General features: G+C 42.0%; 1 protein-coding gene across 1 annotated transcript; it reads right to left on the reverse strand.

The window, feature by feature from the left end:
* Positions 1 to 4,387: 4,387 nt before the first annotated feature.
* MGST3 (microsomal glutathione S-transferase 3) lies at positions 4,388 to 29,274 on the reverse strand. Its single transcript, XM_047784026.1, has 6 exons — positions 29,022 to 29,274; positions 10,537 to 10,660; positions 9,191 to 9,264; positions 8,152 to 8,209; positions 5,635 to 5,707; positions 4,388 to 4,637 (listed from the first exon to the last, which is right to left on the reverse strand). Exons 2-6 carry the CDS (start codon positions 10,651 to 10,653, stop codon positions 4,504 to 4,506), a joined length of 456 nt encoding a protein of 151 aa, XP_047639982.1. The 5' UTR covers positions 10,654 to 10,660; positions 29,022 to 29,274; the 3' UTR covers positions 4,388 to 4,503.
* Between the last annotated feature and the right edge of the window lie 42,815 nt (positions 29,275 to 72,089).

Here is a 72,089-nt window from a genome sequence, read left to right on the forward strand (position 1 = left end):
CCAAGTAAAACAAAAGGATTATACTTAACGTTGATGACTCTGAAGACATGTCTATATTAATCAAACCAAGTAGCTTCAATGCCACTTATTGATTCAGTACTGATTTTTTCCCAGATTACATGAACCTGAAATTCATTCTGGCTAGTTTCTTTTATACATGCTTATTTTCTTTTAAGCCAGTGAAACAGAGCTCATCCGCAAACCAATCCTGGCTATTTGAAGGCAGAGACACACTGTGTTTATAAGGTACATAGAGAAATACTTACAAGACACAGAGATCTCACAGTCTTCTTTCTAGAGTTTAAAAAGGCCTCTTTTTTTCCCCCTTCACTCTCAGGTAGATCATTTATATCTCAGGAAGAATCCTTCTAGAAAGCTAACTTCCTCTAATGGCAGTGCAAAAATGTCAAGAGTCCAATCTTGGACACTTTCAGGGATTTTTAAAATAAAAGACATGACACCATAAAACTCCTAAAAGAGAACATAGGCAAAACATTCTCTAACATAAATCACAGCAATGTATTCTTAAGTCTCCCAAGGCAATAGAAATAAAAGCAATATATACAAATGGGACCTAATCAAACTTATGAGCTTTTGCACAGCTAAGGAAACCATAAACAAAAAGAAATGACACCTTACAGACTGGGGGAAAATATTTGCAAATGATGTAACCAACAAGGGCTTAGATGACAAAATATAGAAACAGCTCATACAGATTAATAACAGCAACAACAACGAAACCCAATTAAAAGAAAAGGGCAGAAGACCTTCATTTCCCCAAAGAAGAAATCCAGATGGCCATTAGGCACATGAAAAGATGCTCAGCATTGCTGAATAGCAGTGCATTAGAGAAATGCAAATCAAAACTACAATGAGGTATCACCTCACACCAGTCAGAATGGGCATCATCATAAAGTCTATAGATAATAAATGCTGGAGAGGGTGTGGAGAAAAGGGAACCTTCCTGCGCTGTTGGTGGGAATGTAAATTGGTACAGCCACAATGGAGAACAGTATGGAGAGTTACCATGTGATCCAGCAATAGCACTCCTGGACATTGATTCAAAAAGATAGATGTACCCCAATGTTCATTACAGCACTATTTACAATAGCTGAGACATGGAAGCAACCTGAATGTCCATCAACAGATGAATGGATAAAGAAGATGTGGTATACAAATTTAATGGAGTATCACGCAGCTATAAAAAGAATGAGATGATGCCATTTGCAGCAACATGGATGGACCTAGAGGTTATCATACTAAGTGAAGTAAGTCAGAGAAAGACAAATATCATATGATGTCACTTCTATGTGGAATCTAAAAAATGATACAAGAAGTTTACCTAGCAAGTATCATTATCCCAAACTACAGATGGGCAAGTGGAGGCTTAGGGAAGCAAATAAGCTTGCCCAAGGGCACACACCTACCTGCAGGGGGATACCTGAGGTTCAGTATGAAGCAATTATAGACTGACATAGTTCTCTAACTTCCATCAATAACACTCAGAATGTGTTGTGTTTTTTTTTTTTTTTTTTTTTGTCTTTTTGCCATTTCTTGGGCTGCTCCCTCGGCATATGGAGGTTCCCAGGCTAGGGGTCAAATCGGAGCTGTAGCCACTGGCCTATGCCAGAGCCACAGCAACACGGGCTCCGAGCTGTGTCTGCAACCTACACCACAGCTCATGGCAATGCCGGATAGTTAACCCACTGAGCAAGGGCAGGGATTGAACCCGCAACCTCATGGTTCCTAGTTGGATCCGTTAACCACTGCGCCATGAAGGGAACTCCCAGAATGTGTTTTTCCATAGAAATAAACCAACTCATTAGAATGTACACTGCAATGTTCACTGCAGTACTATTTTCAATAGCCAAGACATGGAAACAACCTAAATGTCCATTGACAGGATTGGATCAAGAAGATGTGGTACATATACACAATGGAATAGTACTCAGCCATTAAAAGGAATGAAATACTGGCATTTTTAGTAACATGGATGGACCTAGAAATTATCATGCTAAGTGAAGTCAGTCAGACAATGAGACCCCAACATCAAATGCTTTCACTGACATGTGGAATCTGAAAAAAAGGACAGAATGAACTTTGCAGAACAGATATTGACTCACAGACTTAGAAAAACTTACGGTTTCCAAAGGAGAAAGTTCGGGGGGGCGGGGGGATGCGCTGGGGTTGTGGGGTGGAAATCCTATAAAACTGGATTGTGATGATCATTGTACAACTACAAATGTAACAAAGTCATTAAGTAATAAAAAAAAAGGATGTACACTGCAGAATAACAGTGAGTGGAAACAATACTCATACCCATTTTTTTTTTCTCCAGGAGATAAGGGAATTTAATAGAAACTAGCTCACCAGACAGTGTTATTCTCTATTGCAGCACTCTACAAACTGGATTCTGCCTAGCCCTAGGCTGCCCTGGAAGTGTGTTGGGGGGGGGGAACCAGGAAAATGAAAGGGCAGAGCATGGGTTCCCCACTTCAACCAACCACCCTTTCATGTGTTGAGTTCCTTACACAGCTTCCTTTGAGCCCATTCTATGAGAGCAAAATGACAAAGATGGAGCACATTACTTTGAAATGCATACCCTGTTAAGACTTCAAACTAAGGTGAACACCCAACTTTGTCTCCTGGTCTCCCCTGCCCTGCTTTGCTGTTGCCTATACTCTGATGAGAAAGGAAACCTCAACAAGTTCTCTGATCCCTAGGTACCTTTCTTATCAAACACAAAATGAAAAGGCATAAAGAAACAAAATAAAAAACCACCCAAAACACAGCCCTAGCTTATTACAAATTTTTATTCTTTTTTTTTTTTTTTTTAGGACTGCACCCTCGGCATATGGAGGTTCCCAGGCTAGGGATCTAATCAGAGCTGTAGCCACCGGCCTATACCACAGCCACAGCAATGCCAGACCCAAGCAGCATCTGCAACCTACACCACAGCTCATGGCAATGCCGGATCCTTACCCCACTGAGGAAAGCCAGGGATCGAACCCGCAACCTCAAGGTTCCTAGTTGGATTCATTTCTGCTGTGCCATGACAGGAACTCCCTTTTTTAAAAAAATTATCTTTTAAAGTCAGGACCAAAAAAACCCCTACCACTCATCATCACCATCATTTCATAATGGGATATTTTAATGCAAATAAGAATACAAGTTAAAGCCTTAGGAAAATAGTCCTCGTTCTCCACTGGTGGAAATTTCTCATGAACTAACACTGATCTAGTCCAACCTCTTTATCAAATGCCCTGAGGGCTCCAGGTGGTTATCTGGCCAAAGCTGACCATCTTCAGTGGCTGACCAGGGCATTCTATCCTTGAGTGCTTTAGCTCCTCGAAGTGATAGAGGGGTACAACGGAAAAAGCACGGCTTTTAGAGTCAGGCCTAGGTTCAAATCCTATCTAATCCTGACAGGCTACTGAGCACCTGAAATGTGGTTAGAGCAACTAAAGAACTCATTTTTAGGGTTTTATTTACATTGCATAAGTTTAAATGCAAAGAGATATAGGTAGCTAGTGGCTATTATATGGGAAGGCACAGGTCTAGACACTCTTACTGTTTATGCAGTTTGTGGTCACATTCATTTCTGGAGCAGACATCTTATTCTGCCAACTTGCATTGTTCTCCAAGTCAGTTAAAACCTTTTAAGTCTTCCATATTTTGTTGCTGAGACTGTCCTTCCCCATTTGTACCTGTGCAATCAGATCTTTGCATCCAAATGTAAGTCAGATTCATCTTTATTCAGTTTCAGAATCTTAAATTTATCTAACACTTCAGTTTTTGAGCATTAAAAGCAATATTCAACAGAGATTTTTTTCTTTTTAGGGCTGCACCTGTGGCATGTGGAGGTTCCCAGGCTAGAGGTCCAATAGGAGCTATGGCCAACGGGCTATGCCACAGCCACAGCAATGCCGGATCCGAGTTGTGTCTGTGACCTATACACCACAGCTCATGGCAACACCCGATCCTTGACCCACTGAGCAAGGCCAGGGATCAAACCTGTGTCCTCATGGATACTAGTCGGGTTCGTTAACCACTGAGCCACACAGGAACTCCCAATAGAGATTAAAAAAAAAAAAAGATCCTATTGTCCTTAGCAATTCTTACCCTTAGCAAGTGAAAAGATAATCTTGCATATCCTAACCAGTGCTAAAAGACCCTCCTTCTTCAAGGCCCAGGTTTTCGCTGCTGTGGCATGATTATGGACATATTTCCACAATTAAGACGTTCTCCCAGCTCACGCACTAAATAAACATCCTCTGGCAGAATGTGAAGGGGTGTTTAATACCTATGGCCCCTCTCTCATCTCATCTAGTAGGAACAGGCTACTTTTAGATAAAGACTCAAAAAGAAATAAGTGATAGAGTCAGGGTTAGGTATGAGGCCGAGGCCAGTTAAGTTTTTATTATATTTAGGGGAAAAAAAGTAACTGGAAATAAAAGTAAGTCACTCGAAATGAATGAGAGTTTTCAAACACCCTATACTTTTCTAATGGCACTTGGACTTACAGCCCAAGCCGGTTTTAACCCAACCAAGATGCTGGAAGGCAGAGTACACAGTGGTGCCCATGAGGCCAATGAGGGCAATGGAGCCCAGTGCTCCCCGACTCCGCTTGCTGGGTTCTAAAAAAAGAGGAAAGAGCAGAAGTTACTGGGGATGCTCCAGAATGACAACACCATCAACATATACTAGCCATCCCATCAAGGCACATGGGGTTGTACACTGGACCACTGAGTCTTAAGAAGTCAACCAACTCTTCGGTCTAAGTTGTCAGTATGTCAGATCCTGCACGCAAAGTCATGTGTCACAATAGCTTTGGACCTCAAAACAAATTATGGGATAATAATTAGAGCAACTGTTGCTCCAGGACCTCTGAGAGTGTTTCTCTCTTCTGAGAGGTTAAGTACAGCCAGAAGTCTTTCCCTACCTTCTCTCTCAGGCACATCATTTAGAGCGGTTATTAGGAGCAGGGGATCCAGAGTCTGATGCCTGGGTTTGAATCCTGGCTTTCTTTCCTTTTTTTTTTGCTCTTTAGGGCTGTGCTCCCACCATATGGAAGTTCCCAGGCTAGGGGTTAAATCAAAGCTTCAGTTTCCAGTCTACACCACAGCCACAGCATTGTGGGGGGCCAAGCCATGTCTGTGACCTATACCACAGCTCATGGTAACACCAGATCTTTAACCCACTGAGTGAGGTCAGGGATAGAACCTGCATCCTCACAGATACTAGTTGGGTCCCTAACCTGCTGAGCCACAAGGGGAACTTCTGAATCCTGGCTTTCTAGTTTATACTTAGTAGCTGTGTGATCTAGAGCCTTACTCTTTCTAAGTCTCAGTTTTCTCGTCTCTAAAAGAGGATAATATTATCCATGCCATAGAATTGTTGTAAGGCTAAACTGTACATGCAAAGCATCTTGGAACAGCAAATGACACCTTTCAAATTCTCAATAAAAATGAGTTTTGTTACTATTCAAAGCTTAGTAAAAAGAAAGAAGATAACAGAACTTTCACCTAAGAAAATCAAGTTACTTTCCCTTCTCTTAAAGCCGTGCTGAACAGAAACATACAGTAGCCTAAGATGTTAAATTTGTTTCCTTGTCAGATGCCAGTAGGTACTTACCTCCTGTGTAATAGCCATAAGCATAAAGAACTCGTCCAACAATCCAGGCCAAGCCCAAGCCAGAAACTATACGCTGAAATAAAAGGGCTCCATTAGTATTTGCATTAAAGAGACAGGCAGTTTTTTTTTTTTTTTTTGTCTTTTTGCTATTTCTTGGGCTCCCGCGGCATATAGAGGTTCCCAGGCTAGGGGTCGAATCGGAGCTGTAGCCGCCAGTCTACACCAGAGCCACAGCAACGCTGGATCCGAGCTGCGTCTGTAACCTACACCACAGCTCACGGCAACGCCGGATCGTTAACCCACTGAGCAAGGGCAGGGACCGAACCCGCAACCTCATGGTTCCTAGTCGGATTCGTTAACCACTGCGCCACGATGGGAACTCCAGACAGGCAGTTTTTATACACATCTAGGATTGATTACACAACCTTTTAACACAAAGTTAACCGTTTCATGGATATGGTAAAATACTCCCTACCAAAGTTAGGACAGAATACAGTTGTTTCAATCAGGAACATCATAGCACTGAGATCCTTCTATGAACTGCTCAGGGAGCTGGGAGGTGGGTGCTGGCCTTCTCCTAGGTAGGCGGGATGGGAGGAAGGACCCTCTCGGCTTGCCGTGGGAGACTCAGTGTGCTGGATCACAGGGTAAGGAGAGGCAGGCCTCGGGGGCATAGAGGAACCCAAAAGAAGAAACTGACCAACGTCAGGACGAGAGGATAAGCCCTGCTAACATGAGTTGGCCTGCGCATGCCCGAAGCTGCTGCTGCGCATGTCTGGCATTGTCTCAGTGAGGAGCGCCCCGCCCCTTCCCAGAGTTAGGGTGGGGTTTAAAGGCTGTGGGGTCCATGCATATGCATGAGGCTCCTTGAGACGAAGTGGGGAGAGCGTGTTGTGAACCCCAGAATATGCAGCACTGGGAGGGGGAAGTCCGCTCGTTCCCAGCACCCTTGAGAAGCCAGAGTAAAAACTCATGTGAGATGGAAAAATCTTTCCATTTGGGTGCCCTCCTGGGGTGCCCGACCCATTTGGTCAAAAGGGGGAGGCAGGCAAGAGGAAGAGAGGGTGCATGAGGACATGAGTCATTGTCCCCGAGTGCCCAATTCGGCAGTGGCATCAGTAGGGGTAAAGTTACTATAGAATTTTTGTTTGTTTGGATGATTTTAGGGAAAGTTAAATATCAGTAAGAGCACAAAACAGCTATAAACAAAAACCTAGGCCCATAAGTCACTCTCTAGAAGCTCTGAAGTCTTTGCCAGGTTACTCTTTAACATTGCATGACCCAGGAGCAATATTAGGTGCTGTCCTCAGGGTAGTCTTAGAGTGTTCTAAAGAACTAAGCACAAGGAATGGGAACTGAGAAGTGGGACAGGAACACAGCAATAGGTGACATCAGGTGATGCCTGATCTAGAGAGACCAGCTAGTCTAGCCACTTGCTAGAACTGGGGCTCTTTAGAGGCACAAGAAAGAAACATCTTCTCCAAGAGAGCAGCAGATAGTTCTTTGAAAAAAATACAAGACTTCAAGGTCATGGACCACTGATGTGCTGTTTTGGTAGCTTACAACAGTAGCACAAGGCCATTCAGGAAAAGACCAGAAGCTTATTATGAAAGTCTCAGAAGCAGAAGTGCCAGCACTCTGGTCAGAGCTTAGTGAAGGGGAATCTGGCCCCTGAAAAGGAAATAACTTTCTGTGGAAACCCAATCAGGCTGAGATAAACTTGCTTTATTTAGATAAAGTGTAGCGGAGACCAAAGCTAGGGCTCTCAATGGCCACAGTGGCCTACAAGGCGCCATGGTCCACCCTCACCTGCTGCTCACCCCTGAAGCTGTGCTGTTCACTGTGCGCCACACAGATCAGGCAAGCTCCTGCCCCAGCGCCTTGCCCTTGCTCCTCTTCTGCCTGGAAATGTCTGGGGACAGAGGCACCTGCTCGCTCACCTTACCGCTTACCTGTCACCTTCTTAGCAAAGCCCTCCTCCCTGACCACTCTACTCCACACTGTCTTCCTTTTCTCTGTTCAGGCTTTTGTTTCCTCTGTTGGGGCACACCAACTTCTAGCATTCTACATAATGTACTTGCATTGCTTTTGGTCTGCGACCCTAACTAAAAGTCAGTTCCATGAAACTGGGAGTCTTTGCCTATTCGGTCCACTGCAGTAACCTCAGGTGTCCAGGAAATGTTTGTTGCATGAATAAATACGGCAAAGGAAAACCTGATGGTCATGAATTTTCTGGGATCAGACAGACCTGGGTTCAAATTCTAATTCTTCTACTCTGTAGCTATTTGACCTTGAGAAACTTACATAGTATCCAGGAGACTTCTCATTATCTGGAAAACACAGGGTAAATTCTACCTACTTTAAAGAACTTTGTAAGAAGTAACTGAATGAAATTCTTTGAAATACTTGGTACTTAGACGTTCAAGATATTCATTAAATGTTCATTTCCTCTTCCCTCACTGAAGGCCACTCAATGAATTAAATCCAATTAGAAGAAACCCCCATGGAAAAACTTACCGGGTGGTAAATACCTCCAACGGCTAGAAAAAATAAGAAGGGCGGATACACTTCCAACCTGGAATAGATAGAAAGTTTTGTTTTTAAAAGTGTTCTATTTAAGTATGTCTATGCAAAACTAGGAACCCTTGACATTCTTACTTGCCAAGTTAGAAACTTGAGAGTAAAAATAAACAGTGACTAGAGGGGAAAGACGTGGCCACTAAGATCCACCTTCTTTTGCTCTACTTGGGGTCAGAGGTAACTCAACACAATGAGTCGACCTCACATCTAACAAACTGACAAAGGAAGGTCCTGGTGAAATCAGAGTAGATGTTCCAATCTACACAGCTCAAGATTCAGTATCAGTGTAGATGGGACTGAGCTGTAATACTGCAGAAGAGTAATACAGCATTAAAGACATTTTTGAAAAGATTATCCAGAATCCCACCATCTTAGTAACTCTTCATTTTGCTTAACATTTAATCTGTTCACATACATGTTTCAAATGATACTTTGGGGCGAGGAGGCAAAGGAGAAAAAAATAGCTGTATTGCTTTACAAGGCAAAGGAGGGTAACAGCAGACTAATGCCTTAAAGACTGTGCTACCCTTCGGAGAGATTGGGAGGTGGGTTTATAGTTTGCGGGAGTGAAAGATAGGGCTGCACGTAAGGATCAGCATAGAGGCAAGCTTGCACTGTTTTCAAAGCTGGTGTTCAGTGGTCTGGTGGGCTTCTTTCTGGAATAAAGAATGCTACATTAACATCTTCTGCTGTTGGGGGGTTTACTTCCGGTGTCTGGACTCACTGAGGTTCAGGTTCTTCATGCCTCCACGCAGAAGGAATTCCGCGAGAGACAAAGTGATAGGCAAGAAACAGATTTATTAAGAAAGGACGCTTGTAAGAGATGCAAGCGGGCAGGCAAGGAGGCTCTGCCTCAAATGATACTTGTAATGAACTGTCATCATGACTATTGCTCAGCACACACTGTACCAAGGGCTGAGGCGCTAGACAGAAAACACCCACTCTGCAGATGTCTTTGGGGCCCGGCAGTACTCACGTGTTCTGGTGGGCTCGCTGAATGCAGTTGAAGAGGTGTCCGTTTTCAGGGTCCGTGCTGTACATGGTAGGATACTGTGAAAGGACATGGCATCCAATGGTCAAGCGTGGCACCCAGCGTTGAGGGTGAAAATCAACCTTAAAGACAAGCTATCCCAAAGCATTCCCTGTCCTAACCTGGAGAGATGATTATTCCATTTCTGCTTAAACACTTGCAGAGACAAAGCTCTCCGTTCGCAGAGGCAGATTCAATCTGTGTCGATTAACATTCAGTTATGGGAATGTATGTCAGCGCCTTACACAGGATGGAGGCAGCTTGTGCCAAACGCAGTGCTTTTCACTGACATTAGGCCATCACCTGCGGCTTTGGGATGCATGACAGAGATACCACAGGGAAAACGCTCCTTCCCGAGAGTCATCAAATAAATACCACATCCTTTTAAGGTTTCTCTTAGTGGGGGAACAGAAATAAGAGTGTTTGAGAATTTTAATGGATGTGTTCATTAAAAAAAAAAGAGAGAGAGACTGGGTATAAAATCTTTAAAAGGCATTCTACTTAGGAAGCCTAATTATAAGTTGCTAAACAGAAACAGACATTTAAAATTGCTCACCAGGGACGTCTTCAGTAATGATCCCTTCTAGATCAGCCAGAACTAAAGGAAGCATTTAATAGACCTCTCCCCTCTGTCTGATGTCTAAAGCCAAGCAAACCTCAGAGCCATGTACTTCTTTTCAACTTGAGAAACGAAAATCATCTAGAGACATCATTTTAAAGTGGCACACGTGGGAGTCTGTGTTGTGGCTCGGGGTAACGAACCCGACTAGGATCCATGAGGATGCGGGTTCAAGCCCTGGCCTCACTCAGTGGTTTTAGTATCTGGCATTGCTGTGAGCTGCAGTGTAGGTCACAGACACAGCTCAGATCTGGCATTGCTGTGGCTGTGGCACAAGACGGCATTTATAGCTTTGATTTGACCCCTAGCCTGGGAACTTCTGTATGCCGCAGGTGTGGCCCTAAAAAAAAAAATTAAAAATAAAGAATTACATGGCACACGAGGAAGTAATCGCTATTGAGCCCTCTTTAGAAAGTAACACCTCCTAGCAAACTTCTCCAGCCAAAAGCACACCTGGTCTTTCTACAGAGAGAAAAGTAAAACTAGATGGAAATAACCCTCCAGCAGGGCCCATGTTTCTTGCCATCTTCTCGCCTGAAAGGGGCAGACTTTCTAACAGGTACAATCCTGAAACTGCCACTGCTGATCATGACCTGCTCACCTCTGCCCTACGATGGAAAACAAGTTCGTGCCCCCCACAGGCCTACGAAGGCACCCCTGTGTTCCCACTCACCTCCACTTTGTACTTCTTGCGGGCCTTGGAGACGTTGATGGCTAGATGCCCGACCATTATGAAGCTGGCAGCGCCGGTCAGAACCACAAAACCGTATTCCTTAGAGAGCACAGTCATCCTGACTCTGTGGAAGAAAGGACACATTAGGAGCCACCTGGCGTGGCGGCCTCCGTGCAGCAGGAAGCCTCTGGAACGCAATGCTTCATTACAGCAAATGCATCCCTACAGAGCAAAGAGGTGTGAGAGATGTGACGGCTCTAAGAGGTAGTTAGAGACGTTACTGTGCACCACACAACAGATGTCAGTAATTACTCAAGTCTGGAATGTACACACAGAAAAGGTCACAATTGTAGGCATGTGCCCTTTTGTGCCTGGGTTCTTTTGATCAATGCTGCATTTACAACATTTATCTATACTACTGCAGTTGTCATTGCCATGGGAGCATGTGGCCACTAAAAAGCACGACTTTAAAAAACACTATTTTATTTACTTATGTATTTATTGTTTTTGTCTTTTTTTTTTAAGGGCTGCACCTGCAGCATATGGAGGTTCCCAGGCTAGGGGTTGAATTGGAGCTACAGCTGCCAGCCTACACCAGAGCCATAGCAACTCAGGATCCGAGCCACATCTGCAACCTATACCACAGCTTGTGGCAATGCCAGAGCCTTAACCCACTAAGCGAGGCCAGGGATCAAACCCATGTCCTCACGGTTACTAGTCAGGTTCATTACTTCCAAGCCACAAAGAGAACTCCTAAAAAGCACAATTTGAAAAAATACTTGATAAGGCAAAATGCTAAAGGATATATTAAATTATGAGAGAGAGAGAAAGAGGGAAAAGCAGGATATAAAACAGTAAGTACACCGTGATTCCAAGTTATTTGTTTGCCTGTTGGCCTGGGGGACACTATGAGGACAGGAACCTTAGGACTTCCCTTCAGTTTGGGGCAGGTGCTGATACAGCAGCAAAAACATTACACTGGTAGGGAAAGGATCAGTTTTTGTGTTTTGAAAGCAGAGTAGGGCTCTGGGCAGCTCCTAGAGAATCTTGCTTGTTCATCAAATCATCACTTCAAAACTAACCCCAGGACATGTTCTGATGCCTGCAATGCAATGTATTTTGAAAAGCATCAAAGAATGATATTATAAATATAGCAAAATATTAATTATAGAACCTGGGTGGGGCGTTCCCTGGTGGCTCAGTGGCTTAAGGATCTGGCATTGTCACTGCAGTGGCTCAGCTTGCTGCTTTGTTATGAGTTCTATCCCTGGCCTGGGAACTTTCACTTGATGCAGGTATGGCTATAACCCCCTCCCCCCCAAAAAAAAGCAAACAAAAAGAATCTGGGTGGCAGCTGTATGGATGTTCGATCTACTATTCTTTCAGCTTTTCTACATGTTTGAAAAATTCCACAATAAAATGTTTGGAGAAAAAGCTAATTTCAGCATTTTCCCATGTTTGATAATTTCAGCTTTTTAGCTCGTGTCCTGTCCCAGGAGGAAAGAAGAAAGAAGAAACAAACTGGGTATCAAGGAGAGGAAAACCTGGTGGGTGGGAGGAAGCCCTAAAATTCTCAAGGAGGTTAGTGCTGCCCTCCAACCTCTCTAGGCATTTATCACCAGGCATTAAAAGGGTCAGAACATGGCAGGAAAGAGCTACACGGCTTCCAGAGGGCCTTCGCTGCTGGCCCATCACGTGCATGGCTGCCACAGGTCCGAAGCTCCTGTTCCTTCTGCCTTCTGTTTAAAAGGTCCATCCCTGGAGTTCCTGTTGTGGCAGCAGTAACAAGCCCAACTAAGATCCATGAGGATGCTGGTTCCATCCCTGGCCTTACTCAGTGGGTTAAGGATCCGGCGTTGCCCTGAGCTGTGGTGTAGGTCACAGATGCAGCTCAATCTGGCGTTGCTGTGGCTGTGGTGTAGGCTGGCAGTTATAGCTCTGATTCGACCCCTAGCCTGGCAACTTCCATATGCTGCAGGTGTAGCCCTAAAAAAGCAAAAAAAAAAAAAAAAAAAAAAGAAGAGGACAAAAAAATGTCCATCCCTGATAACTTTGGTTACAATCTCTCCTGTAGGCCTGGGGGGGTTCCTGCCCCCAAATGTTTCCAGTCATCCTCACAAGCAACCCAAAAAGATGGTTAATAGCTCCATCTTCCAAAAAGCACCCAAGGGTTAAGTATTGTTCCCAAGGTCTAAAAGAGAAAGTCACTGGAATTCAAATTTGGATACTAATTCAGCCACTGTCCCCATGCAATCCCACCTGAAGACAGAGCTGCCCTGACCCTGGGGTCACAGCACTTTTCTTGGTGAAACAGCTCAGTTCCTTTTTTTTTTTTTTTTTTTTTTGGCCTTTTTAGGGCCCCATCCTCAGCATATGGAGATTCCCAGGCTAGAGGTGGAATCAGAGCCATAGCTGCTAGCCACAGCAACTCGGGATCCGAGCCTCATCTGAGACCTACACCACAGGTCAGCAATGCCGGATCCTTAACCCACTGAATGAGGCCAGGGATCAAACCTGCGTCCTCATGGATACTAGTCGGTTTTATTTCCACTGGACCATGACAGAAACGCCTCAATTCTTTAAAATAAGTTTCCCTTAGGTCTGCAAAATAACATTTGGGGCCAAAGTCCTACAATTTGACCATCCCCCTCAATGGTTCACAGTAATTCTCATCAGTTTCCCCTTCTACCTTCTTTGCTCAGAGCTGCCTGCCAAAGGGCACCCGCCATCCTGTCCTCCATGTTAGGGGACACAGACTGGAGCAGGGAGTCCCTGTGATTCGGCTTGGGAATCCCTTCCAGGTCAGCCTCTCCCGGGCCATACTGTGTGGCCGCAGAGAACAAGGAATCTTCGGCTGCCTTCCCAGTTTCCTTGCCCTCACTCTCTTTTAGAATTAATCATTTCCAGAGCTTAGAAAATCAGCTCAGAGAGGAAGCTTTAGTAGCAGTTATTACAACAAACAAAAACATGGGGTGAATACTGAACACTTCTTTGAAAATAAATAAACATGATGACCTGATAGCTCTAGAGTTCAGCACATTTGGGCCAAACAGGCTGCTGAAAATAGAGCTGTCTCAGAGTTCCCTGGTAGCCTAGTGGGTTAAGGTTCCATCAATGTCACTGCTGTGGCATGGGTTTGATCCCTGGCCCGGGAATTTCCACATGCCATGAGTGCAGCCAAAAATAAATAAGTAGGTAAGTAAATTGAAGCTGTCTCTAACTTTGTCAAAAGCCTCCTGTTTAAGAATGATATAATTAGGCATAACTGGCTTAGGTCAAACTTTGCAAGTTGAAAGTCCATCAAGACCTCACCTTTGGACAGGAGACCGGGCTCCCTCAGTGTGGGATCATCCTGTGTTGGCGCAGCCTTTGCAGCTCGTTTTAAACCTTTGCTAGAATCCCATAAACTGGGAGTTCCCGTCATGGCTCAGTGGTTAACAAACCCGAACTAGGATCTATAAGGATGCAGGTTCGATCCCAGGCTTTGCTCAGTGGGTTAAGGATCCGGCATTGCCATGAGCTGTGGCAAAGGTCGCAGATGCGGCTTGGATCCTGAGTTGCTGTGGCTCTGGTGTAGGCCGGCAGCTGTAGCTCCAATCTGACCCCTAACCTGGGAACTTCCATATGCCGAGGGTACAGCCCTAAAAAGCAAAAGCAAAAACAAACAAACCAAAAAACCCATAAACTCTATTTTACAGCAAAGGAAATAAATGGAGCCTCAAGTAGACAGATGAGGGCAGAGCTAAAGCTACAGCAGGTTTCAGAATTCTTCCTCAGCTACTCCAACAAGCCCAGCAAACATTAGAATTTGGCGGCCTAGTCACTGGCTTCTGGTTTTCTGATTTTTAAAGGCATGAGTAGGAGGAGTTAAGTGGCAGGACAGAGAAGCACCTCTTGAGTGGATGTTTGTAGTTAAGGCTGTGAACCCTTGAAAAGGCAATTGCTCAAAAATCTGCAATTAGAAGTTAATGTTTACTGGAGTTCCCACTGTGGCTCAACAGTAATGAACCCAACTAGTATCCATGAACATGAGGGTCTGATCCCTGGCCTCACTCAGTGGGTTAAGGATCCAGTGTTACTGTGGCTCTGGCGAAGGCTGGCAGCTGTAGCTCCCATTCGACTCCTAGCCTGGGAACTTCCATAGGCTGCACAGTGCAGCCTTAAAAAAGCAAAAAACAAACAAACAAAAATGAAATTAATGTTTATGACTGAGCTCCTCTTCCCACTTTGCTAAGGTGTCAGGCACTGAGGGAAAAGGAATCTGGATGGGGCAGAGCCAGGAATAAAACCTCTGAAGGGCAGAGAATTTACTTAAGGGGGACGAGAGTCCAGTGCTCAAGTGGGTGGTTGGCAAAGGACCGTGTAACCAGTCAGGAAACAGTGAGAGTGCTAGGGGGCGGGAGGAGAGAGGCAGTCCTGGGGGGCTCCCCCTGCAGGAGCTGAGGACACATCTGCACAGGTGCAGAGGCCAAGTCCATTCAGCCCTCCCCGACACCTCCCTGCACTCTGACTGAGAGAGGAGTCTGGCTTCATACTCCACTGCCGGCGTGAACAGGGTTAGGACAGAGAGCAGCCAATTGCATCAGCTACTAAGCTCCTCTGCGAGAGAAATGGTGTTTGTCTGGCATCCTGCATGCCAAGCATAGAGCATGTGTTGATAGAAAGATGTGGAATAAATGAAGCAACCTGTATGTCCAGGTGGCTCTCAGAATGACCCCTCCACTTGGCCCAGTGGCTGGCATAAAGTGTGTGCCTAACCAAGGTCAGTTTCCTTTCTTCCCCTCAAAGTATCTATTAAAACAACGGAAGAGTTCCCCAAGCTATATAGCAGGTCCTTGTTACCTATTGATTTTGTATATAGTGGTGCGTATATGCCACCTACTATATAGCTCAGGGAAATCTATTCAATACTCTGTGATGGCCTATATGGGGAAAGAATATGAAAAAGGATGGATATATATGCATGACTGACTCATTTTGCGTACACCTGAAACTAACACAACACTGTAAGTCACCTATACTTCAATAAAATTTGTTTAAAAAGGAGTTCCCAATGTGGTGCAGCGGAAACGAATCCGACTAGGAACCATGAGGTTGCAGGTTCGATCCCTGGCCTCGCTCAGTGGGTTAAGGATCCGGCGCTGCCGTGAGCTGTGGTGTAGGTTGCAGACTCTCCTCTGATCTGGTGTTGCTATGGCTGTGGCGTAGGCCGGCAGCAATGGCTCCAACTGGATCCCTAGCCTGGGAACTTCCATATGCCGCAGATGCGACCCTAAAAAAGACAAAAGGCAAAAAAACAAGATTGTTTAAAAAAAAAAAAAAACACCAATGGAAGCAACTGGAGAAAGAGGAGATCAGAATACAGTGAAAAGCTCTGTTGCCAGAGCTCCTGAAAATGTAAATTCAATAGGGACTGAAAAAATGGTTAAGGCTTGTCCTTGGAGGAAAGAATCAGCTTAATTCACTCAGGGTTCAAAAAAAAATTATCTGCTGAACCTTTATTTTCAGAGGCATCCAGGGCAAAGGGATGGACACTGCCACCCTTTTGTCGGCTGGGGTGCAGGTGTGTGGCCTGGGAGAGGGGAGGCAACTCGTTTCATGGTGGCCACATCCCAGGCAGTCCCAGACACACCCAAGGCTGGGCCAGCCCTGCAGTCAGCAGATAGCCCTCCACAGAGGCTTAAGAAGCTGATAAGTGGCATATAACCTCTCTCTGGTATGAGCACTCATAGGACCCCACACCCTGGTTTGTTGATTACCTACCTGCTCTGTATCAACAGCAACCCTTAAATCAACCCAATAAGATAAGATTTTTGGGGGTGGGGACTCTGCCCCAAACTTTGCCTTCTACATGATGCTAGACACTCAGCATGTGGTCCAACAGTTCTTTCTGAGCTGAATTTTCACAAGCAACATGGATTACCTTGTAACTCACTTGGTTGTATATTAACATTTGTTAATCATCATTCAGTTTTCAAGATTCATCACACTTCAGCTATAAAGATTAAAATTTATGATTTGTAGAAATGAAAATTTATTTAGGTGTTTTTCCTTTTTTTTTTTCTTTTTGGTGGTGCCCATAGCATAAGGAAGTTCTGGGCCAGGGATCAAACCTGTGCCACAGCAGTGACAATGCCAGATTTGGGTACTTATTATTTTTTTGTCTTTTTGGGGCCACATCCATGGCATATGGAGGTTCCCAGGCTAGGGGTCAAATAGGAGCTGAATCTGCTGGCCTACACCACAGCCACAGCAATGCCAGATTGGAGCCCTGTCTGCAACCTACACCACAGCTCATGGCAATGCTGGATCCTTAACCCACTGAGCAAGGCCAGGGATCAAACCTGCGTCCTCATGGATGCTAGTCAGATTAGCTTCCACTGAGCCACAACGGGAACTCCTGGGTTCTTATTTAAAAGTAGTTAGTTGGCAATATCACATGCTGCTATGGGGAGTGTAAAGCAGAACCATCTGGAGGACAGCCTGGCAGTGGGTAATATGCTTTATATTGTCCATATCTTTGGCTCATTAATTCTACTGGGAATCTATCCTGGGGTAATAATCAGGAATGCAAACAGATTTGGTTCAAAGACATTCACTTCAGCACTATTTATAACAGCAAAATCAGAAATGGTACAGATGTCCAAAAGGACTAATTAAATAATACTCCAATTAAATAGAAGGGTATATATATATATATATATATATATATATATATATACACTAAAAATGGTGTGTACAGGAGTTCCCTGGTGGCCTAGTGGTTAAGGATCAAGCATTGTTGCTGCTGTGGCTCAAGTTACTGCTGTGGTGTGCGTTTTATCCCTGGCCTGGGAAAATTTCCTCATGCTGCAGGCATGGTCAAAAGGAAATCACCGAAAAAATTAGTGTACACAAACATGAAAGATGTTGAAACAAACTTAATATAGCATGTTAGGTTAAAAAAAAAAAGTGTGTATCTTAGTTTTCTCAATAATAGAAAAAATGAAAGAATATCAAAATCATAAGCACAATTATTGCAGATGGCTGAATTATAGATTTTCCTTGGTACTTCTCTATAATATCCAAAATGAGAAAATATATATCGAAAAAGATATATAAAAAAATGGTCCAACAATAATTAGTAACTGAGGAGGCAGAAGAACAGGCAATATATTACACAGAACCAAAGAATCAGACCTGACTTCTAGCCTCAGTCCTGTCTCTCATCGGTCATGTGCGGTGCCCGAGACAGCCTTGCCAGTAAGGGTGCAATTTTGGAATCAAATTTTCTGGGCTTAGAATCTAGTTCTCACACTCTTAGCTGTGTGTCCTTGGGAAGATTGCTGAGTCTTTCTGCAGCTCGGTGTCTTCATTTGTTACATGGAGATAATAATGACACCTACCCCACCCCATATCGTTGTTGGGAAGATTAAATGGAGACACTGTCTCTAAACACCCATCACGATGCCTGACACACAGTAAGTACTTGGCAAGTGTTTTATATCAGATTCTATGATATATATTAATGTGTTATTAACCATCTTTGCCTTGGTTCAATCATAAAAGGGGATGTCTGAATAAATGATAATGAAATACATTTAAGAATTTAGAATTACTATTTTAAAATAGCAAATGAAGCTTAGAATTATATATATATTCCCCTCCTTTTCTTTTCTTTCTTTTTTGAGGGCTGCACCTGAGGCATATGGAAGTTCCCAGGCTAGGGGTTGAAATGGAGCTGCAGCTGCCAGCCAAGCAACACCAGATCCATGCCAGCAATCCCAGATCCTTAACCCACTAAATGAGGCCAGGGATCGAACCCATATCCTCATGGACACTAGTCAGGTTCTTAATGTACTGAGCCACAAAGGGAACTCCTATTTCCCTCCTTTTCTGAACTCTTAGTAGCCAGCTGTGTTAAATTATCTAAAAAGTAGGAATATTCAAGAGGAAGTAGATTTCCAGTGCTCTGGAAATGAGCAAACTGCAGTCATTCAAACCCTCCCTGCGGCTAGATGTGCGCATCCCTGCATGGAGCTGAGGGTGCATTTGTTTATTTATTCAAGTTTATGGAATGCCTACGATGTAATGCTCACTGGGCCAGGTGCTGGAGATGAAGACACGAACAAGCCGGCCTTTTGTCCCCGCCCTCAGCAAACTCATGTTCTAGTCCAGGAAGCAGGCAAATAAGGTAAAAAACACCTAATTCCAGATTTTTCCCTTTGTAACAATGATTAGAAACTGAGTACCCCTCCCCTCAAATCAAACGAAATGGGTTGGGGAAAGGCAGAAATAGGACAGAAATGTTTCTGTTCTCTCATTAGTAATTACAGAAGTTTATGCTTCTAGTTAGCCGTTTTCTGGAAATCTTGAGTCAAAATAGTTCAATTGGGAGAACATTTAATTGAAAGTTTAAAAGGAATTAGTTTTTATTTAGAAAATTCTCATCACTTATTTAATAGTAGAGATCTTTGGGGGAATAATGTCTTTATCCTAACAGACTTGAATACTGTTTTTTTTTTTTTTTTGTCTTTTTAGGGCTGCACTAGAGGCATATGGAAGTCCCCAGGCTAGGGGTCCAATTAGAGCTGCAGCTGCTGGCCCACACCACTACCGCAGCAACCCCAGATCCGAGTCACATCTGTGATCTACACAACAGCTCACAGCAACTCTGGAACCTTAACCCACTGAGCGAGGCCAGGGATCAAACCCACACCCTCATGGATACTAGCTGGGTTCGTTACTGCTCAGCCGCAATGGGAACTCCTTGAATACTGTTTATTATTTGCCTTTCCTATGGGAAAATCCATGGGAGTAGAGACACTGGGAATTCTAGGGTTAGACCTGTTTCAGACCCAGCCTCTTGGAGCCTGGGAATGTTATTTAATTTCTCTACCAAATGGGAGAACACTAACTACTCACTTCACAGAGTAGTTTGAAGAGTCAAATGAGATAAATTAGATTATGTTGGTCCAGGAGTTTCCATTGTGGCTCAGCCGAAACAAATATGACTAGCATCCATGAGGACACACAGGTTCGACCCCTGTCCTCAATCAGTGGGTTAAGGATCCAGGGTTGCCATGAGCTGTAGTGTAGGTTGCAAACGAGGCTTGGATCTGGCATTGCTGTGGCTGTGGTGTAGGTTAGTGGCTACAGCTCTGATTTGACCCCTGGCCTGGGAACCTCCATATGCTTCGGGTATGGCCTTAGGGGAAAAAAAAAAAGCAAAAAAGAAAATACTAGTCCAAACTCAGAGACATACTGTACATTCTGGCAGGTGTACATGTCTGTCCACATATGCAATACTTCCTAAATAAGGAGCTATTGATTTTTCTACAAATCAATAATGGGCTCTGACTTAGAAAGTAGTTCTGATACTCTTTGGGATAGATTCAAATTTGGCAAAAGGTTGGTCTCCTTAGATTCCTGATGCGGACAGCATAAATGAGTCTACAGGGCATTAGTTTCCTAGTGTGGACAGCATGAGTCCAAGAGCACTTAATTCACTTACTGAACCACAATATACCAAGTGCTTCCTCTATGCCAGGTACTGTTTAGGAATATAGCAGTGGTCAAGACGGGGTCCCTAATCTCAAGGTGCTGACATTCGTTTTTAAAAATTTTTTTTTAAAGTTTTAAAGCATAGTTGATTTACAATATTCTATCAATTTCAGCTATATAGCAAAGTGACCCAGTTGTAAATATACAGGTGCGTATATATGTATATTCTTTTCTCATATCATCTTCCATCATGTTCTATCACAAATGACTGGATATAGTTCCCTGTGCTATACAGCAGGACCTCATGGCTTATCCAATCTAAATGTAATAGTTTGCACCTACTAACCCCAAACTCCCAGTTCATCCCATTCCCTCCTCCTCCTCCTCAGGAACCACAAGCCTGTTCTCCATGTGGGCACTGACATTCCACTGAGGACGGGAGACTGACAACAAACTCAACCTGAGAGAGCGGTGACTGTCACGGACTATACTCAGGGCAGCGAGGGAATGGGGAGCGGGGGTAATCCAGCAGGATCCTCTGGGGAAGATCTCTTGCCTGCGGGCCAACACCTGCACTGACCCATGAGTGAGGAAGAAACAGCCACACCATGTTGTGGGGCAAGAACATTCCAATCAGAGGAAACAGCAAGTGCAAAGGCCCTGGGGGAGGAAAAGCCTGGGTCCCACTGAGTGGTGGGAACAGAAGGAGATAAAGTTGGAAAGGACAGATCCAGACTATGAGAGGGTCTTTACAGGCCACGTGACACTCAATACTTCCTGCTTCTCCCTTGAGGGACTAAGAGGAGATGTGTGGAGGAAGAAAAGGTGTGAAATTGTTGAGTGCCAGCATAGGAAGCATCCCTTTCCAAAGGGAAAGGTGTCTGACCAAGCAAACATGCTCCAGCACTAACCACACAAGCCTTCCTGAGGATGCAGCTCCTTACACAGGGAAAGAGCTTTCCAGGTATGAAAGGGACCAGGAATGGCAGAGCCTCAATGTAAGGAAGAGACTGAGTTCTGGAAAGGAAGAAGCAGACACCTCTGTTGAGAAGCATGTTGAGAACAGGCTAAGAACATGCTCTTGGCTTTGGTGAGGGGGAGCCTGTGATGGCCAGGTTTTAGGGGAATGGTAGTCAGTAGAGGCTCACTGGTTGAGCGTTAAGAGACAAGTGGGCTGTGAGGCAATACATCTCAGGCAATCCTCCCTCCTCAATGTGTTCACCGTGTCTCATCCTGCCAGTGAGGCCCTGTGCAAGTCCTACCCCTTCCCATGTAGCCTTTCTTCCTTGAGAGACCCCTCACTGGCTACGGGAGCTCTGCCTTGGGATATGTATACATTCTGAGAATACTTTAGAAACCTACCTATTTCCATAATTTTTTTTTTTTTTTGTGGTGCCTATGGCATACAGAAGTTTCAGGGCCAGGGACTGAAGCCGCACCAAAGCAGTGACAACACCAGGTCCTTAACTCACTGAGCCAATGGGGAATTCCTCTATAATAATTTTTAACCAGCAGCATTTATGCATTTATGTTTGTAACTTTTTAAATTTTTAAAGATTTTTATTGTTTTGCTTTTTAGGGCCACGTCTGCGGCATATGGAAGTTCCCAGGCTAGGGGTCAAATCAGAGCTACAGCTGCTGGCCTACACCACAGCTCATGGCAATGCCGGATCCCTGACCCACTTCGCGAGGCCAGGGATCGAACCCACATCCTTACGGATACTAGTTGGATTCGTTTCCACTGCACCAAAATGGGAACTCCCCATAACTTTTTCATTAAAATATTTGTTACTGGCCAAATGTGACTTTTTGAGGATGTACCAGATTGGGGGGAAAAAAAACTAGAAAGAGGATTTTGAAGCAGGTAGGGTAGAGGACAAGGGGCAGCAGAAAAGCCCCAAAGAGGAGATCAGAGAACCCTGGTACCCTGGTGACCGGTGGGGCCTTGAAGTCTAAGGAACAGCATGGAGAATGGAATAGTATTTGGGGCAACAACTCTTTGGTGCAGCCAATGAGTAGGTCCAGTGGATTTAAAAAAAAATTACAAGGCAACACTGTCAAGTCTCACTTTAGCAGTGATCAAGCTTGGACTTAAAATGCATCACAGTTAGTCTCACCCCTTGAAGATATGCTCCATTCCAGTGCCTGAGTTAACAACATGGAGTTTCTTTATATTATTTGGCAAAGGAATTTTACTGACAGAGTCTCCTGGAAACACGGTTCCTGCAGTGCTTACACTGTGCTCAACCTTTCCTCCAATTTTTGTTTCTGCCACCTCTTGGCTTATCTCACTGGGGCAGGGGTTCCTTGAGTTACAAGAGGATTACTCAGAGAACTTCCAGAACAATATCCAGCGGAATACTCCTGGGAAAGCTCTCCTTCACTGTTTACTCTAGTCCCTCTTCACTGCCAACAGAAATTCCCCAGGGCACAATCAAAACTGCACGAATGGAGCAAAAGGCAGGCTTTATAATGTGGGCACCTGCCTCAAATAATTTATGACTTCTGAGCCACAAAGTTACAACAATTTATCTTTTACTAAATGAAAATCAATGAAATGTTTTAAGGGAGAGAGGATTTCAATGTTTCAACTTTCTCTCTCTCTCTCTTTTTTTTTTTTGCTTTTTAGGGTCAAACCCATAGCATATGGAAGTTTCCAGGCTAAGGGTAACATTGGAGCTACAGCTGCCAGCCTACACTACAGCCATACCAATGCCAGATCCGAGCCACAGCTCACAGCAACGCAGGATCGTTAACCCACTAAGCGAGGCCAGGGATTGAACCCACATCCTCATGGATCCTAGTCAGGTTCATTACCGCTGAGACATGATGGGAACTCCTCAGCTCTCTCTCTGCCCACAAACAAATAAATAAAAGCCAGCGTGGACAATGGTAATCCCTACTTCCATTTGTAAGACTGATCTCCTCCAAATGTCCTTTCAATTTCTCAACATAGTCTTTATTTTATGCCTCAGGAATGGGACAGTGCTAAAACACCTATGGACTAACTTGGAGCCATTTTGTAATGTTTATTTGAGTCTTTATTTGGCTGCCTGTGCTATTAATCCAATCTTCTTTAATTAATTTATTTTTAAAATTTTTGGCCACACCCACAGAACGCAGAAGTTCCTGGGCTAGGGACTGAACCTGTACCACAGCAGCAACCAGTGACAATATTGGATCCTTAACATACTGAGCCACCAGGGAACTCTTCCAATCTTCCTTTATACAGTCTTTTATTTTACATGACATTTTCATGAGAGTAATACAAGGATGATAAGTTAAGGGCTGCATCTGATTATATTAAATGGACTCCCATGAGTCCCCAATACTGTGAGGTGGTTCCAAAAATTCCAAGGCTGTGCTCGGGGTCCACTCAGCCTGCACCCTTTCTATTTTTCTTTTTATGGCTGCACCTGCAGCATATGGACGTTCCTAGTCTAGGGGTCCAACTGGAGCTGTAGCTGCCAGTCTATACCACAGCCACAGCAACGCAGGATCCAAGCTGCATCTCTGACCTACAACACAGCTCACAGCAACGCTGGATCCCTAACACACTGAGCAAGGCCAGGGATTGAACCTGCATCCTCATGGATAGTAATCAGGTTCATTACTGCTGCATCACAATGTGAACTCCCAGCCTGCACCGTTTCAATGAAATAGTTGCCCAGCCTCATTTCTGCTTCCAAATGTTTCTACAAAGGAACAGTCCCCCAAATTATTTCTAGGCAGGACAGCTGAGCCCATATAAAGCTACATGGAGAAATTTAAGAGCCTGGAGTGAAGCAGCACAAAAGTAAGTCTCCGTTTCCATGATGAGAGAGAAAGAAGGAGAGTTACAGAATTTCTTTGGGTCCATCCTACATTTTCAAGATGCCAGTCTGGTCACTTCTACATTAAACAGATGATAAAATCTGTTGAGTGTCAGAGTTTCAAAAGGCAGCCAGATTTTTAAAATGGACAGTTAAGAGAAGGAATAATAATCAGGTGAGGAAAAATAACTATTTCCCACAATTGCACTGCATATTCAGAAGATACTTCTCCAACGGCTAAAAATGAAAAGTTAGTTGAACAAGCAGACCATTAATTGTCCAGCACTCAATTCCTAACTCTGGTGAGGAAAACAGCGGAGGAAGGGCATAACATGGGTCTTCCCCAGTTTCTCATCCCCTTTAATTCCTCAGCAATGTTGCTGGCAGAACACTTGGAAAGTGGAGGCAAACTCTAAGTTAGGGGGATGGAAAATCTGTCATTTTTAAGAGATAAATGTCCTATAATCCAAATATATTCATCTTATAGTTAAATAGCCACAGCTTGGTTGTATGACATTCAAGTTTCACATGTCATTTTAATTCCAACACTTTGGTGAACTGAGGACAATTAATAACTACGCTGGCTGGGAGCAGGTGCTGCAGGAGATGGGGTGGGGTGGGGGGAGGGCCAGCATGATGCTCAAGTCCAAGTGAACATTTCCTGGTTATGTGGGATGAGCCTGCACAGATACAAATAAACTCTGCTAAGGCCAAATAAGCAAACGACCTGCTTTCTTCATCTCTGGAATCTTAACTTCTATGTGAAAAGGCACTAAACACACATGCCTAAATTGACTTGAATCTCTCCTGGGAAAAACTGGCAATTTAGCTCTTTCAAGAATCTAAGCATAGTAGATTGTAAGACAGAACAAATCCTAAATTCCCCAGTTTGTGTGATGACAAACTTTCCCAAACAGATTCTTGACACAAAACACCTTAAGGCAAGAGTTTCTTCATATGCTAATGCCTCACCTAGAGGCCCTGGGCCTAGACCTCTGGAGCTCAGCCTCTGGGGAGGTGGGATCCCAGGCACAGGCGGCAGGATAATTCTCATGTTCTGAAGGCACTGATCTCAGAGGACAAGGAAGAGAATGGGGGAGAAGCCACAGGATGCAGAAGAAAATAAAAATCTCATAGCAATTTATTCAAGGGAGCTGATGTGACAAAGTCACTGCAGGACAAACCATTTTACCTAAATGGAATGCTTGCCTTAAGTCCACACCGGCTACTGAGTATCCTCCTCAGTATTGCCTGAGAAGGATTCCTTCCCTGATTTATCCCATGCTGAATGCCGAGTACCACGCAGGGCTATGATGGTGACTGAGATTGAGAAGCATGGTCCTGACCCTCTAGCATACAGAGTCAAATGGAAGGAGCAACACAGGAGGATCATAGAACAGGAGGTCTCTGAAAGACAAACAGTGATGTGGAAGTGAGAATGTAGGTTGAGAAAACAGCAAGGACACAGATGTGGAGACAGGAAAGGGTTTTTCTTGTATAAGGAAGAAAAAGCACAGTGGTATTGGCTAAAGGGCAGTGATACAGACTGGAGGAAGAGTGGTAGGAGAAATCAGTGATTATTGGGAGTTCCCACCGGCTAAGAACCAAATATCCATATCCATGAGGATGTGGGTTCGATTCCTGGCCCTGCTCAGTGGGTTAAGGATTCGAGGTTGCTTACAAGCTGTGGTGTAGGTCACAGATGCGGCTCGGATCTGGTGTTGCTGTGGCTGTGGGGTAGGCTGGCAGCTGCAGCTCCAATTCAACCTCAGGAACTTCCATATGCTGCAGGTGCAGCCATAAAAAATATTATGATTATTAATAACACAAATTATTAGCACATACATTATTTACTATTTGCCAAACACTGTTCTAAGTAGTTTATCAATATTAACACACATAACGTTTCACAGCATCTTTATGATATATTATTTTTTTTAATTTGTATTTATTTTTTTAGGGCCACACCTGGGAACACATGGATGTTCCCAGGCCAGAGAACTGCAGCTGCTGGCCTGTGTCACAGCCACAGCAATGCGGGATCCCAGCTGCATCTGCGACTTACACCACAGCCACAGCAGCACAGGATCCAAGCCACATCTGTGACCTACACCACAGCTCACAGCAATGCGAGATACTCAACTCGCTGAGAGAGGCCAGGGATGGAACCCGCATCCTCCTGGACACTAGTCAGGTTCATTTCCCCTGAGCCACAAGAGGAACTTCCCCTATGATGTATCATTATTCCATTTTGTAGATGAGGAAACTGAACACCAGGGAGGTTAAGTAATCCGCCAAGGCTCATGTAGCTATCACAGAGAAAGCCAGGAATCACACACAGCTAGGCAGTCTGGCTCTCGGGCCCATGCGCTTAACCCTTGGCTATATTGCCTCTCCATGAAGTTGGGGAGCAAGTTTAACCACATCTGATCTCTTTTGAAATTTTCTGCCTCCCCAGACCCTCTCTTGAGCATAAAATATATTAACGAGAATAGAAAGCTAATAATTAACTCCAAGTCTATGGAGTTTAAAGCCTGATTAAAGCCTGAGATCTTTCTAATTGGAAGGAAAAAAAAAAAAACTTGGAAAAGGTCCAAAATGGAACTTTTATTCCCCCTTTTTTTAATGGGCATCAGCACTGCGGTATGACAACAGAAGCGAGATTAAAGGAAGGAAGAAAAAAAATCTTTCAACAGGGAAATTGGCACTTAATTTTTACATCATGATTTCCATACAACCTGTCCCTTAACTGGCATTGCATAGGAACCCAGGGGACAGAGTAAAACTAAGCCCTGACTTCCCCAAGAGGGAGGGAAAAAAACCCTCTAATGAGTCACATTGACACCACTTGGATTTTACATCACAAGACATATGGGTGGACTGCAGTTAATTGTTAGCGGCTGCTGAGTTCCCCACTAGAGTACCAGCCATTCTGAATGAAGGAACTGCATAGGTTGCTGGCTTCTGCCTGACACCGGAGCCTAACTCTTCAGGCCCGTATGTGCTTAGAATGAAGCGGTGCCATAAACATTCACATTTCTTAGGCTGGAGAAATAAAATATCACTACAAAATTTAAAAAGGCATCAAAATATTAGAACACAAGTTCCAGTTAACAAATAGGTCAACTCTAGAAAGAACTCAGAGGGTAACCGGGGGATCTATGATCCTAACTACTGAAATCCTTAAAGGTATTTGCAAATGTATTTAGAAGGTACACAATTTCCCCAGAGGAAGATAGGTAGGTAGACACTGTAAGAGATAGCAAGGGAAACTCAAAAATTCTATGTTAAATAGCGATAACCTACCTGATAACTGCTGAATTCTTCTTTTTCAGTAGGATAGTATACTCATAAGTAGTGTTAATGAAATCAGGTGCAAAAGCCACAGCAGAATATTTTTTTTAAACAAATACTGCTTCTAAAAATGCTAAATGGGTCACGGTCAACTGTGGCTGGCAATGGTGTTCTGAATACTGATTCAGAATATTTGAACAGAAATATAGGGAACAATATATTTAAATATAGCTAGCTTACAATGCAGTAGGGACTAAATATGCAGTAGGGACTAAAATTACTTTTTGACAGACTGATTTGTCATCCACTTCATTTCTAGATTTCTCCATGTAGGTTCAGTCTCTCTGTTATCCTCCAGGTTAAGAGGTTCCCCTTCACTGAATGCATCTCCTCAGAAGCCTAAGCCAGCAGTATTAAGTCTATATAAGGGGGAAGACTGCCCTTTCCAGTTTTGTTCCTTCATCTGAGGAAGCCCGGACAGTACAGTGTCTATGGCTGGCCACAGTGTCACTATCAGTTTCTGTTTTATATATAGTAACATTGGTTTAAAAAAAAACCTTGACAAAGTTTTCCATTTCTGTAACATTGTGTCAGAAGAGAAGCTTAACAGGAAGTCTTGTGGGATGAAAGTATTTGCTTGGATTTTAGGTGAAAGCTTAACTCAGTTAAATTTCACTCTTGTGAGAATAAACATTCTTGATCCCCCTAACTCAGATACTATGTTCTCATTACTGAATCCACTGAACTAAATTCTGTAATTCTGACCAATAACTTTGGGTGTTTGCCAGAAACTGCAGGCTCCCCGCGATCTACAGATGTCTGGAGAGATGCCCTTGCTCCAGCTCCACAGAGGAATCTAAACTCTGCCGCAATTCCACACGACCACACCCAGGTCCACAGCACCTGCAGAGAGCCATACATCTGCAGAGCAGTAAATGTCCTTCCCTCCAGAACTCCCTTTCTCCAGTTAGGGGCATAAGGCCACAACCTAGCTCTCTGTTCCTACCCACCCTCCTGTCTCTGCTTTTCTTTTACCTTCTTTCCCACACTCAGTTGTCCTCTAAGCTACAATGTATCGGTAAACTCCTGACTCCCAAGGAAAGTATTAGTAGAAGCTAGAATTTCAGGGGAGTGACTCACCAACCCGTCTCGAGCCCCTACCACCGCCCTGCAGATGCCCCACCACTGCGGTCCTGGGGCTTCCTGCAGCAGCACCAGATGAGGGAAATTCTGAAATCCAAGGCAGAACCTAAATGAAGATGCCACCTCCTCTCCTGAGACATCTCTTGCTCTAAATGCAGCGGTAGGAAATGACCCACTGCAGGTTCCAATACAAACCGAGAACCAAGGTTTCTATGAGGCAGGGAGAAAAACAGACACAATTCCCTGGGAGGCTCTCTGGGAAGGTCCCTAGCAACACTTCGACATCCGCCACTGGCGCAGCACTGGGAGCACTCGCAGGCCACTTTAAAAGCCAGTGTTATCACTCAGGCCTGCACTGACAATCGCCCCTGCAGTGCCCCGCCCGCCCATCCTGTATACCAGAGATGAAGTTGGCAAGGTCAGGTGGGCTCCGGTAGATAGAAAGAAGGAGCCCAGCGTCTGCACAGTCTGTGCAGAGAAAAGGAAAGAACTGAGGAAGAATGACCTTGAGAATCTCCCTGAGTGTTAGATAGCAAGGCCGCTCTGGCTTAGACGCTCCCAACCCTCTACATCAAGGGAGGAGGCAGGGCAGGTGGAGGGCAAAGGTAGAAAGAAATCTACAGGCAAAAACGGAGAGAGAGCGAGCGAGCTCCAACGCAGCTCGGGATAGCATAGATATGGGCAGTCCCAAAGGCGGAGGTGAAGTGCCCTCAAGGCCCGTGCTCCTCACTGCCCGCAGGTGCAGGAACTCACCTGGATCACCTCTACAGGACTGGTGCAGAACTCAGCAGCACAGGGAAGTGTAGGAGCTGCGCCCTTGGCCTCTGGGAGAGTGGGGCGTGGCCTGGAGCAGTCCCCGCCTCCTCCCAGCTGGCAAGGGGCCAGGCTCGGAAGGCAGGGCTCCTAGTGAGGGAGAGCGCCTTTTGAGTGCCACCTCTGGGAACTTGGTTTTGAGACGGAGAGTGACTTTTCACAGATCTGCCCCTCCCACTCTCAAGTCAGTTCATCTGTTCCTTTCTGCAAATGTCACCACCTTGCTAAACTGCCCCAGCCGGGTCATACTTTTCATATTGCGTTCTCAGAAAGGTAGCACGTTAACAGTTTGTTCCCAGTAGAGCCACCGTAGCCAGCTTCTAGGCGCTCCGCGATGAGGGTGGGGCACAGGCTTGCACAGCGCATGCGTGGAAGTAGAGCACGTGGACTGGGGTCCGGGTGGGGTGAGTGTGTTGCGGCTGTGGGAGGTGCTCAGTGTCTCAGTGCTACACACCCTAAGTGAAAGGGATTTAAGGATGTTAGAACTTGTTTCCCTAACTAGTATTATTGTTAGCTTTGCCGAGAGCCTGAACCGAGCCCTGCCCGTGTGGTGACCCCAACAATCTTCGCCTCCCCACCCCCTTCCCCGTTTGCCAGGTCTGACTCTCTGGGGACTAGATGGCACCGCTTAGGGGACCCACAGCTCTTTTATAGCGAATACAGCTCTAGTTAGGTCCTCTAGTCAGGGCTCAGGACCGTGAGGTCTTGGCAGAGGCATGCAAGCAAGGTCAAGCCCGAAGGGGTAGAGCTTGCTTCTAAGTGCTGAACGCTCAGTGGGAAAATCCCACCTCACAAGGTGGCCAAAATTTCCCGTGTTCACATACTTCAGGTGCACCTATCACTCCTTTCTTCTGGATATCCCATATGCTAGCAGGGCTCGCCACATCTGGCCGCCTTTAGTGCCTTTCTTTTCTTTTTTTTTTCTTTTTGTCTTTTTAGGGCCGCACCCCAGCCATATGAAGGTTCCAAGGCTAGGGATTGAATTGGAGCTGTAGCTGTCTGCCTAGACAACAGCCACAGCAATGCTAGATCCGAGCCAGGTCTGCGATCTACACCACAGCTCAGGCAACGCAGATCTTTAATCCACTGAGTGAGGTCACTGGGGATTGAACCACTGTCCTCATTAACCACTGAGCCCAGGGGAACACCCCCTAGTGTCTCTTAAGTGGGGGTTCTTATCCTCTTTGTGAGAGCAGGTGCTTGGAGCCAAAGAGTCCAAGTCAAGGTATGGAATGGCTGGAATATTGATCTTAGCGGGCTGGGCTGGGTGTTGGTTCCTTTTTATTGATGTTGTCATATCCAGACACCTGGAAGTACTTTGAGGGCTTGCAAAATCTTTACTATTGCTGTCTCTGCAACTTCCAACCATTTTCAGGCTTTCAGCTTCTTCAGTACAAGAATGCCTTATATTTTAGGGGTTTTGGCATGTTGGTTATAAAGGACTTGTTTTCCTTGAACTTTGGAAATGATGTAAGAAAGCATTTCTCTGTTATTGAGGGACTTGTTTTTTCTTCTTGCTACTAAAGACTGAAGGTGTCACTGTAGTCTTCTTTGTCCCTCCCCCCCCCCCCCACCAAGTTCAGATTTCAGGTGTTGAAACCTAATCCTCAATGTGATGGTATTCTTGGGTGTTGCCTTTGGGAGGTATTAACTCCTGAGGGTGGAGCCCTCATGAATGAGATTAGTGTCCTTGGAGAGACCTTGGAGAGCTTCCGTGGCCCTTCTGTTGTGTGAGGACTCTGCCAGAAGACTAAGACTGCCATCTATGAACCAGGAAGTAGCTTTCATCAGACACAATTTGCTAGCTCCTCAATCTTGGTTTTCCTAGCCTCCAGAATTTTAAGAAATAAATGGGAGTTCCCGTCGTGGCGCAGTGGTTAACGAATCCGACTAGGAACCATGAGGTTGCGGGTTCGGTCCCTACCCTTGCTCAGTGGGTTAACGATCCGGCGTTGCCGTGTGGTGTAGGTTGCAGACGCGACTCGGATCCCGCGTTGCTGTGGCTCTGGCGTAGGCCGGTGGCAACAGCTCCGATTCAACCCCTGGCCTGGGAACCTCCATATGCCGTGGGAGCGGCCCAAGAAATAGCAACAACAACAACAAAAAAAAAAAAAAAGAAAGAAAGAAATAAATGTTTGTTAAGTCACCCAGTCTGTGCTATTTTTATTATAGCAGCAGGTGGGAAGTTAGGCATTTTCTGACTGTTCTGTATAACAAAAGGCAGCCTAAAGTGGTAGAAGGAATGACTGAAGAGTCAGGACCCTAATTCTGGCCTCTTCATTTCCCCTTATCCGTATTTGACCACAAACAAGTACTTAATCACTCAAGACCTTCCTTTAAAAAAACTCATTATAAAAGAAATACTTGTTTATTGTTGACATTTTGGAAAATAGAGAAAAACCCATCAGAAGAAAAATAGAAGTCACACTGTATATACTTTTTGTTGTTTGCTTTTTCCACTTAATAAATTATAAATCATTTCTCTTATTTCTTGAACATTTCATTCTGCAGCATTATGTGGTCCTGATTGCATGGATTTATCGATCCCTTCTTGTTGGAGTTAGCTTGTTTTCAATTCTTTACTATTATAAGCAATATATCTACCTTGTAGATAAATCTGTGTGCATGCTTGTGATTATTTCTTTTGGCCAAATTCCTTTAAAGAGGATTTTCTGGATCATTTTAAAGTCTTTTGATATATATTAACAAGATGCCCTCCAGGGAAAGATTTATAATCTCCAACACTAGATAATGGATATCATTTTCCTCCATCTCCAAATGGGGATAAGACCTTTCTTACAAGGTCATTGTGAAGTTCAAATGAAGTAAAGACAGAAGTCCAGAAGAAGACACAGGATAATGTATTTCGCAAGTTCCTTTACAACATCAGGAACACTTTGGCTCAGTTCCTACTTCAGTCACCATTGATTCTCCATTTATAGTGTCTTCTTCCAAACCTCTCCTTAAAGGTCACCATTTACCTCATAAGCTCTCTCCATCCTTGGAGTCTCAAACATTGCTCTCTAGATTTCTTTCTTTCTGCTCTCCTTTACTACCTCCTTTTCATCAATCTGCATCTTAAAATGTATTCAAGATTTTCCAAAGCTCTATCCTTTTTTTTTTTTCTTCTAACTCTTCTATGAGTCTCTTCTTTAACTTTCTTTTATTGGTTGCACCTACTGCTGTGGTTATTTGAATAGTCTAGAGTTCAAACCCTCATCTCTTTGGGGAAAAATCCCTCATTTTCTGTATATTCGTTGAAGGTAGTACTTACTACTGCAATGTAAAAGTTGAAGGGCAATTCTTCCTCTCCCTCATTTCAGAGGAGTTAAGGGGGTGGGTACATGCCTCCATCTTGGCCCATCAGTTTTACTCTCAACACTCAGGCCCTCAAGAGAATGAACAGCAACCAAGGGACTTTTTGGAGTTCTCATCCACTCTGTGGCTGTAGCAGTGGAGGGACCAGAACTCTCTGAGAGACTTTTCTGACCACAACGTTAAAAACTGCAATTTCCCTCTCCTAAAGGTACTCTTTATTCCCCCCCTTCCTTGTTTTATTTTCTATTCTCTTGACATATTTTTGGATTTAATTTGTTTATGACCTATGATCATGACTTGAATATAAGCAGCATGAAGGTGGGGTATGGTCTGTCTATTCATTGCTGTGCCTCTAATGCTCTGAGGTGCCTGGCATAGAGTAGGCACTCAATATCTATCAATTAAACAAATGCACGAATGTCTGGTTCTTGTTGCTAGCTGTCTGGAACCCCTATGTTCCTGACCTTTTCATGAAGCTTGTCTCTCCAGCCTACCACTGACTCTGAGCCCCCATAGCCTCCCAAGTAATACCCTATTTGGCATGTTAACCAGAGTCAGTTTGTTTCAGGCAGAACTGCTTACTATATTACAGACTTCTGACCCACAGGGGAACCAAAACCACATTTGTTATCTTTCCCAGCAAATTTTTATGTAATTCAGCAAAGAACATCATCTAAGCAGTCACCTTAGCTGGAAACTCGGCACCACACCTGTCCCTCACTCCTTGGGCTGGGAATCACATAGTCTTGCAATGGAATTCCAGAATAGTCATCATTTAGCTGTGTGATTCTAGCGAGGAATTATATAGTTTCTCTGAAACTTTTTTTTTAATCTGCAAAATTAATACATCAATACCGATTTTGCTTTGCTCTTGAAAAGATAGCATAGAGTCTGGGCTTAATTTAGGCACTTAAAAATTGGTAGTTATTACTACCAATACTTTTTTTGTTTGTTTTTTTTAGAGCTGCACTCACAGCATATGGAAGTTCCCAGGCTAGGAGTCTAATCAGAACTGCAGTCATCGGCCTATGCCACAGTCACAGCAATGCCAGATCTGAGCTGCATCTGCAACTTACACTACAGCTCATGGCAACGCTGGATCCTTAACCCACTGAGCAAGGCCAGGTATTGAACCCATATCCTCATGGATCCTAGTCGGGTTTGTTAACCGCTGAGCCATGAAGGGAACTCCCCAATACTTGTTAATGGCACCTCAAAGCAGTCTCCTTTCTAGTTCTTCCGCCCTAGTTTAGACATCAAATTTCCTCTAACCTAGACAATTACGGTAACCTTTTAACTGGCTTCTCTTTAAACATTCATTACCCAGCTACTCTCAGAGTTACCTATCTAAAGCAGACCTCTTCTTTGATACTGACCAATGCCTTTAGGACAAGGTCCAGACTTGCGTACATGGTATTTCAAAATATTTGAACAGTCTAGCCTCAAGCTGCTTTCCCACAACCCTCTCTTGTAACATTAATGTCATAAGCATCCAGCATCTATTACTGGATTCCAGGCAGTAATAGAACTTACATTTTAATAGGGGAAACTGCCAATAAAAACAGGATAATCACAGATTGTAACTGAGATTTCAACCTGAAGCTTCAGGAGGCATGGACAGTTTCCATTGCTTCTTTTGTGCTTCTGTCACCCATCATGAAAAGTGTATGTTTCAGGAAGCCAGTGTTTCTTCACTCTGAAGAATTGGAAACATGGCTGGCAGACCCAAACCTGATTTGCAACCTGGAGCCAAACTTGACTGAACACAAGCAAGGTCAGCCAAGCCCAGCACAAACACAACTAGCCCGCGGACTTGTTTGTGAGGCACAAATATTTACTGTAACTCACTGTGAGTCTTGGCTTGTTATTTTCATTTTTTTTTTTAAATTTTTGTGCATTTTAGGGCTGCACTCGCAACATATAGAAGTTCCCAGACTAGGGGTCAAATCAGAGCCACAGCTGCTGGCCTACATCACAGCCACAGCAACTCGGGATCTGAGCTGCACCTGCAATCTACACCACAATTCACAGGAATGCCACTGAGTGAGGCCAGGGGTCGAACCCTCATTCTCATGGACTTTAGTTGGATTCATTTCTGCTGTGCCACAACAGGAACTCCCGTTTGTTGTTTTAGCAAAACTGAGATAATATGAAGATAGAGCCAAGAGGGCTTGCTTATGGGCTGGATGTGTGGGAAAGGAAAAGAAAGAAATCAAGGTTTCTGTCTTGAGAAATAGAGTGGCAATTGGCATCAATTACCAAGGAATTATCGAAGAAGTAATATTGTTAAAATGGCCATACTACCCAAGGCAATCTACAGATTCAATGCAATCCCCATCAAATTACCCATGAAATTTTTCACAGAACTAAACAAACAATCCCAAGATTTATATGGAACCGTAAAAGACCCAGAATTGCCAAAGAAATCCTGAGGGAAAAAAAACAAGCAGAAAGTAAAACTCTCTTAAGACTTCAGACAATATTACAAAGCTACAGTAATTAAGATAATGTGGTACTGGTTCAAAAACAGACAAACAGACCAGTGGAACAGAATAGAGAACCCAGAAATAAACCCAGACACCTATGGTCAATTAATCTTCAACAAAGGAGGCAAGGATATAAAACTGGAAAAAAACAATCTCTTCAACAAGTGGTGCTGGGAAAACTGGACAGCTGCATATAAATCAATGAAACCAGAACACACCCTCACATCATGCACAACAATAAACTCAAAATAGCTTAAAGACTTAAACATAAGAAAGACACCATAAAACTCCTAGAAGTGAACATAGGCAAAACATTTTCAGAGTTCCTGTCGTGGCTCAGTGGTTAATGAACCTAACCAGCATCCATGAGGACTCAGGTTTGATCCCTGGCCTCACTCAGTGGGTTAAGGATCTGGCATTGCCGTGAGTTGTGGTGTAGGTTGTAGATGTGGCTCGGATCCTGCATTGCTGTGGCTGTTGTCTAGGCCGGCAGCTACAGCTCTGATTCAACCCCTAGCCTAGGAACCTCCATATACTGTGGGTGTGGCTCTAAAAAGACCAAAAAAAAAAAAAAAAAAAGAAGAATTCTCTGACATCAACAGTACAAATATTTTCCTAGGTCAGTCTCCCAAAGTAATAGAAATAAAAGCAAAAATAAACCAATGGACCTAATTAAACTTACAAGCTTTTGCACAGCAAAGGAAACCACACCAAAAAAGAAAAAAAAGCAAGCAAAAAGACAAGTACGTAATGGCAGAAAATAGTTTCAAATGATGCAACTGACAAGGGCTTAATCTCTAAACATAAACAACTCATACAATTCAACAGCCAAAACAAAAAAACAAAAACAATAACCTAATTGAAAAATGGGCACAAGAACTGAATAGACATTTCTCTAAAGAAGATGTAGAGATGGTCAACAGGCACATGAAAAAATGCTCAACATCACGAATTATCAGAGAAGTGCAAAGCAAAGGTACAATGAGGTAATACCTCACACCAGTGAGAGTGGCCATGATTAACAAGTCAACAAATAACAAAGGCTGGAGAGGGTGGAGAAAAGTGTCCCCTCCCTCACTGTTGGTGGGAATGCAAATTGGTACAACCACCATAGAAAACAGAATGGAAGTACCTCAGAATGCTAAACGTAGAACTACCACATGACCCAGCAATCCCACTCCTGGGCATGAAAAAGATACACGCATCCGTATGTTCATAGCAGCACTATTCACAATAGCCAAGACCTGGAAAAAAACCTAAATGTCCCTCAACAGACAAATGGATTAAGAAGATGTGGTATATACACACAATCGAATACTACTCAGCCATAAAAAGAACAAAGTAATGCCATTTGCACCAACATGGATGGAGCTAGAGACTCTCATACTAAGTGAAGTGAGTCAGAAAGAGAAAGACAAATGACATGATATCACTTATATCTGGAATCTAATATAGGGCACAAATGAACCTATCTACAGAAAAACAAACTCATGGACATGGAGAACAAACTTGTGGTTGCTAAGGGGGAAGAAGTGGGATGGACTGATGATTTGGGGTTAATAGATGCAAATTACTGCATATGGAGTGGATAAGCAGTGAGATCCTGCTGTATAGCACAGGGAATTATATTTAGTCACGTGATGGAACATGACAGAGGGTAATATGAGAAAAAGAATTATCTATCTATCTATCTACCTATTTATCTACCTACCAACCTATCTGGGTCACTTTGCTGTATAGCAGAAATTGGCAGAACATTGTGAATCAAGTATAATAGAAAAAATAAAAATCTTTTAAAAAATTACTAAGGAATTACCCAGTTAGAGAAGATTGGTGGGGGAAAGAACTTGGGTAGGGGAGCCCATTTTTGACATCTGTAGTAATCTGGATATGCTAACAGCTGTTCAACAAATAACTTCAAAATACCAATGTATGTGTATATAGCTGGGTCACTTTAGTATATAGCAGAGATTGACAGAACATTGTAAATCAACTATAATAAAAAATTTAATTATGAACTTTGAAAAAAAACTACAAAAGGATTTCAGAAATTGAAAATTAGAAAGGATTTGGAAAAAGGATTCTGTATTGAAGTTCCCATCTACTCAAGGGGTATAGGTGAGTGATATTTCCCTCACACCTCAAGCATAGTGACAGGACCTTCAAGGAGACTACTTCAGGAGCTTAACAGTGTCCCTTGAATTGAGGGGTGGAGATGTTTATTAAGATGGAGAATAAATTGAATGGATGAAAGACCAGACACTCCTGGAAGCCACTTTGCCTCCCCAGTGAGGGTAAATGATGTATGAGTGTTGCCGAGGACCACATGTAGGTCACAACAAAGAGAGGGAGCTGGCCTGGAGCCCTTCTGAATTGTGACCAAAGAGGACATCCTAGAAGGATGATGGGAACCGTACTGAAAGTTTGACCCAAGCCACCACAGGAAAACCAGAGCTGAGGGGATGTCATACACTTCGTGAGAAGTGACAGCAAAGATGCCTCTGAAGAAGCCAGGAGAAAGACCACAGAGAGTCAGCCATGATGACCAGACCCAGAAAGTTCTAATCCATTCATTCATTCAACAACAAATATTTATTGAGCACCTACTACGTGCCAGACAATGTCCTAGGCCCTCTAGCATGTCAGTGAACTACTGTGGAGTCTGCATCCTTTCAAGAAGCAGTAGAGGAGGGAAGACAAAGGTAATAAATGACATAATAAATGTGTAATTACACGGTATGATAGGTATTAAAAGTGCTCTTAGGGGGATCAGAAGCAGGGTAAGATGGAAGTTGTGTATATTTAAACATATGCATATATAAATTGCATATTTTTAAAAATATTTTTAACAGGGTAAGGATAAGGGGAGTTGTAATATTTTTAACTTTAAATTTATAGTAATTTCAAATTTATAGAAAAGCCACAAGAACATTAGAGAACTCTTGTATACCTGTGTACATACATAAGCATATATGTATGGATTTATATATTATCTACACATTATCAGTATGGCTCACAGATTCTTTTAATGAATTATAACTTACTACTATCCTTATTTATATTACATATCAAATTTTTCTTAGCTCATCTTTACTTTACATCTTTACACAACAAGATTTTACAGGGTGTCCTGAGTTTCAGTCATTTTTCCAATAAGCCCTGGTTCCTTCTAGTGGTGAGAATGGTATTTAAAAATCAAAATAATGAAGGTTTGAGTCCTAGATGTCTTTTTTGCTAGTTGGATATCATTACCCTTGAGCTCCCAGCTAAGCATTTCCTAGCTTTCCATTCAGCTAGATATAGCTCTAGAGCAGGGCAGAGTCACAAGATAGAAAGAACTTGAATGAAGCTATGCATAAAACATCACCCCCTGAATACTCGCATTGAAGTCCTTTATGAACAAGAAAAGAAAAACCTATTGTGTTTTGCCATTGCTATTTTGAGGATATTTGTTGAACAGCAGTTAGTCTACCCAGATTACTACAGATATCAAAAATGGAACCTGATAACTCCCAACTCAATTCTTTCCTCTACCAATCTTCTCTACCTTGGTAATTCCTTGGTAATTTTAAAAAAGATTTTAATTTTTTCTATTATACTTGATTTACAATGTTCTGTCAATTTCTACTATACAGCAAAGTGACCCATATACATACGTGTGTGTGTGTGTGTGTATACACATTCTTTTGCTCATATTACCCTCTATCACATTCCATCACAAGTGACTAGCGCCCACCCCTGGCAACCACAAGTCTGTCCTCCAAGTCCATGAGTTTGTTTCTTTTGTGTAGATAGGTTCATTTTTGCCCTATATTAGATTCCAGATATGTGATATAATATGGTATTTATCTTTCTCTTTCTGACTCACTTCACTTAGTATGAGAGTTTCTAGCTCCATCCATGTTGCTGCAAATGGCATTATTTTGCTCTTTTTATGGCTGAGTAGTATTCCATTGTGTAAATACACCACATCTTCTTAATACATTCATCTGTTGATGGATATTTAGGCTGTTTCCCCTTTTGTACTTTTGATATGCATTACTCCTTTAACTGGTTCTTGGAAACCTGCTCAAACTTTTCTGCATGGTATTCTGTCACTCCATTTACTTTGGTGTCTGATACATAGTGTCTCAGTCAAAACTTCCAGTTTAGCATCCTGTTGCATATATAAATCTGTGACCCACCCTGGCTCAAAGATATGCTGCTACCAAATATCAATCAAAATGCAATTTCAAAATAATTCAAGTGCTTTCCACAAAAGACCCAGAATAGCTAAAGACATCCTGAAAAAGAAAAAAGGAGCTGGAGGAATCAGGCTCCCGGACTTTAGACTATACTACAAAGCAACAGTCATCAAAACCGCATGGTACTGGCACAAAGACAGAAATGTAGATCAGTGGAACAGGATAGAAAGCCCATGCACCTACCAGCCAACTAATCTATGACAAAGGAGGCAAGAATATACAATGGAGAAAGGACAGCTTGTTCAATAAGTGGTGCTGGGAAAACTGGACAGCCACATGGAAAAGAATGAAATTAGAACACTCCCTAATACCATACACAAAAATAAACTCCAAATGGATTAAAGACCTAGATATAAGACCAGACACTATCAAACACTTAGAGGAAAACATAGGCCAAACACTCTCTGACATAAATGACAGCAACATCTTCTCAGATCCACCTCTCAGAGTATTGAAAACAAACACAAAAATAAACAAATGGGACCTAATCAAACTTCAAAGTTTCTGCACAGCAAAGGAAACCCTAAACAAAATGAAAAGACAACCCACAGAATGGGAGAAAATCTTTGCAAGTGAATCAACTGACAAGGGATTCATCTCCAAAATTTATAAACATCTTCTGCAGCTCCATACCAAAAAAAACAAAAAAACAAAAAAAACAAAAACAAAAAAACCAAACAACCCCATCAAAAAATTGGCAGAAGATCTAAACAGACAGTTCTCCAAAGAAGACATACAGATGGCCAAAAAACACATGAAAAGATGATAAACATCACTCATTATTAGAGAAATGCAAATCAAAACCACTCTGAGTACCACCTTACACCAGCCAGAATGGCCATCATCAAAATGTCTACAAACAATAAGCGCTGCAGAGGGTGTGGAGAAAAAGGAACCCTAGTACACTGTTGGTGGGATTGTAAATTGGTCCAACCACTGTGGAAAACAGTATGGAGATTCCTCAGAAAGCTAACATAGAGCTACCATTTGATCTAGCAATCCCACTCCTGGGCATCTACCCAGAGAAAACCATGACTCACAAAGACACATGTACTCCAGTGTTCATTGCAGCACTATTTACAATAGCCGAGACATGGAAACAACCTAAATGTCCATCAATGGAGGAGTGGATCAAGAAGATGTGGTACATATACACAATGGAATAGTACTCAGCCATTAAAAGGAATGGAATACAGGCATTTTTAGCAACATGGATGGACCTAGAAATTATCATGCTAAGTGAAGTCAGCCATACAATGAGACACCAACATCAAAAGCTTTCACTGACATGTGGAATCTGAGAAAAGGACAGACTGAACTTCTTTGCAGAACAGATGCTGACTCCCAGACATTGAAAAACTTATGGTATCCAGGGGAGACAGTTTGGGGGTGGGGGGGATGTGCCTGGGCTGTGGGATGGAAATCCTGTGCAATCAGATTTTTATGATCATTATACAACTACAGATGTAATAAATTCACTTGAGTAATAAAAAAAATAAATCAAGTGCTTTCTTTGTATTTTTCCAAACACCATGGAGGGGAGTTATTGATTACAGTGAGATATCTTTTTTTTTTTAAATTTTAGGGCCACACCTATGGCATATGGAGGGTCGAATCAGTGCTTACAGCCGCCAGCCTATGCCACAGCCACAGCAACACCAGATCTGAGCTGCGTCTGCAACCTATACCATAGCTCATGGCAACACCAGATCCTTAACGCACTAAATGAGGCCAGGGATCAAACCTGCAACTTCATGGTTCCTAGTTGGATTTGTTTCTGCTGTACTATGCCAGAACTTCTACAGTGAGCTATCTAAAAGCTTCCTTTCCCACTTCTTTTTATATTCCTCATATGTCACAGCCGTCCTCATTCTTCTCTCTTCCAGATTTTCCCTAAGTTCTTCCCTTGGCCTTTATGACCTTTGGCCCCCCTTCCTATCAATTTCTGCCATATTTTGTATCCTTAAGGATCCCCAAGAATATTCTATCCAGACTCATCCCTAGTTAGAATGAACGTGGTTGGGAATGTTTGGCTGTTCATCACTGGTAGCTGGCAAGGATTGTCCAGCTACACTCCATTTCTTAATTTCTCTTGCAGTCAGGTGTGGCTGTGTAAGCAAGTTCTCCCTAATGGAATGTAAAAAAAAAAGAGATGTGCCATTTCCAGACCTGAATATAGAGCTGCCTTATTTGCCTTTCTCCCTTCTCTTGAGCTAGAATAGTGATGATCAGAGTAGCTTTTCCCCTGCTATCAGTCTGGGACACAGTACGACTCTATGGAAGAGAGCTGCTTGCCAAATATTCTGCTTCCAGAATAGTTTCCCCAGAATGTTAGATGAGTTAGAAATAAAGGTTTATTTTGATTGAGCCACTTTATTTAGTGTTCTATCTATTGCAGCAGTTCAGACTACTCTAAAAATACAGAAATTAGAACCAAGAGTGGGGTGCTGCTGTAGTAAAAATCCAAAATATATAGCATCAACTCAGCATTTGGGCACCAGGCAGTGAGAGGGTGGAGAGCTGTAGATCCTCGTTATGCTGGGAAGATGTAGATGGTATAACACTGTCTGAGATAAACAAGGAGGCAGGTATAAGTTCCTCCTAAGCCTGTAGTTATGGAAGCAGCAGTTGGAAGGAGCCAGAATTTTAGGGCAAATTGGCTGCTGCTTGCTGCTTTTAGCAAGGTACAGATCCAAAACTTTTGGAGCAGATGTGCTTGAGAATTCAGAATTTTTCAAAATTTAGCAAATTAACAGTGCGTATATTGTATAGTACAGTACAAAACACTCCAGCAGAATCTGGAGCAACACATCATAATCAAACACATTTCTATTTCTGCAGTGAGATGTATGATCATTCACACTAAGCAGGATAAATAAAGACTAAACAGCCCACATCAATTTAGGTCAGATTTCTGCCATCAAAAAGTTACAGAAATGAACTATAGAAAAACTTGTTTTTCAGTTTTTTGGGTTTCAGAATTGTGAATAAGGGATTCTGGACCTAAATTATAAGAGAGAGATGAATCCAGGCAAGGAGTGACCTGTTTTCAAGCAGAAAAGGGCCAGATAGTGCAAATAAGAGTCCAGAATTTGGGACATCCTTGGATTGTATCTCAGATTGCAAGAGATCAAGGTGTTTTTGCTTAAAGACACTGCCCCCCCAACACAAATTAAGTCTTCTCAGTCAAAAAGAACCCAGCTCTGAGGCCATGATCTGTATAAGGGAAGTATAACCTTTCTGCTATGCCTATTTTTTTCAGATGGCCTTAGAGTAGCTACCATAAATTAAAAAAAAAAAATCTTTTCATAGTTGCATATCTGTATTCACCTCTTTATATAAAGTATTTTTTCTACAAAAAGTTTCTATTTATTCATAGTTCTTTGTTTTTTACATAATATAAGATCCTTAGCAAATTTTCCACGTCAGCATTTAGCACACTGTCTCATTTTCTTTAACTCTGGCCTTTATGCAGCAGATGAATGTACCTATACTTTGTTTAACCAGCCCCTTGTGGGGAACAATTTAATAATTCCATTTTGTGTTCTCTCTCGCTACTATGAAAAAGGCTGCAGTGAACATCCTTGAAGAGCTGAGGTCCCCTGCAAATGTTGCCAGTTTATCCTTAGGGCAAATCCCCAGCAATGGGATTGCTGGGTTAACAAGTTCATACTTTTTTTGGGGGGGTCTCTTTAGGGCCGCACCCACAGCATATGGAGGTTCCCAGGCTAGGGGTTGAGTCGGAGCTGTAGCTGCCAGCCTACACCACAGCCACAGCAATGCTGGATCCGAGCGGTGTCTGTGACCTACACCATAGCTCATGGAAACACCAGATCTTTAACCCATTGAGTGAGGCCAGGGATCGAACCTGCGTCCTCATGGATGCTAGTTGGGTTCGTTAACCACTGAGACACTATGGGAACTCCCATACATTTTTAAATACTGAAATCAATTGTCAAAATTTTCTCCAGAAGTCCATAAGATTACCTTTTGACAACATTCCAGGACCACATAAGAGAACAACTCCGTTCACACTGACCACACAGATTTGGGGCTGCCGTGCCACACAAATCCAGCCAGAGTTATGAGTACGCACAGCCTCCATGGTTCAAAACAGCCACCCTACCTGCCTGCCAGTCTCATGGGACAAACACTGCATTCCATCATTTTGGTTCTCATTTCTTTGTGTAAGGCTGAAAATCACCGTCCATCTATACTTTAATTTTTTAGCAGCTTGTATATCCTTTGCTTATTTTTCTACTTAGTTTTGTTATTTGAATTATTTTGTCTACCTGTATAAAGCTTTGGGTGTAAGTTAAGGATATCAGCTGCTTGTTTTCCTGTACTACAAATATCTTTCCCTGGCTCGTCAATGATTTTTTTTAAAGTTTATTTATTTATGTATTTATCAAGAATAAATTTACAAATTTGCTGTGGTTAAATTTATTAAACTTCTGCCTTCCAGCTCATTGGCTTGATATCTTTCTTGGAAAGGCTGTTTCCACTCCAGGATCTAAATGTATTTTCATTCGTGCTTTATTCAGAAATTGTATGGGTTTATTTTATGCAAAATCTTTGATGCAAGATCTTTGATCTTTGTGTAATTAATTTTAGTACAAACAGTGAACTATGAATCCAGCCTTATTTTCTCCACATTCTTCAATTCTCCCAATACTATTCTATTTATCCCTCTGCTTAGATTGCATACAAATTCACTGATCAGTAATGATACCTTTATTATTAACAAAATGCCATGCATATTTAGGTCTATTTCTGGATTGTCTATTCTGTTCCACTGATGTTTTTTTATTCTCCAGTGGTAAAAAATTTTATGCATGATAACACTAGGTCTTTAAAAAATGTTATCTTTTTGATTGGTGCAGTCAACTTGGTTAGCCGTTTTGGGAATGACGAATTAGCTACGTGATTGGTGGAGGCAGCACCAAGGAATTAGCCAGCATGGCCAGGACTGCTAGGGCTGAAGATTTGACCTTTGTGGTTGGTGCTGTTTGGTGGGACTGGGGCCAACAATTCAGCCAGCACGCTTGGGGCTGACAGGACCAATGCCAAGAAGACGGCCCGAATGGTCAGGAGGTTGCTTATACACTGGGGAACCGACCGAAGAAGAAATATATTGAGAATAATGGAATCCAGGTTTCTCACAATCTGAGAGAGGAATTAGAAGTATGGAAAAATATGGAAAAGCAGGAGCTGGAAAAAACACTGTGGTGCTGGTTTGGAATTGGAAATATTGGTATAAACTCATGGTTTTGAATATGTACAAACGGAAAGATATAAACATAGATTTACAGGTTGTCTGTATATATTCATATATTTCTAGTTCTATCTCCTGTGGGGACCAAAAAGCAATAATATCCCAGTAGTAATGAGTATATTTATTGCCCGGACCTTGCTTTCTATATACTATTTTCCATTCAAAGGAACCAGGGATCCTTGGATAAGTGGCCATTCCAGATACGGAAAAAACAAGTAAAAGATGACACTGGAAGATATTTTTTTGTGACAAGCAGTAAAAATTGCTCAAAGAATATTAAGAGATGTGTCATACAGACATATGAATCAACTAAAGGAGATTTCTCTTGTTAAACCTGGGACAATTTGTGGATTGCAAAGTTTAGTTTATGACTATGAAATACAAACTAAACAACAACAACAACAAAAATCTGGCACAAGAGTTCCTGCTGTGGCACAGTGCGTTAAGAATCCCACTGCAGTGGCTTGGGTTGCTGTGGTGGCTCAGGTTCAATCCCTGGCCTAGTGCAGTGGATTAAAGGATCTGGAATTGCCACAGCTGTAGCATATGTCACAATTATGGTTTGATTCACTCCCTGGCCTAAGAACTTCTATGCCATGGGTGCGGCCATAAAAAAAAAAAAATCTGGGACAATTTGAACATCAAAACAAACATGAAAAATAGTAAAAGATGTAATCTATTCAATGAAATAGAAATTCATGAGTCCATAAATGAATGCATGAGTAAGAAAAGAAATTACTGGAGTTCCTGTTGTGGCGCAGTGGAAATGAATCCGACTAGGAAACATGAGGTTGTGGGTTTGACCCCTGGCATCGCTCAGTGGTTAAGGATCTGGCGTTGCCATGAGCTGTGGTGTAGGTTGCAGATGCAGCTCGGATCTGGCATTGCTGTGGCTGTGGTGTAGGCCAGCAGCTGTAGCTCCGATTGGACCCCTAGCCTGGAAATCTCCATATGCCACAAATGTGGCCCTAAAAAGCACACACACCCCCCCCCAAAAAAAAAGAAAGAAAAAATAAAAAGAAAAGAAAAGAAATAACTGGGGGAGAAGGAAAGCTCTATACCACAGTCAGATGCGAACTAAGTGTAGAGGGAATGCTAGAACTAGAAGCTTTTTACAATCACTGTAGTGATAATTCATCAGTGATGCTAAAAACTAGGGAGCGAATGCTTGATAAGGAACAGAATTTTACATAATTTCAGAATTATCTCCACAGAAACTCCACATTAGTTGCTTACTAATTAATACCAAATACTTCTCAGTTAATTTTCCTGCAGAGCGATCTTTTTTTTTTTTGGTTTGGCTGCACCTATGGCCTATGGAGGTTCTTGGGCTAGGGATCGAATCTAAGCTGCAGCTGTGACCTATGCCATAGCTGTGGCAACACCAGGTCCTTAATTCATTGTGCCACATGGGGAACTCCAACTGCAGAGCAATCTGATAGACACTCTCTTATAAATGTCAAGACCATCACCTATACTGGGATACTCTGACACTGTGTACTTCCTGAAAGGATGCCATTAGAAGAACATAGCATTACTTTTGGGGGTATTTCTGCTAAAAATATAGAACTTGTATGTAATTATGAGGAAATACCACACAAACCCAAATTGACAGACCCTCTTTGCTCAGGTTGTGATAACGAAATGTCATAGAGAACAGGTATTTATTTCTCACAGTTCTAGAGGCTGAGATCAGGGGGCCAACAGGGTCAGGTTTTGGTGTAAATTCTCTTCCTGACTTGCAGAAAGCCACATTCTCACAGTATCCTCATGAGGGCGGGGTGGGGAGGGTAGAGGGGGAGAGAACAAGAGAGAGTGAGAGAGAGAGAGAGAGAGAGAGAGAGGAAAAAAGGCATTGCTCTGGTCTCCTCGCAAATACCATCATGAGGATCCCTCTCTCACAACAATCACCTAAATCTAATTAGGTCCCAAAGGCCCCATCTCCAAATAAGATCACATTGAGGGTTAGGTCTTCTGGCATGCAACTTTGTAGGGGAGATGTAAACATTCAATCCATTATAGGGATTTTCTGCAAAGTAACTGGCCTGTTCTCTTTAAAAATGTCAAGGTCCATTTTTCACACAACTAGAAAAAAAAATCCAAAAATTTATATGGAACCACAGAAGACCCAGAATTTCCAAAGCAATCCTGAAGAACAAAAACCAAGCAGGAGGCATAACTCTCCCAGACTTCAGGCAATATTACAAAGCCACAGTCATCAATACAGTGTGGTACTGGTACCAAAACAGACATATAGACCAATGGAACAGAATAGAGAACCCAGAAATAAACCCAGACACCTATGGTCAATTAATCTTTGACAAGGGAGGCAAGAACATAAAATGGGAAAAAGTCTTTTCAGCAAGTATTGCTGGGAAACCTGGACAGCTGCATGTAAATCAATGAAATTAGAACACACCCTCACACCATGCATGAAAATAAACTCAAAATGGCTGAAAGACTTAAATATAAGACAGGACACCATCAAACTCCTGGAAGAGAACATAGGCAAAACATTCTCTGACATCAACCTTATGAATATTTTCTCAGGTCAGTCTCCCAAAGCAACAGAACTAAGGGAAAAAATAAACCAATGGGACCTAATCAAACTGAGAAGCTTTTGCACAGCAAAGGAAACCAAAAAGACAACTTATGGAATGAGAGAAAATAGTTTCAAATGATGCAACTGACAAGGGCGTAATCTCTAGAATATACAAGCAACTTATACAACTCAACAGCAAAAAACCCAACAACCCAATTGAAAAATGGGCAAGAGATTTGAATAGACCTTTCTCCAAGGAAGATATACAGATGGCCAGCAAACACATGAAGAAATGCTCAACATCATTGATTATAAGAGAAATGCAAATCAAAACTACTATGAGATACCACCTCACACCAGTCAGAATGGCCATCATTAATAAATCCACAAATAACAAGTGCTGGAGGGGCTGTGGAGAAAAGGGAACCCTCCTGCACTGCTGGTGGGAATGTAAACTGGTACAACCACTATGGAGAACAGTTTGGAGATACCTTAGAAATCTATACATAGAACTTCCATATGACCCCACAATCCCACTCTTGGGCATATATCTGGACGAAACTCTCCTTAAAAGAGACACATGCACCCACATGTTAATTGCAGCTCTACTTACAATAGCCAAGACATGGAAACAACCCAAATGTCCATTGACAGATGATTGGATTCGGAAGATGTGGTATATATACACAATGGAACACTACTCAGCCATAAAAAGAATGACATAATGGCATTTGCAGCAACATGGATGGAACTAGAGACTCTCATACTGAGTGAAGTAAGTCAGAATGAGAAAGACAAATACCATATGATATCACTTATATCTGGAATCTAATATAAGGCACAAATGAACCTTTCCACAGAAAAGAAAATCATGATAGACTTGCAGAATAGACCTGTGGTTGCCAAGGGGAAGGGGGAGGGAGTGGGGTGGTTAGGGAGCTTGGGGTTAATAGATACAAACTATTGCATTTGGAATGGATTAGTAATGAGATCCTGCTCTATAGCACTGGGAACTATGTCTAGTCACTTGTGATGGAGCATGATAATGTGCGAAAATAGAACATGCACATGTATGTGTAACTGGGTCACCATGCTGCACAGAAAAAAAATTGTATTGGGGAAATAACTATTAAAAATGATTAAAAAATAAATAAAAATGTCAAAGTCATAACAGATAAGGAAAGACTGAGGAACTTGAGATGACAGAGACATGACAACCAAATGTTGATCCTGAATGAAGTCCTGGACCTCTAATAGATGTTACTGGGGTAACTGAAAAAATTTGAATGTGATCTGTGGATTAGGTCAAATTGAATGTACCCTTTAAAAGGTGAAACATCAGGGAAACATTTTCCTGTTTGCCTGGAAGAAGAGCAACAGCTCTGTGGTGAATGGAGGGGGCCATGTGGCTAAAACCTGAAGGTTTCCTGCAGCAGAGGGTGACCCCTAGCTGACAGCCAGCAAGAAAATGGACTTCAACCAAAAGGAACTGAATTCTGCCAAAACCTGGATAAGCGTGGAAGAGGACCCATGTGTCCTGGGTATTGCCTTTCTCAGGGAAAGTATGACTGTTGGTCATCCTAGAAGTCCAGACTTTTATTTCTCTCTTTTTAGAAAATTATTTTTTAAATTTAATTTTATTTATTTATTTTTTTGTCTTTTTAGGGCCACACCTGTGGCATATGGAGGTTTCCAGGCTAGGTGTCGAATCTGAGCTGTAGCTGCCGGCCTATGCCAGAGCCACAGCAATGACAGATCCGAGCCACATCTGCGACCTACACCATAGCTCACTACAACGCTGGATCCTTAACCAACCAAGTGAGGCCAGGGATTGAACCCTCAACCTCATGGTTCCTAGTTGGATTTGTTTTCCTCTGCGTCATGAAGGAAACTCCAGAAAATTATTAACAACAATAATTATCCATTTCCATGGCTTGGGATTTATTGCTGTTCTGCTAGTCAGTTATGTCATTTGCTAGTGGATCATGTAAACTGGGAACTGTTACTGAAGCATAGACTGACATGAAAACTGTGGACATCTGCAGTGCTGAAGGCCACATATTTTTGATGTATTAAAAGACATTCTTCTCAGTCTCTATTGGATGGGACTTTTTCTACATGAAATATACATTGGGAGCCTTCCTTTGCTGGTTCTCCCCAGTATTCCACCTCTTCCATGGAGTACCTCAGAACTCAGACCTTGAACATTTTTCTCTCTACACACTTGCCTAGTGATTCATCTACTCCCTTGACTTTAAATATCATCCATTTGAACTCATGACTCCAAATACATATTGTCAATGCGGATTCTCCCCTGAACTCCCAACACAGATACTCAATTACCTATCAGATGTCTTCTTTAAGAGGTGAAATAGCTTACAGTGTCTAAAAGTGAATTCCTCATATTTTCCAGAAAACTTGCTTCTCCCACAGCCTTCTACATTCCAAAAGTAAAAACATCACCCTTCTACTTGCTCAGGCCAACTTTGGAACCATCCCTGACTCTTTTTAAAGTCTCTGATTCTATAAAAAAAAAAAAAGCTGGTAAATCCTCCAAAAACACTTCCAGAATCTGACCACCTCTCACTGCCTTCCCCCTAACAACACCCAGGTCCGGGACATGTCTCATGTGGATTACCACAATAGCCTTTTCATTGGTCTCTTCAATTCTATTCTTACCCATCTATAGTCTATCCCCAGTATAAATCCAGCGCTATTCTCTTAGAACACAATCAGCAGTTTCCATTGCTGAAACTCCACAAGTTTTTCACCATCCCACTCAGAGGATGGTCTTACAGTTACGTGGCACATCGTCACCCTGCTGCTGTCCTAACTCCATCTCCAGTCTCACTGCCCTCCTTGCAAACCCCAGATATGTTCTTTGCTATTCCCTTTGCCTACGAAGCTCATTCCCAATTACCTAAAAAGCAAGATCCACTATATATTACACAGGGCCAACATAAAATGAAAATGTGGGACTTTGTGCTAAAAATTTATTAAGATTTTCAAGACCATGAAAATAGAGTGTCAAACCAAGTATGGGGTCCTTCTAAGTATGCGGCCCTGTGTGAAAGGCTTGCCTACCCACTGAATCCTTCTTCTCTGACCGTCTTAGACATGCCTCCCCACCTGGAACTCATTTATCCCCTATAATTTCCTTTATCTCTTTAGCACCACTCATCCTCTGAAATATTGTATAATTTACTTAATTTTGCCTTTTCTGACCCCTCCAATGCGTTACAATATATGAGGCCAGGGGTTTTGTTTTGGTCAATCCTGTACCCTCAGCACTCAGAACCATGCGTGGTACATAACAGGCACTCAAATATTTGTAGAAAGAAGGGATAAACAAATGTATTTATTGATTTTTGTGGTCTTCTGGTGGAAAGAGACAAGCTTTTAAATCCATCCTTAAGAGGGAAAAATCTTGTGAACTTGCAATATTTGTAGGAAAATTACACAAGTTGCTTTCATTGACTTCATTTTAACCTCAGAACATGCTTGGACCACAAAAAAAACTGGGCCATCTTACCTTCCCAGAATTTAGCCTCTCTCTGTGTGCTTTTCCTTATGCAATCCTGCCGCTCCTTATAAGGTTCTAAAATTAAAAAAAAAGTCTTGGCTCTTTTTCCTTTTAAAAAATATCCTTATAGATAATATGGTTTAGAATTCAAAAGTTACAAAAATGAAAAGCTCCCTGGTCTTTGCTTGTCTTATCATGCAATCCCTTTCCTCAGAAAAAAGCAAATATTATCTTCCAATTCTCTTGGGAAACTTCCCAGAGACATTCTAGGCGGAGAACATACTGGTAAATATGAGTGTCACGTCTATGTAGGCTCCTTTTTTTTTTTTTTCTCCAAAAAATGATTTGACAATAGGATTTGAGAATGGGAATCTTCTATCTCAGTTTTGACTGAGGTTCCAGGACTCTCGGTTTCAAATACTTCCATGTTTCTCAGGGAGGTACCAGGGGACCTTTGCAGTACTTGGAAAAGTGCTGAAAACTGGTGTTGCAAGACTTCAGCCTTCTCAACTCAGGGTTATGAAAGAGTCTGGAAAGGCCAAGGTGGATTCTGAAATTGACTAAGAGAGCTGATGCCCTGGGGTTTGTGAGAGCCATGCCCTGTTCCATAGGGAAGCATACTTTTCCCTCACCTGCAGCCTAGGACTGAAGTTGGTTCTCAGCTAGGGGAAGTTTTCCCACAGGGGACAACTGGCAATGTCTGGAGATATTTTGGACCATCATGTCTGGAGGGATGCTACTGGCATCTGGAGGCCAGAAGTGCTGTTGAACATCTTGCCATGCAGAGGATAGTCCTCCACAAACAGCAAAAAGTATGTAGCCCCAAATGTCAGTAGTGTTGAGGATGCGGAACACCAGCCAAAGGAGAGGGCCTTCTTCAGCACCACTTGAGAACTGGTGAAATGTCTCTTGCAATTGGTGGACTCAGGGAACCTATGTCTGGCCCATGTCTAGAGGTGAAGGCTGGCTCACTCTGCTAATGGTAGAGAGGTGAGTTTGCTGAACTGGCGGCAGCCTGTGCTCCCAGAGCATTTGACAAAAGGATGCTTGAGTGATTCTTGGAAGCCAGAATCAGAATGAGGATTGTGAGAGTGAGAGCAGAAAGCAGGAATGCTACATGGAGAGAAGAGCTGAGCTCAGCAGAAACAGGAGGGAGGGTACTGCCAGAAGCTCTGGAATGAAGAAGCACCCGTATGCACTGACCTATACCAGGAGAGCAACAGCGGAGTCATCTCCAGTCAGGGGAAAGTATGGTGAGTGGGTTGTTGCTGAAAAACCTCCCCAAATGCTTCAGGAGCGAATGCATCTGTATCAAACCCTGGAAAGCCCAGTGAGCTTATGACAGTTTGTCAACATTATTAGTTAAGACCTCAGGTGACACTCCAGTACTGCATAGAGAATCAAACAGAGCTCACAAGATCCTACTTGATTTGGCCTCTGCTGACCTCTATCTTCATCTTTTCTTTGTTATTTTGCTCAAGCTACAGTGGATGTCAGACCTTTCTTCATACACAGCAAGCTTGCTCTGACCTTAGGGCCTTTGCACTTGTTTTCCCCACCACTGGGCATGCACTTCCCCAAGATCTCTGCTTCACTGTTTCCCTCTTCATTTGAATCTCTGCCCCACTGTCACTCATCTAAAATAGGCAAATCCCTGTTACTCTCTCATTTGCTTGCTTTATTTCTCTTCAGTGAACTTAATACCCACAACCTTTTGTTATAATGTAATCACATGCCAACTGCCTCTCTTCTCCATTATAATGTAACATCCCTGAAAGGAGATATTTATGTTCCCATAGTCTAGGGCCATTTTGGCGTTTTGTACATGTCCAATAAATGAATAAGTGAATATCTAAGCAATGCTGTTGTGATTTGCAGAGCTGTTAGATTTGGCTTCAGGTTTGTGAGTGAAAGCAGAGTCCCTTCCCAGCTCTAAGCCTGTCATATTCTAATGTGTTCTCTCCTATTAAATTGGCCCCAAAGCAAAAAACACCCATGCAGGGGGGTGGAAGGACCAATTGACCCACCTCATACAACCTGTCAGATAAAAAGCTCAGTAAAACATTTGCTGAAGTCACCCCACCCTGTTTAAGGACTTAGGTGAAAGCTGAGAAAGATGAGAGTAATGACTCCTGTATCCTGTACTTTTTTTAAGTCAAGTATGCCTGCGTTTTGGAGTTCTCTGGTGGTAGAGTAGGTTAAAGATCTGGTGTTTTCACTGCTGTGGCTCAGGTTGCTGTTGTGGCACATGTTCAATCCTTGGACCAGGAAATTTTACATGCCATGGCATGGCCGAAAAACATATTTCTCTGTTTTACTTATAATCTCATTTAAGAGATTTATTTATTTTTATTTTTATTTATTTTTTTTGTCTTTTTGCCTTTTCTAGGGCTGCACCCGCGGCATGTGGAGGTTCCCAGGCTAGGGGTCTAATCGGAGCTGTAGCTGACAGGCTATGCCAGAGCCACAGCAATGTGGGCTCCGAGCCGTGTCTGCAACCTACACCACAGCTCACGGCAACACCAGATCCTTAACCCACTGAGCAAGGTCAGGGATCAAACCCGCAACTTCATGGTTCCTAGTTGGATTCGTTAACCACTGTGCCACAATGGGAACTCCTTAAGAGATATATTTTAAAATAAAAAATAGGGATTGGAGTTCCCATTATGGAGCAGCAGAAATGTATCCTACTAGAAACTATGCGGTTGCAGGTTCAATCCCTGGCCTTGTTCATTGGGATAAGGATTTGGCATTGCCGTGAGCTGTGGTGTAGGTCACAGATGTGGCTTGGATCTGATGTTGCTGTGGCTGTGGCGTAGGCCGGCGGCTGTAGCTCTAATTCGACCCCTAGCCTGGGAACTTCCATATGCCGTGAGTGCAGCCCTAAAAAGCAAAAAAAGAAAAGAAAAAGGGGGGATTTATTGATGAGGTGTAGGGAAATTGAAATAAGGGGAAAGATGGCATAAGTTCATCCACAATTCTATTACTAGACACTATGACTTTTAACATTTTGTGTACTTTCTTACCATCTTTTTTCTATGCATGTAAAAGAAGTTATATTTTAATATGGCATCATATTAAACAATATGTGAAAAAAATGGCATACACTCTGAAATCATGCCAGATTTTTTATGGTTATTTTCATATAAATGTTCTTCTAATTCCTTCCCCAAACAAAACAAAACCTATACACATGCATCCTATTATTTATATATCCATCCACCTATCTATTTCTACATCTATATAACAATGAATTTATCTGTTATATACATTTGTATTTCATGTTTCTATGTCTATCTTCTTATCTATGTAATCTCTGCACTCATTCATCTATCAATCTTTTTGTATATTTATCTGTTATCAATGTATAGCTCCTTCTCTTCCCTTATGAGCATTTATCTATCTAGGCATCTATGCAGGTATCTGGTTATCAAGATATCTATCTATTTATGCATCTATCATATATCCATGGATTTATCTGCCAATTATCTATATTATTGCTCAATCTATCATATTTGTTTCTATCTGTATATTTACCTATGAATCTTTTCATCATCTACCTACCTATGAGTGCATATATATGTGCATGTATATATTCATATATCTATCATCTATGTATCTAACTTTCTTTTTTTTTTGGTCTTTTTAGGGCCACACCCATGGCATGTGGAAATTCCCAGGCTAGGGGTCAAATTGGAGCTGTAGCTGCCAGCCTACACCACAGCCACACCAGATCTGAGCCATAGCTGTACCTATATGTCACAGCTCATGGCAATGCTGGATCCTTAACCCAGTGAGCAAGGTCAGGGATCGAAGCCATGTCCTCATGGATACTAGTCAGGTTTTTTATCACTGAGCCATGACAGGAACTCCATATTCTTCATTTTTATTTACACAAGAGATTTTTCTGCTATGCACACTTTAACACCTTGTTTCTTTCACATAATGCATATTAGATACCGTCTACATACATAAGTACTTCAAGAGCTTTCTCATGCCACTCTATAGAAAAAAAGAAAAAAGAATGAAAAGAAAGGAGGGCAGTTTAAGAGACCTTTGGGACAATATCAACCACACTATTTTCATTTTAGGGGGCCCAGAAGGAGAAGAGAGCAAGAAAGTGCCTGAGAAAAATATTTGAAAAGATAATAGCTAAAAACTTCTCTAACCTGGGAAAGGAAGGAGTAACTCATGTCCAGGAAGTGCAGAGTCATACAGATTAACTCAAAAGAGGAAAAAACATACCACAACACATTGTAATCAAAACAAAAACAATTAAAGATAAAGGGAGAATACTACTAAAAGCAGCAAGGGAAAAGAAACAAATAACATACAAGGGAACTCTCATAAGGGTATCAGCTGCCTTTTGAGAAGAAACTCTGCAGGCCAGAGGGAGTGGCATGATAAATTTAAAGTGATGAAAGGGAAAAAACTACAACCAAGAATACTCTGCCTAGTAAGGCTCTCATACAGATTTGACGGAGAAATCAAAAGCTTCACAGACAAGCAAAAGATAAAATAATTCAGCACTACCAAACCAGCTTTACAACAAATGCTAAAGGAAGAAAAGGCCACAACTAGACACAAGAAAATTACGAAATGGACAATCTCACCAGAGAAGGCAAACATACAGCAAATGTAGTAAATCATCCACACACAAACTAGTAGGGAGATTAAAAGACAAGTGTAGTAAAATCATCTGTGTCCACAATAAGTGACTAAGTGATAAGTGATTAAGGGATACACAAAACAATTAAATGTAAAATATGATATCAAAATTAGTAATTGTGAAGGGAGACAAGTACAAATGCAGAAATGCAGGATTATTATTATTATTTTTTTGGTCTTTTTAGGGCCACACCCACAGCATATGGAGATTCCCAGGCTAGGGGTTGAATCAGAGCTATAACTGCTGGCCTGTGTCCACAGTTACAGCAACACCAGATCTGAGCTGTGTCTATGACCTATACCACAGCTCATAGCAATACCAGATCCTTAACCCACTGAGCAAGGCCAGGGATCTAACCTGTGTCTTCATGGATACTGGTCAGATTTGTTTCTGCTGAGCCATAATGGGAACTCCTAAGTGCAGGATATTTAAAATGCATTTGAAATTCAGAGATCAGCAACTTAATACAATCATGTATATATAGATTGCCATATCAAACCTCAAGGTAACTGCAAAACAAAAATATAATAGATATTCACAGAAAAAAAAAGGAATCTAAACGTAACACTAAAGATAGTCATCACATCAGAAGAAAAGGGAGCAAAAGGGAGGAAAAAAAAAAGACCTACAAAAACAAATCCAAAAACAATAAACAAAATGGCAATAAGCATATAGGTATTGATAATTACCTTAAATGAAATGGATTAAATACTGTAACTGAAAGACATAGATTGGTTAATTGATACAAAAACAAGATCTGTGTATTTTTCTGCCTACAAGAGACTCACTTCAGTCTAGAGACACATACAGACTGAAAGTGAGTGGATGGAAAAAGTTATTCCACGCAAATGGAAATCAAAAGAAGGCCAGAGTAGTAATACTTATATCAGACAAAGCAGACCTTTAAAATAAAGACTGCTAACAAGAGACAAAGAAGGAAAAGACATAATGATCAAGAAGTCAATCCAAGAAGATATAACAATTGTAAATATATATGCACCAACATAGGAGCACCTCAATATATAAGGTAAATATTAACAGACATAAAAGGAGAAATTGACAGCAACACAATAATAGTAGGGGAATTTAACACCTGACTTACAATGGACAGATAATCCAGACAGAAGATCAATGAGGAAACACAGGCCTTAAATAACACATTAGACTAGATGGATTTAACTAATGTTTATAGAGCATTCCACCTGAAAGCAGTAGAATACACATTTTTCTCAATTGCACATGAAACGTTTTCCAGGATAGGTCACTTGCTGCGCCACAAAACAAGTCTTGGTAAATTTAAGAAAACTGAAATCATATTAAGCATCTTTTCTGACCACAACACTATGAGACTACAAATCAACTACAAGAAAAAAAATGCAAAAAACACAATATGTGAAGGCTAAAAAATATGCTACTAAACAACCAATGGATCACTGAAGAAATCAAAGAGGAAATAAAAATATTTGGAGACAAATGAAAATGCAAAAACAATGATCTAAAACCTATGTGACACGGCAAAAGCAATTTTAAGAGGGAAGATTATAGTGATACACGTTTACCTTAGGAGAAAAGAAAAAAGAAAAATTTGAAATAAACAACCTAACCTTAAACCTAAAGCAACTAGATAAAGAAGAACAAACAAAACCCCAAATTTTAGAAGGAAAGAAACCATAAGGATCAGAGCAAAAATAAATGAAATAGAGATAAAGAAAACAAGAGGAATGATCAATGAAACTAAAAGCTGGTTCTTTTAAAAAATAAAAATATTGATAAACCTTTGCCATACTCATCAAGAAAAAAAGAGAGAGGGCCCAATCAACAAAGTTAGAAATGAAAAAGAAGTTACAATGGACACCACAGTAATACAAGGATCATAAGAGATTACCATGAGCAACTCTATGCCCATAAAATGGAAACTTGGAAGAAATGGACAAATTCCTAGAAAGGTACAATCTCCTAAGACTGAACCAGGAAGAAATAAAAAACATGAACAGACCAATTACCAGTACTGAAATGGAACCAGTAATTTAAAAACTCCTAACAAACAAAAGTCTAGGACCAGATGGTTTCACAAGTGAATTCTACCAAACAGAGAGGAGTTAATACCTCTCCTTGTGAAATTATTCCAAAAAATTACACAGGAAGGAACACTTCTAAACTCATTCTATAGGGCCATCATCACCCTGAAACCAGAACCAGAGAATTAATCTTCTAAATATACAAATAGCCCATACAGCTCAATATCAAAAAAACAAGCAACCCAGTCAAAAGATGGGCAGAAGATAAAGACACTTCTCCAAAGAAGACATACAGATAGCCAAAAGGTGCATGAAAAGATGCTCAACATTGCTAATTATTAGAGAAACGCAAATCACAACTACAAAGCCATATCACCTCACACTGGTCAGAATGGCCATCATCAGAAAGTCTACAAGTAATAAATGCTGGAGAGGGTGTGAAGAAAAAGGAACCCTTCTACACTGTTGGTGGAAATGTAAATTTACCACTATGGAGCCACTATGGAGAACACTATGTAGGTTCCTTCAGAAACTAAAAATAGAGCTACCATAGGATTCATTGATCCCATTCCTCAGCATGTATCCAGAGAAAAACACAATTGGAAAACATGACTCACCCCATTGCAGAACTATATACAATAGCCAAAAAGTGGAAGCAAACTAAATGTCCATTAACAGATGAATGTATAAAGATGTGGTACATATACCCAATGGAATATATTACTCAGCCATAAAAAAAGAATGAAATAATGTCATTTTCAGCAACATAGATAGATGGAGAGATTATCATACTAAGAGAAGTAAGCCAGACAGAAAGATAAATATGATATTGCTTATATGTGGAATCTAAAAAAAGGATACAAATGAACTTATTTACAAAACAGAAAGATACTCACAAACATAGAAAACAAACTTATGATTACCAAAGGAAAGGGGGGAGAGGGATAAGTTAGGAGTTGGGATTAACATACACACTACTATATAAAAAGAGATACCCAATGAGGACCTACTGTATAGCACAGGGTACTATGCTCAATATCTTTTAATAATCTATAATGGAAGAGAATGTAAAAAAAGAATATATGTAAATATATATGTATATGTATAACTGAATCATTTTACTGCACACTTGAATCTAACATAACACTAAATCAACTATATTTCAATTAGAAAACCCCTATAATCACTAAAACATACACTGATGACAGAAATTGAAGACCAAACAGATGGAGATATATACCATGTTCCTGGATTGGAAGTATCAATATTGTTAAAATTACCATGTTACCCAAAGCAATCTACAGATTCAATGTAATTGCTGTCAAATAATCAATGGCTTTTTTCACAGAACTTGAACAAGTAATTTTAAATTTTGTATGGAAAAAAAGACCCCAAATAGCCAAAGCAATCTTGAGATAGAAGAATGGAGCTTGAGGAATAAGGCTCCCTGACTTCAGATTGTACTACAAAGCTACAGTCATCAAAACAGCATGGTACTACAAAAAACAAACAAACAAACAAACACATAGACCAGTGAACAGGATAGAAAGCCCAGAAATAGACCTATGCCCTTGCAGTCAGTTGATCTATGACATAGGAGACATGAATATACCGTGGATGGGCATAGAGGGAAACTACCTCAACATAATAAAGGCCATATATGACAAACTCACAGCTAACATCATTCTCAATGGTGAAAAGCTGAAAGAGTTCCTGCTGAGATCAGAAACAAGACAAGGATGTCCACTCTCACCACTACTATTCAACATAGTTTTGGAAGTCCTAGCCACAGCAATCAGAGGAGTAAAAGAAATAAAGGGAAGGAATCCAATTGGAAAGGAAGAAGTAAAACTATCATTATTTGCAGATGACATGATACTATACCTAGAGAATCCTAAAGACTCTACCAGAAAACTGTTAGAGCTCATCAATGAATTTGGCAAAGTTGCAGGATACAAAATCAATACACAGAAATCAACTGCATTTCTATATACTAACAGTGAAAGATCAGACAGAGAAATTAGGGAAGCAATTCTGTCTACCATCACATCCAAAAGAATAAAATACCTAGGAGTAAACCTACCTAAAGAGACAAAAGACCTGTACTCTGAAAACTATAAGACACTGATGAAAGAAATCAAAGATAACACAAACACACAGAAAGACATACCATGCTCTTGGATTGGAAGAGTCAATATTATCAAAATGATTATACTACCCAAGGCAATCTACAGATTCAATGCAACCCCTATCAAATTACCAAGGACATTTTTCACAGAACTCAAACAAAATATTTTAAAGTTTGTTTGGAAACACAAAAGACCCAGGATGGCCAAAGACATTCCAAAAAAGAAAAATGGAGCTGGAGGAATCAGGCTCCTGGTCTTCAGACTATACTATAAAGCAACAGTTCTCAAAACCATATGGTACTGGTACAAAGACAGAAATATACATCAGTAGAACAGGATAGAAAGTCCAGAATTAAACCCGCGTACCTACAGCCAACTAATCTATGACAAAGGAGGCAAGAATATACAACGAAGAAAAGACAGCCTGTTCAATAAGTGGTGCTGGGAAAACTGGACAGTCACATGGAAAAGAATGAAATTAGAACACTCTCTAACACCATACACAAAAATAAACTCCAAATGGATTAAAGACTTAGAAATAAGACCAGATACTATAAACCTCTTAGAAGAAAACATAGGCCAAACACTCTCTGACATAAACAACAGCAACATCTTCTCAGATGCACCTCTTAGAGCAATGACGGTAAAAGCAAAAGTAGACAAATGGAACTTAATTAAACTTAAAAGTTTCTGCACAGCAAAGGAGACCCTAAACAGAACAAAAAGACAACCCACAGAATGAGAGAAAATCTTTGCAAATGAAGCAACTGACAGGGATTAATCTCTAAAATTTATGAACACCTCCTACTGCTTAATACCAAAAAAACCAAACAACCCCATCAAAAAATTGGCAGAAGATCTAAACAGACAGTTCTCCAAAGACATACAGATGGCCAAAAAACACATGAAAAGATGTTCAACATCACTCATTATTAGAGAAATGCAAATCAAAACCACTACGAGGTACCACCTTACACCAGCCAGAATGGCCCTCACAAAAAAGTCTACAAACAATAAGTGCTGCAGAGGGGTGGAGAAAAAGGAACCCTAGTACACTGTTGGTGGGATTGTAAATTGGTGCAACCACTGTGGAAAACAGTATGGAGATTCCTCAGAAAACTAAAAAGAGAACTACCATTTGATCTAGCAATCCCACTCCTGGGCATCTATCCAGAGAAAACCATGACTCACAAAGACACATGTACTCCAATGTTCATTCCAGCACTATTTTCAATAGTCAAGACATGGAAACAACCTAAATGTCCATCGACAGAGGAATGGATCAAGAAGATGTGATACATATACATAATGGAATATTACTCAGCCATTAAAAGGAATGGAATACAGGCATTTTTAGCAACATGGATGGACCTAGAAATTATCATGCTAAGTGAAGTCAATCAGACAATGAAACCCCAACATCAAATGATTTCAGTGACGTGGAATCTGAGAAAAGGACAGACTGAACTTCTTTGCAGAACAGATACTGACTCACAGACATTGAAAAACTTATGGTTTCCAAAGGAGACAGGTTGGGGGGTGGGGGGATGTGCTGGGGTTGTGAGATGGAAATCCTATAAAATTGGATTGTGGTGATCATTGTACAACTACAAATGTAATAAATTCATTGAGTAATAAAAAAAGAAAAGAATATACAGTGGAGAAGAAACAGTCTCTTCAATAGGTGGGGCTGGAAAAACTAGACATCTACATGTAAAAGAATGGACTTAAAGCATTCTCTAACACCATTCAAAATGGATTAAAGACCTAAAAGTTAAGACTGGAGACTCCAAAACTTCCAGAAGAAAACATAGGTAGAACACTCTTTGATATAAACCACAGCAATATTTTTTTTGTATCCGTCTCCTACGGTAATGGAAATAAAAACAAAAATTAAAAAAATGGGATCTAATTAAACTTGACAGCTTTTGTATAGCAAAAGAAACCATAAGCAAAATGAAAAGACAACCTATGGAATGGGAGAAAATATTTGCAAATGATATGAGTGACAAAGGATTAATTTCTTTTTTTTTTGTCTTTTTGCCATTTCTTGGGCTGCTCCCGCAGGATATGGAGGTTCCCAGGCTAGGGGTCTAATCGGAGCTGTAGCCCCCAGCCTACGCCAGAGCCACAGCAACCGGGATCCAAGCTGCATCTGCAATCTACACCACAGCTCACGGCAACGCCCGATCCTTAACCCTGGGCAAGGCCAGGGATCTAACCCATAACCTCATGGTTCCTAGTCGGATTCGTCAACCACTGAGCCACGAAGGGAACTCCAAAGGATTAATTTCTAAAATATATAGAGTTCATACAGCTCCATATAAACAATAACCCCAATCAAGTTAAAAGTTAGGCAGAAGATCTAATAGATATTTTTGTCTTTGCAGAAAGACATAAGGATTGCCAAAAGGCACCGTGAAAAGATACTCAACATAGTTGTTAGAGAAATGCAAATAAAAACTTCAGTGAGATTATCATCTCACACTGGTTAGACGACCATTATCAAAAAGCCTACAAATAATTTTGGAGAGGGTGTGGAGGAAAGGAAATCCTCTTATACTGTTGGTGGGAATGTAATTTTTTGTAGCTACTGTGGAAAACAGTATGGAAGTCCCTTCATAAACTAAAAATAGAGCTACCATACGATCCATTGATTTCACTCCTGGGCAGAGAAAATTATAATTTAAAGAGATACATGTACCCCAAAATTCATTGCAGCACTATATACAATAGTCAAGACATGGAAGCAACCTAAATGTCTGCCAGCATATGAATGGATAAAGAAGATGTATACTATGGAATACTACTCAGACATAAAAAGAAGGAAATAATGCCATTTAAAGTAACATGGATGGACCTAGAGATTATCATTCTCAGTAAGTCAGAAAGAGAAAGACAAATACTATATGATATCACTTATGTGCAGAACCTAAAACATGACACAAATGAACTTATTTACAAAACAGGAACAGATTCACAGAGATTACAAAAAGACTTTCGGTTAACAAAGGGGAAAGGAGGTGGGGGAGGGATAAATTGGGTGTTTGGGATTAGCAAATTCAAACTATAATATATAAAATAGATAACAAGGTTTTATTGTGTAGTACCGAGAACTATATTCAATGTCCTATCATAAACCATAATGGAAAAGAAAATGAATATACATATATATATAAATATGAATCACTTTGTTGTACATCTGAAACATTGTAAATCAATTACACTTCGATTTTAAAAAATCTAAAAAAAATGAGATTATCTCTTTTTTTTTTTTTTTGTCTTTTTGCCATTTCTTGGGCTGCTCCCGCGGCATATGGAGGTTCCCAGGCTAGGGGTTGAATCGGAGCTGTAGCTGCCAGCCTACACCAGAGCCACAGCAACGCGGGATCCGAGCAGTCTGCGATGTACACCACAGCTCACGGCAACGCCAGATCGTTAACCCACTGAGCAAGGGCAAGGATCGAACCCGCAACCTCATGCTTCCTAGTCAGATTCGTTAACCACTGCGCCAAGACAGGAAGTCCTCATTCTTTTCTTTAATAGTAGCATAGGAATCTTCTAACAATATTCTAAGAGTAGATTTAGGATTTCTTTTGTCCTGACTTTACTGTGCTATATAACATACACAATGTGTACACAGGCATGCAGACATACAAACACACTGACATTATTTAGATACTATTCAGGTCAAGAAATAGAGCCTTGCTACCACTCAAAGACCCCTAGTGAAATCTTACTCAAATAAAGCATTATTTCTACCTAGCAGAAGTCACCCTATCCTGACATTTGTGATAATAGTTTCCTTGCATTTAAAATATTGACTATCAATGGATGCATTTCTCAATAGGACAGTTTTTCTGTTTATAAACTTTATTTAGATGGGTTCATATCCCATGTTATAGTTTCTTACTTCTTTTGCTCTACAGTATATTTATGAGATTCATCCATATTGTGGCATGTAGCTGAGTTCATTATTTTCATTTCTCTATGATAGTATCCCATTGTATAACTAAACCCCACCTCAAAAAAATTAATTTTAATGCTGATGGGCATTTGGATGGTTTCCAGTATGGACCTATTGCAGAAAATGAACATACTGATAGATGTATTTTTATACTCATGTGCATCAAATTATATATATATATTTATTTTACATTTAATTTGATTTATTTATTTTGCTTTTTAGTGGCATATGGAAGTTCCCAGGCTAGGGGTCAAATTAGAACCACAACTGCTGGCTCCGCCACAGCCACAGCAATGCCAGATCCAAGCCACCTCTTCGACCTAAAACCACAGCTCACAGCAATGCCAGACCCATAACTCACTGAGCGAGGCCACGGAATGAACCCACATCCTCATGGACACTAGTTAGATTTGCTTCCGCTGCACTACAACGGGAACTCCCTGCATCAATTTTTTTTTGTCCTTTTTTTTTTTTTTTTGCTATTTCTTGGGCCGCTCTCGCAGCACATGGAGGTTCCCAGGCCAGGGGTCGCATCGGAGCCGTAGCCGCCAGAGCCACAGCAACGCAGGATCAGAGCAGAGTCTGCTACCTACACCACAGCTCATGGCAACGCTGGATCGTTAACCCACTGAGCAAGGGCAGGGATTGAACCCACAACCTCATGGTTCCAAGTTGGATTCGTTAAGCACTGCGCCACGACGGGAACTCCCTCCCTGCATCAAATTTTAAAGGTGTATTTCTAGAATTGGAATTTCTAGGTCATGGTATGTCAGTTTTATTAGGAAGGGCCAACTGTTTCTAAATGTTAGCACCCATCCCTTCCCACACCCCTGAGCAAAAGAAACTTAACATTGCTCAGCAAACTTGCCAACACTTGGTGCTGTCACACTATTATTTTTTTACAAGCTTCCTGCTGACAGTTTGGTTGTTGTTCTCTTTCTCTCCCTCCTTTAAATTTTTTTGTGCTATTACCAACACTGTAAGGAGCCCAGTCTCATAGACTGTCTTGGTGAAATGTGACTGTATCCACAGTAAATCTCCTTATTTGTGGAAAGGCTAAGTCAAAGGTACTGTGAATATTGATAGCTACAGCCAAATTTTCCTCCCCAAGAATTCATCAGTTTATATTCCCACAGGAGTACATTAAGATGTGTATCTCTATATTTCAACAACAATGGCTCATTGAAATTTAAATGTTTGTCAACCCCATAGGAATTGCATTTTTATTTTTTGCACTTATCTAATAATTAGTAAATTTTATTACTTATTCATTTGTATTTAATGGCTGGAATGTTTGTAGTTGAAAATTGCCATTTCTTATCTTTTGCCCATTGTCTTATTAGATTGTCACTTTTTCTCATTAACTTGTCTAAGCTTTTTTATTTTTTGTTTTTTAAAATTTACTTATTTATTTTGCTTTTTAGGGCTACACCCAAGGCATATGAAGATTCCCAGGCTAGGAGTCTAATCTGAGCCACAGCCACAGCAACTCTCGATCCAAGCCGCCTCTGCAACCTACACCACAGCTCATGGCAACACTGGATCCTTAACCCACTGAGTGAGGCCAGGGATTGAACCTGCAACCTCATGGTTCCTAGTTGGATTCGTTTCCGCTGTGCCACGATGGGTACCCTTAAGCTTTTTTTTTTTTTTTTATAAGAACATTAGTCTTTGGCTACCAAATAGGTTGTAAGTATACATATTTTTTCATTTGACAGTGGTCTTTGCCCTTAGACTACTTTTATTCCATAGAGAAAAAAATTGTGTATCAAAATTTACCAATCTTTTAACTTTATGGCCTCTAGGTTTTATATCCTAGAAAGGGCTTTTTTACCTTCAATCATGCTTTTTCTTTGAAATTTTATGGCTTATTTTATGTTCAACTTCTTGATACATGTTATATCTTTGAGGCACCAAAATATGGGAATGAGGCAGGAATCTAGCTTCCCCCTGCTAACAATTTTTTCTGTGGATCCGTGATTTTCCAACTTTTTTTTTTCTTTTTGCTTTTTAGAGCCCCACCCTTGGCATAGAGAAGTTCCCAGGCTAGGAGCTACAGCTGCCGGCCTACACCACAGCCACAGCAAGGCAGGATCTGAGCCGTGTCTGTGACCTACACCACAGCTCAGGCAATGCCGGATCTCTGACCCACTGAGAGAAGCCAGGGTTTGAACCCACATCTTCATGGATACAAGTTGGATTCATATCCACTGCACCACCAGGGGAACGCCCCCAACATGGTTGAAATGCCAGCTTCACCATGAAATAAAATGCCGTATGTATTGGGGTCTATTTTCGGATTCTCCATTTTGTTTCACAGATGTCTATTTTTTTCTCCAGGATAAAAACCACTTTAAAATTTTGCTCACTGCCTAGGTTTTACTCAGCAAAATAATTTTAAAAAATCTTAACCCAAAAATCAAAGCCATACATAGATATACAGGCACAAAGAACACGGGTACTTCAAGCATATCTGAGCAGAGTTCTGTGGAGAAGGAAGAAGGATGAATGTGTAGCCATCTCCCACAGAGTTTAATGGGCTACGGCTTCCAGGGGTACAAAGGTATTGTGGATCCTTGAATAGGAAAAAATGCTCTGTACACACTGCAAGCTTGGCAAGCAATAGATTTTAGGGCCAGTATCTTGGGGCAAAGTCTGATTTCATTCCCAATTAACAAGGTACCTACTAGCTAATTGGTTACCTTTTTTTTCAATTGAAGTATAGTTGATTTACAATATTGTGTTAATTTCAGGTATACAGCACAGCGATTCAGCATTTTTGCCAATTATATTTCATTGCAAGTTATTACAAGATAAGGAATATAATTTCCTGTGCTATACAGTATATCTTTGTTCCTTATCTATTTTATATACAGTAGTCTGTATTTGTTAATCCCATACCCCTAATTTTGTCCCTCTCCACTCCCCTTTAGTAACCACAAGATTGTATGTCTATGAATCTGTTTCTGTTTAGCATATACATTGATTTATATTATTTTTGAGATTCTGCATATAAGTGATTTTTTTTTTTTAAAGGCCATACCTGCAGCATATGCAGGTTCCCGCACTAGGGGTCAAATCAGAGCTGCAGCTGCTGGCCTACACCACAGTCACAGCAACATCAGATCTGAGCTGCATCTGCAATCTACACTGCAGCGTGCAGCAACTCCGGATTCTTAACCCACGGAGTGAGACCAGGGATCGAACTTGCTTCCTCACAAGGCACTATGTTGGGTCCTTAACCCATTGAGGCACAACAGGAATTCCATGGTTATTCTTTACTTAACCAACCTGCAGTTGTCTAGTTTTCAGTGGCTATAGAAAGGAGGTAGAGCAGTGACCTTCAGATAGAAATGGGAACAGGTGTAGTAAAACTTTGCCATCTTGCAACATCAAGAAATGGCTCAATGCTCTGTAAATATAAAGGCCTTCAAATAACACAACATACTTCATTTCTATTCTTTTGAATGGATAGCTCTCCCAAATGCATCACAACCATGCTTATCTTATTTCTAAAAATTACATTAATGGAGTTCCTGCTGTGGTGCAGGAATCTGATGCAGTGGCTTGGGTTGCTGTAGAGTCACAGGTTCAATCCCCAGCCCAACAGTGAGTTAAAAGATCTGGCATTGCTGGAGTTCCCATCACGGTGCAGTGGAAACGAATCCAACTAGGATCCATGAGGATGCAGGTTTGGTCCCTGGCCTCACTCAGCAGGCTAAGGATCTAGCATTGCTGCGAGCTGTGGTGTAGTTTGGAGATTCGGCTCAGATCTGGCGTTGCTGTGGTTGTGGTGTAGGCCAGCAGCCACAGCTCTGATTTGACCCCTAGCTTGGGAACGTCCATATGCCACGGGCGCAGCCCTAAAAAAGAAAAAAAAAATATATATATATATATATGGGATTGCTTCAGCTGTGGCATAGGTCACAGCTGTGGCTTGCATTCAATTTCTGGCCCAGAAATGTCCATATGCAGCAGATTTGGCCATAGAAAAAATTTCATTAATATAATTTGGGCAGAATTGTTAAATAAATTATTTAGTACAGAAAAGCAACAGTTTCCAGCCCCACCTAATCCTGCTGCCCTGGAGCAAATACCTTTGAACTCTTTCTACATTTGAGGTTTCTGGTAGTTGCTTCTTTACCTCTACATATCATGTGTATGCTCTTTTTTTCTTTTGTCTTTTTAGGACTGCACCCTTGGGATCTAATCAGAGCTGTAGCCACCCGCCTACACCACAGCCACAGCAACGCCAGACCTGAGCAGCATCTGCAACCTACACCACAGCTCAAGGCAATGCCGGATCCCCAACCCACTGACTGAGGCCAGGAATCGAACCTGTGTCCTCCTGGATACTAGTCAGATTTGTTTCCACTGAGCCATGACGGGAACTCCTGCTACTTCTTGATATGTTGGTTTTAGACACTGCCTCTTGACTATGCCAGGTGACTTTCATCGCCCTGTCCCCATCTTGTACAGTTAAATAACCGTCCTCTGTGCCTCCAAGATCACCTGCCACTGACTCTTATTTCTTTTCCCACCATCTAAAGGCAGTATCTCTTGACCCCACCCCCACATCGCTGACCTTTACATTTCCACTTTGCCCTCCCTCTCCTTTCCTCTCTTCTGCCTCTCTACATCTTTCAGCTGTTTTTACTCTTACATAATCAAGGTAGGTAACACCTGCCCTCTGTTCTGAAAGCATGGTTAACTCTCCAACGACTTGTTAATCGTTTGAGCCTAAAGGTTGAAAGCCAAATAATCAGGGTTACCACTTGGATGGCTTTGTGATATTGTTCATCACATAACCATGTGTTGTATTGTTTTCCTTTCCTTTTTTTATTTCATGTCTGATGTTATGATCTCTATGCCACTAAGTGGAGAACACTGGTGATGGTCAAGTCCAATGGAGTTGACTCTTCTTAAATATGGGCATAATGAACCTGATGTAACCTTCCTTAGTGTGAAAGAGACGGTTAACTGTACACCAAAACTCATTCTCCACTTTTTTTTTTTTTTTTTTTAAGGGCTGTACCTGAGGCACATGGAGTTTCCCCAGGCTAGAGGTCTAATCAGAGCTGTAGCTGCCAGCCTACGCCACAGCCACACCAGATCTGAGCCTCGTCTGAGACCTACATTCCAGCTCATGGCAACGCCAGATCCTTAACCCACTGTGCGAGGCCAGGGATGGAACCAGCAACCTCATGTTTCCTAGTCAGATTCTGCGGCGCCACAGACAGGAACTCCCACTCTTCACTTTTATTACTCCATGTCTTTAGCAGCTCAGGCTACTAAAACAAAATACCATGGATTGAGTGGCTTAAGCAGCAGACATTTATTTCTCACAATTCTGGATGCTAGAAGTCTGAGCTCCAGGAGCCACGTTTCTGATTATTGGTGAGGTTTCTCTTCCTGGCTGCCTTCTAATTGTGTTCTTTCAAGGCAGATAAAGAGGGGTGTGGGGCAGGGGAGAGAAGGGAGAGGAAAGGTGAGGAGAGGGGATCGCCCACTCTGGTCTCTTCCTCTTTAATTAAGAACCTTATGGGAGTTCCTGCAGTGGTGCAGCAGAAACGAATCTGATAAGGAACCATGAGGTTGTGGGTTTGATCCCTGGCCTTGGGGCTGCGGCCCTAAAAAAGAAAATAAATAAAATAAATAATAATAAATAAGAACCTTATAAGTCCCTATAGATACTGATTCCCATCATGGGTGCTCCACACTTATGACCTCATCTACACCTAATTACCTTCCTAAAGCCCTACCTCTAAATACCATTGCAGTGGGGATTAGGGTGTGAAAATATGGATATTGCAGGGGATGCAAACTTTTTTTTTTTTTTTTAAGGGCCACATGGGCATAAGGAGGCTCCCAGGCAAGGGGTTGAATTACAGCTGCAGCTGCCTGCCTACACCACAGCCACAGCAACACGGGATCCGAGCCTCGCCAGCAACCAATACCACAGCTCACGGCAACACTGGATCCTTTACCTGCTGAATGACAACAGGGATGGAACCCACATCCTCATCAACCCCAGTCAGGTTCACTAACCACTGAGCCACGAAAGGAACTCCAGGACACAAACATTCAGTCCATAACACTCCATTAGACCGCATTTCCCATCTTTCCTTATAGGTGGTGTGTCCATGTGACTAAGTTATATCTTTGTTGAAAGACAGAGTCCACCACTGGCCCCAAGCATCCCTGCATGTTTTTGGCAAGTGCACCTGACTGGTCCACTTTGTAGGTCAAGGTGACTGGCTCTCTTCTTCCCTATCGCTGTGATGATCCCTCACACAGGCTCAGATTACATCCCTCAAGAGTCTCAGAGAATTCTTTCACCCATCGAGATATGTTAGGATGACGTTAGGATTGAAAACACTTACCCAGATGTCCACTGTCTCTGCCAGAAGTCCAATCTCCTGAGATCATGCACGGGAATCCTAAAGCTGTTACAGATGCTTAATAAGCCTTCTACCCCATCTAAGCATCAGGGGTGCCAAGGTGGAAGCTTCAGGATCCCAGGTGGCAAGACAGTTCTCTCCTGGGAGCGGGAGATTTTTCTCCACTGAACATGTAGTTTTCAGCAAGTAGCTCTATCTCTGCCTCCCATGCCCTTGACTGTCATGCTACTTCATGAGTCCTGGCTTTCCATGACATTGCTCCCTGGGGCTTAGCCGTGCTGGTCCTAGGGCCTTCCATCCAGCCATGGTCAGCTCACGGGTCCTCGGTGCCTCCCTGATACCCTGCTGGGTGCTCCATGGCTCTGGGGCCTTCCCTGGCTCCTGCATCTCTCTCCTCCTCATTGCTGGTTCCCTTGCTCCTTGCTTCATTGGTGAGCCTTCTTCCACAGCAGCCACTCAGCAGCTCAGGCTTCTGGCTGCAGCTGTTTCTCTAACTCTGTCCCTAAGGCTCTGCACTTGGCCTTAAGATTGGTTTTAGACATGCCGAGGTCCTCCTGGTGCTCAGAGCTGGGTAGTGATCTCATCATGACTGTGAGTATGACGTGTGACAGTGAGCAGAACCCCAGGTGATCCTGGTGACAGGGGACCATAGGTCAATCTCGTGGAAACACCTGTGGAAAGGAGCGAGGTGGACTGTTGTGAGAACACAGCCTAATGGGCAGATAATGATTGATCATAGGAAGCTGCTGTGTGAATGTGGTGTGATCCTAAGTGGAAAGCAGGAGGGACAGGAGTGGGGTGCACAAGGGGAGCTCCCAGGACACATCCCCTTTTAGGGTCTGGCGTGTCCACCATAAAGGTCATGGTGATTCATTCCCAGAAGTAGGGAAGGGTCCTAAGAAGCTGGTGCTGTCCTAAGGCCACAGGTGGGCCAACACCTCTCCTCAGGGGCTAACACTTTGGGAGTGCAAGTGTGGACTTAGCAGCTTTCCCCTGATCTGTGAACCTCCAATTCGCTCTCCAAACTTTCTTATCCCTCAGGTGGCAGAAGCCCAAGGGTTGCAAAACCAGTTTCCAGGAACCTCCTTCCCATGCCAGCTTCAAAACCTGGGAGTGGTTACTAAGTAAAAACAAACGTGACATTTACTGCCTCTGTGGAGGAAAGTGGTGACTGGAGGACAGAAAGGGAAGGAGAGACTTTATGCTTTTGAACTTGATTTCTACACCTCTCCTACCTACCCATAAATATAAATTTATTTAAAAATACACCAAAGAATTACCAGATTTTTTAAAATGTCAGTTGGATCCAAAAGGAGAGATAGTGTAGCACTAAGGAGGAGCTGAAATAAAAACTTGGAGTTGGAGTTGACGTGCCCTGCGGGATTACCAGGGGGAACCAGTGTCTGCAGGTACATGCATGTCCTGGGGTGAAAACCAAACAAATGAAAGAAACTCACACGATTTCACACGGATGTTGCAGGTCCCCAGGACTCTTCCTCTGAGAGCAGACTTTCAAGCTGGAAGCTCTTCTCACCCAGCAGCGGCAGCTCCTAAAGTAGGTTTCATCACTGAACAATTTCACACCGATGTAGCTCTTTTTCAAGATGAATGGCCTGCAGCCCTGCAGGTCCATACTGGTCTGAAGGTAATCCGGGCTCTGGTAGCTGCTCCTTTGCTCCTGATCTCAATTTAGCAATCATGTAAGTAATCAAGACCAATGAAGGCAATCCATGAAAACAACCAGGGCTGTTTTCCAATTACTTTTGACCACTTTCTCACGTTGAGATATAGATGTTACACTGCAAACTAGTATACATGTCATGGAATTTCACACACACACACAAAATAAATTTTCATAAAATAATACTTCCTTTAATTACATGAGGTAGCCTCAGTTTTCTGTTCTTTCCAGTTTGTTTTGTTTGCTTTTGATTAAGGAAAGTAAATCACACCCACTTTCAGATGTGAATTAGTGAATTAAACTGGTTTCAGATGAAATCGGCACATAGGGATATCTCACTCAAAGAATGAAAAACTTTCCTGAGTTTCAGTGATTTTGGAAATGTTGCCCATAGTGAATATTATTACAAATGTATTTTAATCATATGCATGCAATTTATTTAGAGTATGTTATCTGATGAAATCAGTTTAAAAAGTCAAATAAAACTGCATCCCTTTTGAAATTACGAAGGATCTTTTTGTTTTTTTAAATGAACTTACTCATATGGAAGTTTCTAGGCCAGGGATTGATTTGGAACCACAGCTGCGGCAGATCCTTTAACCCACTTCCAGAGATCAAACCCATGCCTCTGCAGCGACCCAAGGCACTGCAGTCAGATTGTCTCTCTCTCTCTCTCTCTTTTTTTTTTTTGGCTTTATAGGGCTGCACCTGCAGCACCTGGAAGTTCCCAGGCTAGGGGCTGAATCAGAGTTTGC

Source organism: Phacochoerus africanus, chromosome 6 (genome assembly GCF_016906955.1).
Source record: "Phacochoerus africanus isolate WHEZ1 chromosome 6, ROS_Pafr_v1, whole genome shotgun sequence".
Classification (NCBI taxonomy): Eukaryota; Metazoa; Chordata; class Mammalia; order Artiodactyla; family Suidae; genus Phacochoerus; species Phacochoerus africanus.

Bases quoted from the DNA above. Each gene is read 5' to 3' on its own strand.
- MGST3 (XM_047784026.1), bottom strand. From the start codon at position 10,653: ATGACTGTGCTCTCTAAGGAATACGGTTTTGTGGTTCTGACCGGCGCT. The intron at 8,210-9,190 runs GTGAGTACTGCC...TATCTATTCCAG, and splicing joins CAGCGAGCCCACCAGAACAC to GTTGGAAGTGTATCCGCCCT. The intron at 5,708-8,151 runs GTAAGTTTTTCC...CTTTTATTTCAG, and splicing joins TTGGAGGTATTTACCACCCG to CGTATAGTTTCTGGCTTGGG.